The sequence below is a fragment of the Humulus lupulus genome, chromosome 1 (genome assembly GCF_963169125.1).
Source record: "Humulus lupulus chromosome 1, drHumLupu1.1, whole genome shotgun sequence".
Lineage (NCBI taxonomy): Eukaryota > Viridiplantae > Streptophyta > Magnoliopsida > Rosales > Cannabaceae > Humulus > Humulus lupulus.
Genome location: NC_084793.1, coordinates 263,314,857 through 263,385,864, shown reverse-complemented (window position 1 = coordinate 263,385,864; position 71,008 = coordinate 263,314,857). Strand labels below are relative to the sequence as shown.

Below are 71,008 nucleotides of genomic sequence, written 5' to 3'. Positions count from 1 at the left end.
TACAAAGTAAAGTAAACTATGATGAACTACGAGAGGGAGTCACGGGCGGGTTCCTCTAGGGGGTTGATCGACTCCCTCCTCGGCATCAACTGCCCCTCTCGCTCGGAAGGATAAAGCAGAGGAGGCGGGGGTGAGTGCAGGAGGATTGGTAGCTTCTTCAGCGGCCCTTGCTTCACATCTGGCAAGCTCCTCTGCCTGAGCCTCCTTGGAGAAACAATCAAGATTAAGAGGCTTGTTCAGCTTCCAGACCTTATAAAAGCAGTCGAAACTGGCCTCCTCAAAGCGAATCAAGTCAAGCTCTTTTTCTTGCTTCAGCTCTTCGTTCTCGCCGATTAACCTCTCATTGTCTCGAACTAACTCTTTAATCTCGAAGGATTGCTTCTCCAATTGATTTGTCAAGGAAGCGTTGTTTTGAGCCTGCTTCTGGTTCTCGTCAGAAAGCTTTTTGAGAGACTCGTCCCGTTCAGCCACAGTTCTCTCTGCTTGCTCCAGTTTGGATTTGGCCTCCACCAGTTGATCGTTCTGCACCTTGATCAACTCCTTGTAGTCTACGGCTCGGAGCTGAGCGTGACCAATGGTGACAAGTGACTGCATGGAAGACAAAAGGTTATTACAAGTAAAAATACTAATAACAAATTGTCTCAAGAAAAAATACTTACCTTCATCAATTGAGCGAGTCCTCTCTTCAAGACAACTTCGACACTAAGTCGAGGGTAGGAGTCTAGGCTTTGAAGCGTCGATGCATCATGGCCAATATCCTCAAGAAGTCCCTTGCCCAGGTCGCTAACAGCACGAAAAAGCTTGCTCGAACTACCCTAGTGAGTAGGAGTTAGGCTCGCAGAAGAAGGAAGGGAAGAGGGAGTCAATGGCGGGAGTGTAGTCGGTCCCTCGGTTTGCCTCCCTTAACTGGGCGGTGCTACCTTCTGAATCTTCTGTGGAGGCATAGAGCCACTTCCATCACCAGTTTTCCTCTTTGAAGCAACGCACTCTCTGAACATGTCTGAATCTGCAAAGGGTGAAAAAACAAGGTTGTTAGAGAAATAAACATAATGAAACGTGTACAAGTGTATGCTACAATTTTGTTACTCTCTAATTACCGAGTTATCAAAAATATTCCTATTTTCACTAGACATGTGTTACCTGCGTTGAGGATCTGATCAAGGAACACATCCTCGTCGTCCGAGGATGAGCTAAGTTCCCCATCAACCTGGATAGCTTTTCCTTTCCCAGGCTGAGCGGGAATAGTAGATCTGCGCTGAGGATCGGGTTCTCTAATGACTAGGTCGCCAGGTCTGCGAGAAAGCGGAGAAGGCCCAGGAGAGAGCCGATCAGTCATTTGCTCCGTGCCCTCATTAGACTGACCAGGCGTGTCGTTCTCCCCGGTGGTACTTTCCACCGCCAGATCCTGGTCACATGGCACCAGACCCACCATCTGAAGGAGGTCCAACGTGACCAGCCTTTTCACATCCTTCTCTTTAAGACTCATGTTAGCCAACTTTTTGGCCCGCTTAAACATCCCTTCAGTAGGCAATGGTCGCTCGAATGGACCCGAGTGTGTAAAGGCCAAGTTGTTGGCCTCAATATCCAATGTGAGGAAGTATTCTTTATGATACTTCCCGGCGTTCGATTTGTGAGAGATGTCGTTGAGATATGTAATCCCCCTATGCCTATGATAGAAGTGGAAGAAGCCTGAGTTGTTGTGGGAAGGATTGGTCCGAAGATCAAACAGGTAATGCACCTCATGAGGGGTAGGCTCGTCCCAACCATTCAGGAAGTAAAGGATGTACAGCGCAGAGAGTGCCTGGATCCCATTCGGTGTGATTTGAAATGGGGAGACGTTGAAGTAATCTGCTACAGACCAGAAATAGATGTGCAGCGGGAGTGTTGCTCCAGTATGCACATGATTCCTGGACCAGGCGCAGTATCTTCCACCGGGCCTATTGGCTCTTTGATGCGAGCCCGGACACGTCACGTTCGCCCCACTCAAGCCTAAAGCTTCAATGTGTTTTTGGAACAGCGCGGGATTAAGTTTTGAAGCTTCAGCAATGAACCAGGAGGGTTCTTCTTCTCCCTCATCACGTGGTTTCTGAACGGCTAAGCCCTGGATCGCGGTAGCAAATTTCTGAGAAGGTTTTCTTGAAGCTGTGGTAGTGCGGGTTTGATTGCGCTTTACCACCTTCTGTACTGCTCTGCGGGCAACCTGTGGATCATGTTCCTGAGGGAGCCTGTTAGATTGCTTCACCCTCATCGTCGACTGAGAAGCTTGTCGAAGGAACTGTTCCTCGTGGAGAAGATATAAGGCTGAGCGGGGGAGGATCTGCTTGAAGCGGCGAAGACGGTCCTCTGGAGTGTAACCAGTAGATGAGTCTGGTGAGGAATCGCTATTTAAGGGAGTCTCGATTGTTTGTGGGGCGGATGATTCGGAGTCCGTATGATTGTCACCTCCCCTATAGTCAGAGCGATTCATCTACAAAAATGAATAAAAAATGGGGAGATGAGTAACCATACAGAGAAAATTCATCAAAAATAAGAGTTATTTTTATACTTGGAAAATTTTGTCTAAGTTATAAAAATATAACGCATATGGAAAAAATAATTTTAATGCTCAAAAGTGCCCAAAAAGTACTTGGAGTGTTGAACTTATTAAAGTTTATAGAAGGGGGCAATTTTGGGGTTTTCCTATAAGGTTATGCGTGTAAGTAATATAAAGAGGTTGGTTATGCATTTGGAAGGAAAAAAGGCCAAGGCCTAAGGAATTATGTGTGGACCGATCGGACCACATTTTGGGCTCAAGGGGGAGGTTCTATGCACCCGATCGTACATAGCCTAGCTAGGAGGACATTCGACCCTACCTCCGTGCGAGCCTAACACCAAATCGCCTGTGATACGCCCGATCGGACGAGGCATGACCAGAAAGGCGTACAAGCCAAGGGAATTTGAAGACGGTCTGATCGGACCGTGTGCTTACTCTAGGGGGTAACTTAGCATATTGCATTCGATCGAATGCCAAGATGTGTTGGACACTCATGACCAAAGAGGCGTTCAGAGTTCATGGGTCAAGGAACCATGCATCCGCGCGAGACCAGAGCAAAATACAATTGGTCCGATCGGACACATTCTGGCCAGGAGACGTTCTGCCTCGCCACCGCGCGAGCCTCACGCGAAGTCCCCAAGACGTCCGATCGAACGTAGCACGCCCGAGGAGAAGACACGCACCCACGGTCCAAGTATCCGCCTGGTGTGCCTCGTGCCTCCAAAACTCCTAGCCAGCAGCAGCAACACTTCATGTTCGATCGGACATGGGTGTCTAGGGAGGTTCGAAATTGGCTGTCAAAGGGTTGGGCACTTAAAAGCAAAGGAAGGAGCGTGTGGTCCGATCGGACCACACACTTGTCTGAAACTTTTCAAGGCCCGATCGGAAGTGATGGTCTCACCTCGTTCAGAAGGTATGCATGCCTCAAGCTTAAGCCATAGTTCATCATCCCCGATCGAACGTGGGCTCATGAGGAGGACAAAGTGTGGTCCGATCGGACCACACGTATGCCCAGAATTTCTGGGCAAAAACCATGTAAAAAATGGTCCCTAATTGCATGCTTTGCCTACCCCAAAATCCAAATCAAATGGGCAAAGCCCTAAAAATCCCTAGTCTAAACACATTCTATCATTCACACATACAAAAAACAAGATCAAATCATAAAAATGAAAGGTTTTCCTTCATGCACTTAGAAACCCATTACACTATCAAAACCCTCAAAACCCATATTCACATTCATGTCAAAATAGCCAAATTGTCTTGAAATTCCTATGAAATTAGGGGTGAATTCGGGTTACCCATGCCACAAACCTCATCAAAACAACAAGCAAACACATTGTACAAAACATTTTCAAGAACTTCAAGAACATTCAAGGCACACATGCATATTCGGCCATGGCATTTTTTTTTTTTGAGAATTTCTAAAAAAAAAATATATAGCAATCTAAGAGGCATGGAGAAGAAGACTTACCCAAGGTTGGAGAACTTTGGGTTTGCTTGAAGGTTGCTTGAAGATGAAGAGCTCCCCCTTGAAGCTTGTGAAATCGGCAAGAAGAAGGAGTCCTTGGGGATTTCGGCCAAGAGAGAAGATGAAGGGTTTTTTGAGAGTAATTTTTGTATGTGTAAAGAAGAGAGTGTATGGTGGGGATATTTAAAGGAAAAAAAGTGGGTTTTTTATTTACTTTTGGACCTTTGGCATTCTGGGACTATTTTTCTCTCCACGATCATGGGTGGATTTTTGCAGTGATCGTGGGTCTGATGCATGAAGATGAACAGTTATTATTTTTTATAATGACGTCCGCTGGAGAAAAAGTTTATTACGTGAATGAATCATATAATAAACTTGGGGGGAAAATGTTATCCCAAAAATTTGAAAAGAATGACGTGGCAGTAAAATTGGCACATGGCATGAGTTAGTGGGGTGATCTGGCTTAGTAATGGCCCAATACATCAGTTAAGGAATTGGACAGATAGTCAAGCCAAATACACCCGATCGAAGGGAATATTTGGACTGGGGGTTGCTTGGCTCAGACCCCAGTTTGAAGACCCTAATAATTGAATTGGAGCCAAGTCCAAGAAGTTGAAGGGGAGGTTTGGGTTTTGGTTCAAAGGATAAAAGCAATAGGTCCGATCGGACCTAAGCTTAGGGGACCTCTTGTTAGGTTTGGATCGAATGAGTTCAAAGAGAATGACCAAGGCTCAAGTTTTACTCAAGGAGAAAGCCACATAATGGCCGATCGGGTATGATGTGGAAGAGGTATACTTGGGCTTGAATGAGGTGAGAAGGAGGAAAAGTATACCTCGGACCACCTTGGTCCGAGGAGAAGATGTTGAGGTCCGATCGGGCTTTGGTTGAAAAGGAGAGGCTCGGACCATTTTGGTCCGAGGAGAAGGGGACTATGTCCGATCGGACATACTCATAGAAGAGGTACCTTGGACCATTTTGGTCCAAGGAGATGATATGTAAAAGGTGGCTCGGACCACCTTGGTCCGAGGAGAAAGGTCCAAGGTCCGATCGGACCTTGGTTGAACAAAGAAGGCTCGGACCATTTTGGTCCGAGGAGAGGAGCATTGTGTCCGATCGGACATGATGCCTATGGGGGGTGCCTTGGCCCATCTTGGTCCGAGGAGGTGTCATGAAGAGATGGCTCGGACCACCTTGGTCCGAGGAGGAGAGTACAAGGTCCGATCGGACCTTGATTGAAGGTAAAGGGCTCGGGCTTGACCGAGTGAGATGTCAAAAAGGGTGGTTCAAACCACCTTAAGCCAAGGAGAGAACCATTGTGTCCGATCGGACACAATGAAGGGGTATACCTCGAATTTGCCCGAAGTAAGAATCAAAGTAAGTATCCTCGGACCACCTTGGTCCGAGGAGAGCCAAATGTACATGACCTTTGGTCCGAGGAGAGCCATGCACATACCACCTTTGACCTACGAAAGGCTTGAAGAGTAATCAACATGCATGAGAGACTACGTCAAACTGCCCGAAACTACTTCAGTGAGAATTGGTCTAAGCATCCGGGAATCTCTCACTCTTCACTCGAATTTAGGGATCAGTTGTATTTTAAACATTTATTTTGTAATATAAATATAAGGTAAATAATGAAATATCCCTATCTAAAGGGGATATCAGTTGAGAATCCCAGGTCTATAAATAGAGAGTTGGGAGGATCGTAAAAGGACTTTTGGCAAAATCCAGAGTTAACTTGTGTTCTAGAGAGAGAAAGTGTTTTCCCTGAGAGAACCCCTTTTTGTATTCTGGAATATTTTACACTGAAGAAACTCAGTTGACACTGTTCATCTGATCTTGAGTGTGAATACAGTAATAAAATCTCTAAGTGGATTAGGCTATTACCGATCATCGGGGCTGAACCACTATAAAATCTCGTGTTATTTACTTTCATTGATAAAAACTGTCTGTTGTCGTTTATAATTCTCTTGAAGGCTTGTCGTAGTTGACATTCTTACGTCATTGGCTAAATTCACAGCCAACACTTTCTTTCCTAGTTCCTGATCAAGATTCTTGGGATCTCCATCGATCCCAGATCTGGGTCCGGAGGGGACTTCTCCAAGCAGTTCTAGGAGAAACCCCCGTACCTTGACCAATCTTTTTGGGTTCTAGTACTAACTGGTTGGTTTTTGTTTTCTTTGTCATCTCTAGATTCCCAATCATGAGCCATGGCGTCACCCTACACCTAGAGGACTTCGTAAATTCGGGCCCCGTCGTCCTGGAAGGGCGCATGCCCCCCACGGTCAATACGTGGGAGATGGACGGGGAAAAGAATGAGTTCCGGAACTACCGGATGTTGGACACCTTGGAGAAGCATCTGGGAATAGAATTTATTCCTGGACTCTTCTATAACCGGCTGGCTAGGAAGGAGAAGAAGTCCTATACCATCGTGGGCGAGTTCGGGGCCTGGAGCGTAGGCCATATCAGTGCGGGAGCTACGCTCTCGCTTCATGACTACTTTGCATGATTCCTCATGGGAATCGTGTTGTTCCAACTCCTGCTCCAGGCCTACAAGTTGCTCCTGGGGTGGCGCATTTTCTGTGTGTCAAAGGAGATCCCAGCGCCTACTCCCACGGAGGTGTTGTACTTCAATAAGTTGGAGCTGCAGCTTAACGTTAAAGACAAGACCCGGGACGACTTCTACAGATTGAAGCCCCACGACAATTATCTATCTCCTTATAGTTCCTAAAAGCACCCCTCAGATGTCAGGCACTACTGGTTCATGACATCTGGGTTTCTCCTGGAGAAGAATCCCACGTTGGTACTGGACTTTCAGCGCGTGGGTAAGTTGTTTTCTCCCTAACTCCTTTTCATTTTCCTTTGGTTTTGTTTGTTCCTCATTCATGCTCCTTGAAAATAGGACCGTATGCCCAAACTCTCCTCACTAAGTCAATCTTGGATTGGAAGAAGTATTACGCCAACCTGAGTATGGAGGAGCTGAACGTGGGGGACTACGTGGACACGGAGAATTTACGACTGGTTGGAATGCTCGTGGCCAACCAAACGATCGTGACCCCTAGCTTCCGGGGGCTGTAATGCGAGAGAGATCCAACCCTGAGGGAGGAATTGGCCCTATTCATATCGAGGCCATTGAGGCCGTGGCCTGCGCAGATGCAGCTAAGAAGAAAAAAGGCCCGCCAAGCTGAGAGGGCCACATCTGAGGAGCTAAATGCCTTCTTCGAGGAGGCTCGGCCGAACACTGGGGCTCTCGGAGCCAGCATCTCGGGGCAAGGTAATTCTCCTTTGCTTTTAACTTATGATCCTCACCTCGAGGACTTAGTTAGGGATAGGCAAATATACCAAGACTACCCGGTTGGGGCCGTCCGAGAAGTGGGGCTTCCCTGCCCCATTGTTCTGGATACATCAGCCCTCATGTATTCATCTGAGTTCCTACAATATGGTAATTTTATGGACCTGGACGACATGGGGGATTGCATTCATTCCTTCGCCTTAGGGGAGTTGAGTCGTGCCCATGGTTTAGATGAGGTTTCGTCTTGGAGGACCTTAGACTAACTTGCTTTTATTTAGATTCTATACCCATTCACATACCTTGTTGACTATTTTCTGTTTGTCCATTTCAGACGATTCAGACATGTCTAACCCTGTGGCCAAGATGAATGAGATGATGGAGGTCCGGGCTACCGCGACCAAAGCATCGGCGAAGAAGGCCGCCAAGGGCCTGCCCAAGAATAAGGTGCTAGAGAGGTTATCGAGAAGACTTCAGCCACGACTGTTCACCCGACAATATGCATTGAAGTCGTTCCATCTCCGCCCACTCATCCCTCGGTTATCGATTTAGGGAAAGAGCCTTTGCAGAATTAGGGGTCAGAGAAAAGAGCCGCAGACTCGGTCGCTAGCAAGTCTGCGAATCGGGCCAAGAGGGCTAGGACCAAAGATCTTGCCCTGGCTGAGGAGCATTCTTCTAGGAGAGCTTTATCGTCACTCGAGAGATCTCGAAGGCCCCCATACTCCCTATCAATCCAGCCCTCCTCGAGGGGGGGACATGCTCCTCCAAGAGGAGAGGACAGGAATGGTGTCCCGAGCCTGGGAAGATGGCTGGGACAAATAGGAGGAGGTCTGCCGGGCCTTAACTGTCTGGTGAAAGGTGGAGTTCGCCAAGTGCCCGACCACCTTTACCGCTCCGCAACTGATTGTGGACCGGCTTGCTGCTGAGACTGGGTTTCATCCCAAGTTAGAACATGATACGGCTCCACTGGCTGCGGATCTGCTGGCCGAGGTTGGAACAACCATGTCCAACTTGCAATTGAAGCGGTACACCACTCTGGCCAATCAAGACGCCTTGTTCATCTCCCAGGCCATTCGTCACCAGGCCACTGCTGTAAGTCATATGTTCACATGATCTTTTACTTTACCATATTTTTTACCCGTACGTTTTCAAACTTTGGTTTATTACAGGACGTGCTACTAGCCCACAAGAATGCTGACTTGGTGACAGAGATGGCAATGAAGCTCGAGACGGCCCAAATGGAGTTGGAGGGGGTTATGAACCCGCGGGAAGCTGCTAGGAGGCCCTAGCAAAGGAAGCTGCACGGATTTAGGCTGATCGCGAGGAGGCCGCCCGGGTTTGGTTCCAACTTAAGGAAACTCTATCCATGAAGGAAGCTGACCACAAAAAGTTGGTGGATAGTCTGGAGGTGGAGATTCTTCATGTTCGAGGCTTGGAGGCATCGACCAAGGCCCTCCTGTAGGCAGCCGAGGCTCAATCTCGCCAGGATCGGGAGAAGGTTGCAACTCTTGACTCCTGGATCCAAGCCCTAGACGACTTGCTTCAGCAGTAGGTGAAGCGAAATGAGGAGGTTTGCAAAGAAAAGGAGCACGCAGATGCTTTGCTGGAGGACACCTTTGATGAGGCCATCTATATGGCTTGGCTCCAGGACAAAAACATGAACCTCCTTGTTTACCCCGATCCTGCCATGAAGAGAACTGAATTCGAGGCCAAGGGAAAAGCCGATGCAGAGCTCTTGGCCGGGGATGAACAAGATGAAACCGTTCCAGAGGCCCCGCAACATGTTGAAGTTTAGGCTTGGGCCTTCAAGTTGTGATCGTTGTTTCCTTTTTTTTTTTTTGTATTTGTGTTTATCATTTTTGTGGATGCGGGTGTGTCCGAGACAATTTTCCTTATTTGCTTTTTTATATATTGAATTTATTTCTTGCACAAAGTTTTCCCTTTTTCATTCGTTTGTTTTTTTTTTTCTCAAAACTTCAAAAAGTGTTTTACCACTTTGAATGAACATGAGTCGAATGTTTGGTCCCAGCTCCAACGGCCGAGACCACTAGAGAAAAGTTGTAGAAGGCATTTAGCCCGTCCGGGGACCCGTGTTCAGGTCTCAATGACCTAGACCATTTTGGACTTATCAATATAACTTAGCCTTTTTCACCCCGATTTTATGGTTCGGGCTCCAACGGCCTGGACCGTTAGAGATTCCTTTTAGGTTTGACTTAACTAATTAACTCGCTTTAATCCTGATGTCTAGGTTCCAACGGCCTGGACCATTAGGGAGCTAATAATTATCATCACATTTATTTGTCCTGATTCTGGTGTTCAGGTTCCAACGGCCTGGGCCATCAGAGATTAGTTGACTAGCTTACTTTGAACCTAGGGGTTAGGTTCCAATGGCCTGGGCCATTTATAAGACTAATTTTAAACAACTTAAACCTAAGACTCACGTTCCAATGGTTCCGGGCTATTACAAAGGAAACATGGACAGGTATTTGGTTATTTGAGACCACATTAGGTCAACCGATTTTTGGATTTTTCGTATTCTCGGACCATGCATGTTTGAGTTAGGATCGGGCCTGGGCCATATTTCCTACTGGGTATTATACCTCCGAACCATGTTCGTCCTGGTTAGGATTAGGCCTGGGCCTTACCTCCTGGTGGGTTTTATACCCCCCGGACCATGTACATCCGGGTTGGGACTAGGCCTTAGCCTTACGTCCTTTTGGGTTTATGTACCCCCGGACCATGTACGTCCGAGTTAAGACTACGCCTGAGCCTTGCGTCCTATTTGGTTGGGAGTTGGGTTTTGTACCCCGTCTATACGGTCGACAGTCCAGATTAGGACTAAACTTTGCGTTTTCCATCCTGTTTTGTTTTTATTCCTAGACTTGTTCGTATAGATGGTCATACCCCCCAAGTGAGCGAAGACTGTAGTCTTGGATCACTTGTTCGTAAAAACGGATGAAGACAGACGCGAACTTTATTTCTTTACAATATTTCTTTATGATGTTTTGTACACATCATTTTTATTAAGTAAAAAATTGCCCTGGGGCGTACATTGTTTACAAGAAAAACTAACAACAGAACCATGCCGACGAAGGTGTTCTGCGTTCTAGGCCCTTGGGACCTCTGTTCCGTCTAGTCGTCTTAAGCGATACGTTCTCGAACATACTTCATTTTGGATTTCATAGGGTCCTTCCCAGTTCGGTCCTAGAACCCCCGCTCCTGAATCTTGGGTTGCAGTGAAGACTCCTCTTAGGACTAGATCACTGGTTTCAAACTTTTGAATTTTAACTTTAGAGTTAAAGTGCCTGGCGATCTTTCCCTAGTACATCTTTAGCTGAACCTGAGATTCTTCCCGGATCTCTTTAATGAGGTCCAAAGATTCTTGGAGTAAGGCATGGTTCTAGACGGGGTCATATGTGTGTCTTCTGTGAGACGGGACAGTCGTTTCCACTGGGATGATCGCTTCACATCTGTACACCATTGAGAATGGAGTATGTCTGGTAGACGTTCTTTCTGTGGTTTGGTATGCCCATAGGATGCAAGGCAGTTCTTCTGACCACTTGCTCTTGCAGGCTTGAAGCTTTTTCTTTAATGTCCCCTTCAAAATCTTGTTCACGGCCTCTGTTTGCCCGTTTACTTGGGGCTTGGCGACCGCGGAGAAGCTCACAAAAGTCAGTGAAGTGGACGCTGTCAAATTGCTTCCCGTTGCCGGACACGATTTTGTGAGGGAGGCCACATCGACACACAATGTTGTTGATGACGAAGTCCAGGGCCTTTTTGGAGGTGATGGTGCTCATTGGCTCTGCTTCAACCCACTTGGTGTAATAGTCGACGGCCACGAGGGCATACCTTACACCACCTTTCCCGGTCAGGAGAGATCCTACCAAGTTGATCCCCCATACTGTAAAAGGCCAGGGACTGGTCATCAAGGTTATTTCCGTCAGAGAGGCTCATGGGATCTTCGCGTACCTTTGGCATTGTTTGAACTTGTGGACGTTATCAACACAATCCTTCTTCATTGTTGGCCAAAAATATCCTTGCCTTAGGATTTTCTTGGATAGACTGAGTCTAGCTGCGTGATCTCTACGGAAACCTTCATGCACTTCGTGCATGATTGCACTCATTTTTGTCCCGGACACACACCGGAGGTATGGCATGGACAACCCTCTGCGATAGAGTTTTCCATCCATCATGACGTATCTGGGAGCCTCGTACTAAAGCTTCCTGGCGGCCACCCTGTCCGCGGGCAACCCCCTTGTGGTTAGGTAGTGGATGAGAGGACCCATCCAGGACGTGGAATAGTCTATGGTGTTGACTGCGGGGGCTTGAATACTCGGTGCGGGAAGGTGGTTGATCGGGACAAGCCTAGACAGCTCCGCTTCAACATCCGTGGCCAACTTTGCTAATGTGTCTGCAAACACATTCTGTTCCTTCGGGATTTGGTGGATGGAATATTTCTTGAAGGACTGGAGTTGCTCCCGGGCTTGCGTCACATAAGCGACCATCCTTTCTCCCTTTCATTTGGTATTCCCCCGAGATTTGTTTGACCACCAATTGGGAGTCGTTGTAGACTTCTAGACTTGCTACTCCTACCTCCTGGGCCAAACGTAATCCGGCCAACATGGCCTCATGCTCGGCCTCATTATTCGATGCTTCGAACTGGAAGCGTAGGGCGCTCTGCATCTAATGTCCTTGAGGGGATATTAAGATGATCCCGGGCCCGACCCCATTTTAATTTGAGGCTCCGTCCACAAAGACCTTCCATAGAGGCGCGACAGGGTTGACGGGATCCTCATCTTCAGTGATCCCGGTACACTCCATGATGAAGTTGGCCAGGGCCTGCCCCTTGATTGAGATCCTGGGATATACGTAATGTCGAATTGGCTAAGTTCCATGGCCCACTTCAGGAGTCTTCCCGATGACTCAGTTTCTATAAAATTTGCTGTAGGGGATGGTTCGTCAATACTTTTATGGTGTGGGCTTGAAAGTAAGGCCTCAGCTTCCGAGACGCAATCAGTAGGAAAAATGTTAATTTCTCAATTAGCGGGTATTTGGACTCCGCGCCCAATAACCTTTTGCTCACATAATAAACTGGGAGTTGGACTTTTCCTTCTTCCTGCACCAGTGCGGCGCTGATGGTGTGTTTGGACACGACCAAGTAAAGGAATAATGGTTCCCCGTCTATTGGCTTTACCAAAATTGGTGCTTGGGCCAAATGTTCCTTCAGCTTCTGGAACGCCTCTTCACATTCGGCCGACCATTCGAACCTTTGGCTTCTGCGAAGGATGTTGAAGAATGAGATGCACTTGTCCGTGGACATTGAGAAAAAGCGGCTTAGGGCTGTTATTCTTCCTGTTAGGCTTTGCATGTCTTTGTGCTTCCATGGTGAGGGCATTTCGATCAATGCTCTGATCTTGTTTGGGTTGGCTTATATCCCTCATGAGCTTACTATGAAGCCCAGGAACTTCCCGGATGCCACGCCAAAGGTGCACTTTTTGGGGTTCAGCTTCATCCCATACTTTTGAATGTTGGCAAACGCCTCTACCAGATCATCAACATGTCCCTCAAAGGTCTTATACTTGACCATCATGTCGTTTATGTAGACCTCCATGTTCCTTCCCAGTTGGGCCCGAACCACATTTTGTTGACTAGCCTTTGATAAGTGGCTCCAGCGTTCTTGAGCCCGAAGGGCATGAAAATGTAGCAATACACACCCTTGTCTGTCTGGAAGCTGGTGTGTTCTTGGTTCGCTATGTGCATTGAGATTTGGTTATAGCCGGAGTAGGCATCCATGAAACTCAACATCTCATACCCGGATGTTGCATCTACCATCTGATCGACCCGGGTTAAAGGGAAACAACCTTTGGGGCAGGCCTTGTTAAGGTCAGTGAAGTCAATGAAAGTTCTCCATGCCTCGTTTGGCTTTGGCACCAACACCAGATTGGCCCACCAAACGGGATACAAGGCCTCCCAGATGAAGTTGATCAAAGATAGCTTTCAACTTCTAATTTGAGGGCTTCGACCCTCTTTGCCCCTAGAGGTCTCCACATTTTCCGGACTAGGTAACACTCTCGTCAATGTTCAAGGTGTGACATATGACATTGCAGTCAATCCCGGTCATATCCGAATGAGACCAGGCCAGGACATCCTGGTTTTCTTTCACTCGGGTGAAGATGGCAGCCCTGACCTCTGGGTTAAGGTTCTTCCCGACCTGGATCATTTTGGTCGAGTTGCTGTCACTAATGCACAACTCCTTAATCTCTTCCATGGGTTCTAGTGCTCGGTTCGCTCCTATTCGTGGATCCAATTCATCTTCTTCCCGGACCATCCTCCGCGCCGAGGGAGGGGGTGGGATTGGATCAGCATTTTCCTCCTCAAGAGGCTCTTTGCGGACCATGTAAATTGGTTGGTTAGAGATGTGATAATACTTTTGGGCGCTCTTCTGTTCTCCCCGGATAGTTCCTACCCCTCCATTGTTGCAAGGGAATTTCATACAAATGTGGCGGATGGAGGTGATGGTACCGAAATCAACCAGTGCGGGCCGACAGAAAATAACGTTGTAAGCGGTGGGGCAGTCTGCCACTACGAACGTACAGAACTTGAACGAGCCTTGAATCTCGTTCCCCAATGTTACGAGCAACTCAAATTTCCCCATTGGGAGTATCGAATCCCGATTGAAGTCATAGATCTGCGGTAGGCATGAGGACAGATCTGCCTAAGTCAAGCCAATTGCAATGAAGGCCGACTTGAACAACACATTGATGGAACTTCCATCACCCACCAACACTCTAGACACCATTTTGTTGGCGATTTGGGCATCGACAACCAAAGGGTCATGATGCGGGAAGTGAACGTTCCAGGCATTTTCTTCCGTGAAAGTGATGGGTAAATTCATCAACTTTGGGCGTTGAGCCAGGGTCTGGACCAAGGCGCATACCTCATGGTCGTGTTTGAGTTCACTGAGGTACCATTTCTGATCATTCTGGGACGGTCCCCCTAGATGTGGCCCTCCTGATATGGTGGCCATGTGACCATCTATACATAGGGGTGCGATTCCAAAGGGAAATGGCATTTTGGGTCTGGGTGCCTGCACAATTGGGGGCCCCTGAGGGGCCTGTGCTCCCGAGCTTGCAGCATACCCTCCTTGGGAAGGTCGGTACGATCCAAGTGCACCCGGGATCGCAGGTTGTCCAGGAGCTACGGGCGATCCCGGATCTCCCATTGGCATCCTGACCCATTGGTGGAGATGCCCCAGCTTGATCAAATTTTTTGATTTCATCCTTCAGCTAACGACACTCCTCGGTCGTATGATCCACATCTTTGAAGTAGGCACACCTTTTTCTGGTGTCCCTTGAGTTCTTTCCCCCTTTGAACATGGGGGTGGCTTTCCGGTAATGGACCGTACTTCCCGTGGCTAGGTATATGTTCTCCCTGGTGTCCACTAGGTTGGTGTATTCTGTGTATTGGGGATCATAGCCCCGCTTGCCCTTTTTGGAGGGCTCGGATCGGTTTTATCCTTTCCCCGATCTCTTTCCCTAGGAGGGATTCATACTTGCCTCTGTCCCTCTATTAGATATGGCTAGGCTCCACCGGGAGCGGCACTGTATCCGACTGGTGCCATACCATATCCAGAGAATGGGGCAAAATGTGTTGGTGTGTATCTCGAGGAAGTGGAACCGTAGACCGTCGGGGTTGCGAAGGTCATTTCGTGAGTGCCAGTTTATCCTGGTGCCACCGAGGGTGTCGGATAATGGTTTGTAGGATATTGCATCCCATATCCTGGAAAGGTATGGGCATTTGGCTGGGGGGTCGTCTACCATCCAAATGCTTGGATCAGGGCCTCCTCCTAGTTGATACAGCCTTATTCCCTCCTTATGAATTCTTCAAGGGTGGCTGTCTTGTTGCGCTGCATATCGTCCCAGAGAGGGGACCCAGCTCGGATCCCAGACTGGAGAGCCACCAGGCGCTGTCCATCGTCCAACTTGGTTTTTGAGGCTTCCTCCATGAAGCGCTGAATGTAGGCTCTTAGGGCCTCCATAGGGAGCTGCTTGATATTGGCGAGGGCACTAATCTGCATATCCATCCTCATTGGTCACGAACTATTTGCAGAACGCTGATTATAATCTGGACTAGGATTGGGTTGATCATGGCTTGAGTCTCTTCCACGACTCCTCTGCGTGTCTGTCTAGAGTGATTGAGAAGCACATGCACTTGTCGTTGTCACAGACGTGGGCTACGGTCATCAGCCGATTGTAGCAGGACAAGTGGTCCCTGGGGTCTGTGTTCCTAGTGTAGGCAGGTAGGTTCGGCATTTTGAACCCCTTTGGTATCACCACATCCAATATGTGTTTGGTGAATGGTTCTTTTTCCCCTTCCTCAGAATCAAAACCTCCTCCCTCTTGTTTCTGAACCAGACGGTCCATGACTTTCTTTAATGCGACCAACTATTACATGAACTGTCTGGCCATTCCGTCATCCAGGGGGATCCTTTCGTTCCTCCTGTCGTTGAGGTTATTCATCAAATCTCTCCCTCGGGGGAAGATCTTTTCCTTGTGGCCCGTTCTTTTCGGGCATTCAAACCATCACGCAAGTCTATTCGGGACATGTCATCCCCGAACTGATGGCCTCCGGCTCTTCCACATGTTGGCGCTCTTTGTGATCTTTGTTTTCAGAGGCACTGGGATGGAGATGTTGCTCCCCTCCGGTCTTTCTAGGAACAGTCCGAGGCCTGACACCCTACGGGTGCTTCCCTTGCGGATCGATTGGATGATCCCGTCCTGGGACGGGATGCATCCGCTCTTTCCTAGGGAGCTACCCTGGATTGGCCCCGGTTTTCAGGATGGGATGAGTTTTCCTCTGGGGTTTTGCTTTTCCCACAGAGTCAGCCATCTTGGCTTTCCCTTTTTCTTGAGCCGGGTTTGATGGGCCATCTTCGGGATGTGGTCCCGGAGGTCGGATCGGTCTTGTGTTCTCAGGTGCGCCGGTCCTAACTGGTGAGGTCAATGATTGTGTTTCTGAAAGTGGAATGGTTGGAGGATTTGTTGCTAATCCTTGGGCAGCAATGAAGGCCTGAAGGGCCAGGAGGAATTCTTGCATCTGATGGGTGGCCTCCTTCTATTTAACTATCCTGGCTTCTTGATCCAGGACTTATTGTTTCAGTCTGACCACCTCTGGATCCTCCTGTTCAGGATTCATCTCTTCTTTAGGGATTGCAGGATCCTCAGTCTCGTGATCTTGGAGACCCCCTTCATTTTCTTCGTCTTCCTCATAGTAACCCTCATCGTAGTCTGCCCCGTCCTCAAAATTCTGGGAATCGTCAGGCTGAGGCATTTGATAGGGTGTGTCCTCGGGTTGGTCCTGAGGGAATGGTTGATTGGGCAATGGCTCCCCATTGCCTTGCTGTTGTTGGTGAGCAGAATCGAACACAGTGTGCCTGGTGTTCACCATTGTTGCAGATACTCAAGATTTCTTTCAAACTTTCTTCAACTCTCAATGAAAGCACCAAAATGTTTACTGAGTTTGTGGGAAACTATAATTATGAAAGATAGAGAGCTAAAAGAAAGGATTTAAAGATAATCACACAAGGGTTTTTACGTGGTTGGGGCACTAAAGAGCCTTAGTCCACGAGTCTATTGTATTAGAGCTTAGGGAGCTTTAGCAATGGAGTTTTCTGCAAGTTTGAGCAGAGTAATTGCTTACAAAAGAAAATTTGGCGATCCCCTCAACATTGCACAACTGGTCCTATTTATAGGCAGTTGGATGTAACAGGCTTAGGCCGGACTAATCCGGGCCCAATAGGGGTATAATCATGGTTCACTCGCTAATGAAGGCTTAATACAAAGAACATTGCAAAATAATATACTTTAATCAGGGCCCATTGGGTCGACTTGAGCATAATCACTATGTACAACTGACAACAGTACGCAGCTTCAGTCTGGTTCGCGTGGGCTTCTAAGGAGATCCTGGGGACAAGATCCATCAGTAGTGGCAGTACTATTCTGAATAACACCGTACATTCCGTATGTAACCTCTTCTGCAGGTTAGTTGAGGAGACCAAACTCCATGTTTCTTGGGGTGATGTCAGTGTCGGAGAAAGCCTATCTTGCCCAACCCGGACGTCTGGTCCGGGTTCATTTACCAACATCTTGGTCAATTTACCAGGACCCTGGTTCGTTTACCAGAGCTCGGGTTCATCCGCTATCGTCCCGGTCCATTCTTATACTTGAGTCCATCACCCTTAATCACATCCCGGATGATGCATTAGGTTAGGTTCAGGAAGACAAATCAAGCCCACATCATGGTCTTGGTTCCCTCGTATGGGGGCGCCCAGTGGACAATATTGGGCTTACTGGTAATTGGGGAACTCGAACTTATTCCTTCCCTGTCCATTGGGCTCAGTCTGAGCCTTGGATCTCTTTAAAATAGCCCATGGACCCAATGTGCCGTGACACATGTCCGATGGGAAAACATGGATAACAGTTCAGTTTCTTGGTGATACCCTGCGACTGAAAGGATACAAGGGTTAGAGAAACTAAAGGAAGGACTCAATCATTCTGCTGCACAATAATGTAAGTGTTCTTATCATTATCTCTGTATGAATTCAATTTTAGAAACATGTTCTAGGTTTTCTTATAATATAAGATCTACATGAAAATAAATAAGATAATGTATAAGTTTTTCCAACAACTGGCCTCAGAGTCTCTGGTAATCTTTATTTTCATGCATGAACATGGTAAAATTGAATTATTTGATGTGTTGAGTAATTGGATTGATTTTATGTTTTTTATGATGCATATTGAATTTTATGTGATTATTAGCATATTTGGGTTATTTTGTTGTGTTTTCTTTGCAAATAATTTTTATATAAATGCTTTATTTGATATAAAACATGGTAAAATTTATTTAGAAAATGTTTTTGGATTGAGAAATTATACAAAATTTTATTAAATTTGTTTTTTTTCAGGTTCTGGTTGCGGCCACTTTTTCACAGGCCGCGACTTGCGATAATTTTTTTCTGAAATTTTGGGCTTGGGTCGCGGCCACTTTTTCACTGGCTGCGACTTGCGAATAATTTTTTCTTAAATTTTCAAGCTCTAGCCGCGATCATTTTTTTTACTAGTAGCGACCTGCGATTAATTTTTTTCCTAAAATTCGAATTTTGAATGTATTTTTTAATGGGTTAATAAAAAATTATCAGTTCTTTTCTATTATTTAAAAATATCATTTTTTAAATGGAAGACTTCTCAATGGTTATTACCCATGGATGGTTACCATAAATCACTAAATAAGATTTTGATGAGGATTGATTATAATGATGATGAAAATAAATAAATAAAATATATAAAATCAACAATTTCGAATTTTTTAGACTAATTAGGCAATAAACATTAGTTGGAAGATAATTGTCACATTAATTATTCTCATTAATTCCAAAATAATTGTGTTCTCATGGAATGGATAAAAGGAATGATTCAAGAATGAAGAATGAATGGAGAATGAATATTAAATAAAATTTTGTTTATTCTTTAATTAATAAATATGTGACCGCCATGTCATCAGGTAGCCCTTCAAAAATTTTGAAAAAGTTAAAATTTATTTGTAGAAATATTAATTAACAATTATAAATATTGACAATTGATCTTAATCCAATAGTTAATATTAAAGTAACTATTAAAAATGCCCCTTTTTGAAATATGATATTTTTGTTGTTTGATCTTTTAAAAAAATAGATATTTTCTATATAGATTCAAATTCAAAAATTAAGAATAGGTTAACTTATTAATTTTTAAATATTTAATATATTAAAATATTATAATTAAGTTATTAGATATTACAGATATTTTTTTTGAACAATTAAATAATTTGAAATTTGAAATTTTTTTGACTAGATATATTTATAGATATTTGAATTTGTTTAACTGTGTACGCCCTGAAAATCAGCACGTACCTTGTTGAGGCAGCTCGGGTACAGCAGGCTAGCAAAAAACTATAATCGATGTGCCACGTGTTCACCTTTCATCCGAGAAAATTCGCTACGATTCCCTAGACAAATAGCTCGAACTGGTGAGTTCAAAGTAGCATACCGCCTGGAACCACCTGTGGAATATAGCATCGGAAGGCACGAGCTAGCACTACGCTAGCTCGTAGTAAGCCAGAGATCTGACATGCCTCAAGATCTTTATAAAGTTGACTACGCAATATAAACGTGCATAAAACAGACATCACGTGTCTGTTTATTCCCGAATTCTTGGATACGCAATATAAACGTGCATGATCAGACATCACACGCCTGATTTAGGCCATGCGGCCCATTATCCATTTTACCTATTGATTAGACCACACTTCAATATAAAATTTAGATATTAATCATTAATGTCACAAAGATGATGTGAGGGATCAAGAGATCACGGGATGACCCCAACACCTACCCAAAGATCATTCTCCTATAAATAACAAGACCCTGGGTAGTGCAAGGGGTTGAATTCTTTCTGTAATGCAAATACTCTGTAAAAATAGACAGAGATATACAACAATAATATTGACTCGTGGACTAGAGGGATTTTAACCTCCGAACCACGTAAAAAGGAACGGGTATTCTTACTATATAATTCTAAGTACCTTAAAGAGTGATTATTCTCACTACGGTTTATCCTTAAGCACTAGTTCATTCCAGCTATTTTTTCGTAATACACTATTGGCGAAAAACCGTGTCAATAGTTTGGTGCTTTCATTGAGAGCTGCGAATTAGTGCCATTGAAAAAGATTCAAGAAAAAGTTCATCATGGTGGTCACTTGTTCAAGGAACGGTAACGAAACGGATCAACATGGTGGGCAGGAGGCTCACCATACCACTGTTTCTGACGAACAAGGCCCGGAGATCCAGCAGCGATTGGGAAAACAACGGATGGGCCACGGTGACACCGAAAGTTCAGCACCTCTACCGCTGAATCTGAACCTGGATTACTTGACTGCGGTAGAGATGGAGAACATGCAGTTGAGGAGCCATCTAGCAAAGGCCAACAAGCAAATCGAGGAAGTATTTGCTCGGCTACCCCCTCTTGCAACCGACGTTAACGTCGGAAAGAGGCAAGGCGGGACTCGTAAGTCTCGCCGAGATAGTTGACCCAGGCCAAGTCGATCAGTTAGAACCTCAACTCTAAGTTCTACTACCGTGTCGCCCAATCATCAAGAAACCACGTTTGGTGGCTTTCCCAGGGATCACCAACGAGTCAGCCGATCGGTCAGAACCTCGACTCCGAGTTTAACGCCACCGTCGAATGTTCATGGCAACCCATGCAGACGGTCAAGGACAAACTTGCAAAGACGGCGTGTCCCGACCGACTTCCCTGTACCGCGATCAGATCGCCATCCACAGGAAACCAGAAATGGTGGAGCAGATCAACCTTGGGCTAGTTTGATCCGACATGATGGGACAAGAATTGCTTCACCAATCAGACACCCTCCGTCGCTGATCAGGCATCCATCCTCACCTCGTTCTGCTCGAGACGTCCATGCCTACAGAAACAGCAGGAGGAATCCTCCTCCCGCTACCCCTGCTCATGCCCCACGAGCACGCGGGAACGCTCCAGATCCTCATCCTTGACTGCAAGCTCTGAGCTTCCCTAATGGAATTTATTGGACAGAGGATCGATGAAGTGGTAGAACCAGCACAGATTTAAGGAATCAGCTGAGCTTAGTTCAAAACCCTCGGGTTGATCCACATATCGATCTGCGAGATCGCCTAAACTCACAAAGGACCAATCTGACTTGCGATGGAGTCAGCGGCACTCTCCACGAGGGAAGTCCTTCCGAGGTACGTGACAATGGGAATGCCCCACCAAACCAAGCTCGAGCTTGGAGGGACAATAACTCGTCAAATGCGTACAGTCAAATGGGAGCTATTGAATAGCCCCAGGGAACCAAGGACCCAACCCTCGAGAGGCTGGCCCAGATGGAGGAACTGATGAAAAGACTCCTATTAGAAAAGGAAAAAGATGAGTACGACTCAGGGGACGAGCTCGAGCTTTTCGCCCCCAACATCGCAGCAACACCATACCCACTAGGTTTCAGGATGCCCCATTTATCAAAGTTCGATGGAGATGGAGATTCGTCCGACCACTTGGGGATGTTCAATACCCTAATGATGGCCCATAACATCAGACCCGAATTAAGATGCTTAGTATTCCCTTCGACTCTGGTCGGACCAGCCAGGCAGTGGTTCAAGCAATACAAGAAGCACTCTATCAGCTCGTGGAAGAGTTTCTCTGCTGACTTCAAGAGGGCATTCCGAGCTTCTCAAGCAGCTCGAATAAAGGCAGACTCCCAGGCAAATGTAAAGCAGCAGCCCGGAGAGCCTCTGAAAGCTTACTTGAGTAGGTTTGCCAACATCACTGCACGAGCTAGAGATGTGGATGAAAGCTCCAGGCTTATGGCGATGAGAACATGATTCCTTGTCGGAGGCGACCTGTGGAAAGAGATCCAGAGAAAAGGCATCAACATAGTGGACGAGTTCCTGAACAAGGCTCAGAGATGGATCAACCTGGAAGAGGCGCGGGCTTCGGTCGCAGGAACCAGCCAAGTCCCTGCCCAGCCTGCTGGAGAGGTAACAGACATGGCAGCTATGACTCAAACCATTACCCAGAATAACCACGGGGGAGGAAGCAAGAGGAAGGGAAATGGAGAAGGCGGCCAGAATGGTTCAAAGAAAAATAAGCCTGTGGAGAAATTCAAGCCGATCTATGCGACTTACGCCGATCTCACGGATACCAGGGAGCGTATCTTCTTAGCGAACTCTGCCTGCCTCCCGTGGAAGAAGCCCGAGCCTCTAAAAAATCAAAGGGCGAAGAGAGACCTGTCAAAATTTTATCGATTCCACAATGACATCGGTCATAACACCGATGATTGCACGCATTTGAAAGATGAGATCGAGACGCTCATCAGGGCCGGTCCCCTAGCTCAGTATGCCCAGAATTGAGTCATCCCTAATCAGCTCGCTGGGCAAAACGTTCAGTCAGCTCCGGAAGCCCCCGCAAAACAGACTGGAGCCTAGATGAGTCAGGACACCCCTCCTTCGATAATAGGAGGAAAAATAACCACCATCTCTGGAGGCCTTCATCTAGCAGGCACGAGCAAAAATGTCCAGAAGAGGTATGTCAATGAGCTGAGGTCTCACAATGGAGTAGAGTTTATCCCGGAGCAGCGTTTGTCTAAACAACAATGATTGGAGAAACAATTGATCAGTTTTACTGAAGAAGACGCTAGTCATGTCCATCCCGCATAACGACCCTCTAGTCATAACTGTCCATCTCTCCAATCAGAGAGTTAGGCGGACCTTGGTCGACAACGGGAGCTCTGTGAACCTGTTATTTAGGTCCACATTGGAGAAAATGGGATTGTCTGTGGCCAAACTAAAGGCAACCTCCATGATGTTGTACGGGTTTTCCGGAGAAGGTTTGACAGCTATCGGAACGGTAGAGTTAGTGATAACCTTGGGCGAAGGACCACGAACTGTTTCTAAGCTGCTCGAGTTTGGGTCGTGGACTGTCCGACCACGTACAACGCAAACTTGGGTAGGCCCACACTGATGGCATTCGAAGCTATAACTTTTGTCCGCCACCTCGTGATCAAATTCCCTTCATCAACAGGAATATGTACTGTCTGGGGCAATCAGCTCGCTGGTAGGGAATGCTATAACATTTCCATGAAGGGAAAATCACAACCCGAGCAGCAGGCTATGGCCGTGTAGGATCAGGGAGAGGAATCCCAGGAAGTCAGAGATAATCCTGGGATGGAAGAACCTCAGCAGGTTAGTTGCAGGGGAATCAGCCCGAGTGAGGATATTGATCCCTGGATGGGTGAAGATAGGTCTGAGCTCCAGGCTATCGAAGACCTTGAAGAAGTAAAAATTGATCCCAAAGATGCTTCGAGGGTCGTTAAGCTCGGGAAAAATCTTGACGCCAACAGGAAGGTGGAACTGATTACTTTTTTACAAGAAAATCTAGATGTTTTCGCTTGGTCCCATGAAGACATGATAGGAATCAGCCCGAGTGTCATCACGCATATGCTAAATTTGGACAAAAACATGCCTGCGAAATCCCAGAAACAGAGGCGCCAGGGAAGTGCGGCTTCATCCGTGAGGCTAAGTATCCGATCTGGGTCGCCAATCCTGTCCTGGTCTCAAAACCAAATGGAAAATGGCGAATCTGCATTGATTTCTATAATCTAAATAAAGCCTGTCCCAAGGATTGCTTCCCCTTGCCAAGGATTGACCAATTGGTGGACGCCACCGTAGGGCACGAGCTCATGTCCTTCATGGATGCGTACTCTGACCAGATCACCATGAACCCTGCGGACCAGGAACACACTAGCTTCATGACTCCAACCAATGTGTATTGCTATAAAGTCATGCCCTTCGGGCTGAAAAATACTGCGGCGACCTACCAGAGGTTGGTAAACAGAATGTTCGCATATCAGATCGGAAAAAATGTGGAAGTGTATGTTGATGATATGCTAGTCAAGTCAAAGACTGCCTAACCATGTCTCCGATCTAAGATAATGTTTTGGAATTCTAAGGAAGTATAATATGAGGCTAAACCCCCAGAAATGTATTTTCGGAGTGGCGTCAGGGAAATTCCCAGGATTCATAGTCAACACCAGGGGGATAGAGGTGAACCCAGAAAAAATCAGATCGCTACTAGAGATGCCTTCGCCCAGGTCGCATAAAGATGTCCAGAGTCTAACAGGAAGAGTGGCGACCTTCAATCGATTTATTTCTAGATCCACCGATAAGTGTTTGCCATTCTACAACCTGCTTCGAGGGAACAAAAAGTTTGAGTGGACTGAGGAGTGCAAGCAGGCTTTCATCAACCTAAAGACACATTTGGCTGAGCCATCGGTGTTATCTAAACCAAAGGCAGGAGAGCGCCTTCTCCTCTATTTAGCCGTGACCGAAAATGCAGCCAAGGCCGTCCACTGCTACAGCGATTCCCAGCTCGTGGTAAACCAAGTATCTGGGGAATATCAAGCTCGAGGGACCCAAATGGCAGCTTACCTAGCCAAGGTCAAGACGGAGCTATCCGAGTTTGAGTATAGCTTACTCGAGCAGAACGCCAATGCCGACGCCCTGGCTAGACTCGCTACCTCCAGAGAAGCCGAGACTTTGAGCATAGTACCAGTGGAATTCTTAGAAAGTCCGAGCGTGGCAGAAAGCTTGGTGGAGGTCGAGATGATCGATATCAGACCGACCTAGATGACTCCCATAATAGAGTATCTTATGACAAGAAAATTGCCTGACGAGCGGAAAGACACGAGGAGAGTACTCTATCAAGCTCCAAGGTACACAATCATAGATGGGACGTTGTACTGACATGGCCACTCCTTGCCTCTACTACGGTGTGGCAAAACTATTTTGCAGGAGGTGCATGAAGGCTTCTGTGGGGATCACACTGGGGGGCAAAGCCTGGCCTTGAAAATATTACGGCACGGGTATTTTTGGCCCACACTATCGAAGGACTCCATCTCCTATGTCAAAAAGTGTGATAAGTGCCAGCGGTTTGCCACCATTGACCGAGCTCCTCTGGTCAAGCTAAAAATGATATCATCCCCCTGGCCATTCGCAGTATGGGGAATCAATTTAATTGGAGCCCTGCCCACGGGGAAGGGAGGAGTTTGCTATGCAGTAGTGGCTATCGATTATTTTACAAAGTGGGTGGAGGCAGAGCCCCTGGCTACAATCACCGCAAAGAGAGTCCTCGACTTCATGGTCAAGAATATTGTTAACCAATTCAGACTGCCAAGAAAGATTGTGTCAGACAATGGGACCTAGTTTGATAGCGATCTCTTCACTGAGTTTTGAGAAAGGCATGACGTAATCAAAAGCTTCTCCTCGGTGGCCTACCCGCAGGCCAACGGACAGGTCGAGGCTATAAACAAAACCCTCAAAGCAAGCCTTAAAAAGAGGTTGGACGAGGCCAAGGTAGTATGGCCCGAGCAGCTCCCCCAGGTGTTGTGGGCTTACCGGACCTCCAATCGAACTTCCAAGGGCATACCCCTTTCTCATTAACTTTCGGAAGTGAGGCCGTCCTCCCTGTCGAAGCAAAGGTAGCCACACATAGGCTCTAGAACTTTAGCCTAGAGTGGAACGACAAACTACTCAGCGCATCCCTCGACCTAATTGATGAGAAACGGGAAGATTCAGAGCTACGGCTCGCGCATTATCAGCAAAAAATCACGCGTTATTTTAATTCAAAGGTCAAAAAGCGTGTCTTTGGTTTAGGAGACCTGGTACTCCTAAGGGTATTTTTAGCAGGCAAGGACCCCAAAGATGGTACCTTACGCCCGAGCTGGGAAAGGGCCCTATCAGATAGTCGAAATCGTATAGGAAGGTACTTTTAAATTGGCCCGACTTAGTGGAGCAACGATACCACGAACCTGGAATGCTATACATTTGAAAAAGTATTATCAATGATCAAACCACCTATCTATGTAAGGCTTGAATATAAAAGCCATTTAATTTTAGATATATATAAAAAAAGGGGGGTTTATGGTATATTTGTATCTTCGTACGGTTTCATATGCATGTTAGTTCAAAGTAACCCAGAAAGTCCACTTCCTGATTACTTGGGGGGCAGACAACCCGAGGACCAGGTTTTGAAACTTAGAAGTTGGTTAAATTGATTAACCAGTGTTTTTCTAAAAAATGCGAGGTGTCAATAAAACCAGCGCGAACTAAGTTTTTAATTAAATATCCTGGACACGACCAGGTTCCAAAACATAGAAGTTGGTTAAATTGATTAACCAATGTTTTTCTAGAAAATGGGAGGTGTCAATAAAACTAATGCGAACTAAGTTTTTAATTAAAAATCCTGGAAACGACCAGGTTCCAAAACTTAGAAGTTGGTTAAATTGATTAACCCATGTTTTTCTAAAAAACGCGAGGTATCAATAAAACTAGCGCGAACTAAGTTTTTAATTAAAAATCCTGGACACGACCAGGTTCCGAAACTTAGAAGTTGGTTAAATTGATTAACAATGTTTTTCTAAAAAACACGAGGTGTCAATAAAATTAACGCGAACTAAGTTTTTAATTAAATATCCTGGACACGACCAGGTTCCGAAACTTAGAAGTTGGTTAAATTGATTAATAGTGTTTTTCTAAAAAAACGCGAGGTGTCAATCATACTAACGCGAACTAAGTTGTTAATTAAATATCCTGGACATGACCAGGTTCCGAAACTTAGAAGTTGGCTAAATTGATTAACCCGTTTATTTTTTCTAAAAAACGCGAGGTGTCAATAAAACTAACGCGAACTAAGTTTCTACCGAGCACATCATAAAGCATGAAAAAGAGATTGAAGAATAATTAAAACTTAGATAACTAAAATTAATATATAAAAAAAGATTTGTCTCAAACTAAATAACCTCGTGCTTAGCATTTACAAAGGAAAAATACATAAGTAAAAACAAAAAAATCTAAGACCCCCTAGGCCGCTCTGAGGACGTAACCTCCTCGGTCTCCTGCTTGCCAGCGACAAAGGCCTCCCCAGTCTCAGGCTGCAGCTCCTGTTGTAGCCGAGCCTTGAACTTCTCGAGGTAGTGCACCCACACGTCGCAAGCCATGAAGGAGAAGTTGTCGTCCTGATTGAAGGCCCAGCAATGGTACAACATGTTCTCCATGGAGGATGTCGATGCATTCTTCTCCTCTTGAATGGCCACCTCAACCTCCAGCTATTTGGCCTTGGCCCCCTTGAGCTCGACCTGAAGGGCTACCGTGGCATCCTTTGCTGCCTGCTCGCCTTCTTGAGCTGTGGTTAAGGCAGTCTTCGCCGCCTGTTCGCCCGCTTGGGTCGCCGCCAAAGTAGCCTTGGCACTTTGCTTGTTTTGTTGAGAGGCGACAAAAGTAGCCTGAGCAGTCTAGAGCTCAGATTTGAGTTCCTCATTCCTGGCTCTGGCCCGAGATATGTTGCGGTGTTGAGCCAAGACCGCCTACAAAAAGCAAAGAAACAGTTAGGCACATACCAGGGAAAAATAATAAAAGTCAGGTCAGGGAAAATGCTTACTGTGAGGTTCATCCCCAAGGCAGACTCCATGACATTCTCCGGGCTCCTTTCCCAGATCGCCCTCAGGTCGTTGGGCTTGGCCTTGTAGAAATGCTCCACCGAGTAGTTCACCGTCTCATAGACGGCCCCCCGAAAAGTGTTTGGAATCAGCTCCAGATCCTGGGGGTTGACGGGGATGCGAATGGTGGCGGCAGGGACCACTGGAGCTGGGGGACCAACCGGTGCTACCGGATCCCGAGCAGGAGGTGGGGGAAAGCGAGGAGGGGGTGCAGCCAGACCTCTCTTCTCCGAGGCTGTGGTGGGCTGAGCTCCCGAGCCCGAGCCTTTCCCCTTAGCCGGGGATTTGGAAGGAGTCACGGACAAAGGGGGTGTTTTCTTCGACGTGGGCCGAAGTTTCTTGACTAGGGGACCCTCGCTGGATCTCCCCTCCTGGAACATTGAGCGGATGTCAGGTTCCCCTCGCTATGCCATCTCCTCACCTGAAAAAGAATGGGAAATGTGCTAAGCATGCATATATGTTCATCAGTTTACCAAGAACATGCGTATAAAGTAACAAAAATCCTACCCTTCGAGCTAGAGGAGTCTATTTCCATGACCTCTGACCTCGGAACTGCTATAGGGGAATGAGAGTCTAAGTCAACCACTTCTTGGACTAGAGGAGGTTCCAGATCAGGCTCTACCTCAGGATTGGACTCCTCTACATATTGCCTAAGTTCAGAAGCTACAACACCCTGGAGAAGGGATGGCCACGACCTAAGATTGGTTCCATACCCCTCAAAGAAGGCCGACCTAAAAGAAAAGGTGTTATCTACTACTACGGTGCCCCTAGGGCGGCCCATGTTGTGACATAGTACTAATTGATCGACGCACTGGAGTAAGGTTATATTACGGTCAGGGTTGTTTTGGTGACGATGCACGAGCTGGTTTGGGTTAAACCTAACTAGTCTAAGGTCTGCGGCTGCCCTATCTAGGTCCCAAAAAGGGTATGGGTTACCTTGACCAGAGGGGTCGGCTACTGCCCCCAATTGAGCTCAGTCCACATCAGGTTCCCAAGCTATCTCAAGAGCTCGCCTCTTTCGCACAAGTGGCACCTCGGGCTCCTCTTCCTGCTCGTCACCGTCGACGACCGCGGCGCCTCCCTTGGGGATGGGTGCCAGCTCGCGAGCTACTGTGTAAGTAGCCCGTGTACTCCTCAGTGCCAAAGTTTGGCCTTCGAAAATTAATTTACACGCCAACATCGTATCATCAGACACGAGTTGGAAGTAGTCATTCTCACTAGGCGGAAGCCCCGCCACGGTATCATATTGACCACCAAGGGTCACTGATTTGGCCGTCCTCGCAAAAATGGATGCACGATGATGCTCCAATCAGTATACACGCGAAAAATCTAAGAATAAAAATTAAAAATAATTTCACGAGCTGACAATAGGAAGGAAACTTACGAGGACGGTTGAAGTAATGGTATTCGCAATTGCGAAACCCATTCGACATGAAAAATTGGTCTTTGAAGTCGTTGGGATGACTGGGCAGCTCGTTGACCGAAGGCAAGTTCAGGAACCGGGTCTGGGCTGGCTTTGAGGTAGAAGAAGTAAATGATATCTGCTAGAGTGGGGACCTCCCACATATACTTCAGGAAGAGATATCTCAGCCCGACCAGTAGACGATAGGATTTCAGTGGAAGTTGAAACGGCGCCAACCTCACATAGTTGAGGAAGTCCGCGAAGTATTGGTCAAGGGGGAGGAAGGCCCCAGCCTTCAAGTGTTCATCACTCCAGGCCATGAAATTGTCCTGGAGTGGTGCGCAGCTCTGCTCCCCCTCGTAGGGAGGTCGGGCGATGATAGTCCATGTCCCAGCCTCATTGTTATGGGACAGCAGGATCTTGTTGAACCTTCCTTGGGTCGTTATCTTCGAGACAATCCTTTCGGCCTCAAAAAAGGCATCAGGAGTGACCGCGACCTCCTTCTCCACCACGGGGCTGAACTCAAACAGGGGGGAATCAGGGATGACCTCCTTTCCCTTGTGAGATTGCTGGGATGACGAGCCAGCTATGTTCTTCTTGGATACGCCTTTCTTGGGTGCCATCAACTCACCTATCGAAAAAAAATGACGGAGTTTTTAGTGGGCGACGTAGAATTTTTGAACATGAGAAATAACAAGGGCCAGGGGTCCTAACACGCAAGCTGATGCAATTTCAGCCCGCGTGATGCCGCGCGTTGCCTATGCTACGCGCCTAGGTTTCCCAACAGATCCCTGATATTCAGAGATCTGTGTGTCAGCAGAGTCATGCCATTACTTGCCCTGGGGAAAGGGTTTTAAAGAAAAACCGCCTAAGAAACGTGACCCCTAAGCTACCAGGTTTTATACCCTAAAAACCTCTCGTCTTCCATATCCCGAATGGGTATTTCCTAAACTTACCCAGAAATTACCTAGTTATGAGCATCACAATCCTAGGCATGTTTTAGGATCTACTCAATATGCCTAAAATCAAAACTTATGCACCAAAGTTATTTAGGAGCAGCCTACTGTTGGTAACTATAAAGTGCAGATTCACATGACAAAAAAAAAAAAAAGGAAGAAAATTGAAACACGCGGAAAACAGTAACATACAAGTCTTGAAAAAACAGGAAACTTACAATATGTTCTTCAAAAAAAAGTTGCAAGCAAAATAGAAGAAGGGCTCCTGGGGAAATCCTTGTTGACTAGGTTTCCGAGGGTTTTTTGTGACGAGATTATGGGGATTTCTGGGATTTTAATCAAAAGAAGAAGAAGAGTTTTTGAAACTCGGAAGAGAGAAAATGAAGAAATTTTTTGAATGAAAGGTGATGAGTATTGAAAATTGCTAGCCCTATTTATACGTAAAAGGCATAAGGAAATGAGGACCGTCTGATCAAGTTAATGCGGGATACGAGGGTCATGATTTGAAAGATGAAATACGGCAAAAAGGTGGCCAGGCCATTTAATACAATCCTCGAAACCCAAAAAAACGCCAATCATGGCGTTCCATGTGTCCAGTACTCAAATGGTGGGCAGGGTTTGGATAATCGCAAAGGAAGTTTAAAAGTCCCTGCTGTGAAAGTCAGATGTGACGTCCTAGAACATGAGCAGGGACTTGGGGGGCAAATGTATGCCCTGAAAATCAGCACGAACCTTGTTGAGGCTGCTCGGGTACAGCGGGCTAGCAAAAAGCTATAATCGATGTGCCACGTGTTCACCTTTCATCCGAGGAAATTCGGTACGATTCCCTAGACAAATAGCTCGAACTGGTGAGTTCAAAGCAGCATACCGCGTGGAACTACTTGTGGAATATATATAGTATCGGAAGGCACAAGCTGGCACTACGCTAGCTCGTGGTAAGCCAGAGATCTGACATGCCTCAAGATTTTTATAAAGTTGACTACGCAATATAAACGTGCATAAAATTGACATCACGTGTCTGTTTATTCTCAAATTCCTAGATACGCAATATAAACGTGCATGATTAGACATCACACGCCTCATTTAAGCCATGCGGCCCATTATCCATTTTACATATTGATTAGACCACACTTCAATATAAAATTTAGATATTAATCATTAATGTCACAGAGATGATGTGAGGGATCAAGAGATCACGGGATGACCCTAACACCTACCCAGAGACCATTCTCCTATAAATACCAAGACCCTGGGTAGTGCAAGGAGTTGAATTCTTTCTGTAATGCAAATACTCTGTAAAAATAGAAAGAGATATACAGCAATAATATTGACTCGTGAACTATGGGGATTTTAACCTCCGAACCATGTAAAAAGGAACAAGTATTCTTACTATATCATTCTAAGTACCTTAAAGAGTGATTATTCTCACTACGGTTTATCCTTAAGCACTAGTTCATTCCAGCTAATTTTTCATAATAAGCTGTTGGCGAAAAACCGTGTCAACAAACTGATTAAGATATTTTTTCAAAAATAGCAAGTGATATTTGTTTAAAAATTTATAAATGATTAAATTTTTAAGAATATTACGTTTTCCAAACCAATTAATAAAATATTTTTTAATAAATGAGTATTAAATTAACTTTGGTTAATTGTTGATAAATCCTATTTAAATTAAATTAATATTTTTCAAAATGACCTAAACTAAGTTGATTGTTGATCAATGAAATTTAAATTAACTTTGGTTAATTGTTGATAAATTTCATTTAAATTGACTTATTTATTTTTTGCAAAATTTAATTAATTTGAATTTTGGATATATTCTAGAAAATTAATTGTAGTATTTTTGCAAATGAAATAAATTGTGGTATTTTTGCATAAATTCATAGATTTGCTCATACAGTAACATGATTAAGTCCATCCAATTATAACATGTCTATTTGCACTATATGTGGTATTTTTGAAATTGAGCTTAGATGCATATAGTGGCCCATATGTTTGCTTAATATATGGATTTTGTCAAATAAAATATTCATAAAATGATAGGTTTTATTTGGGCCCATTAGAAAATGTAAAGTTTACATTCCTCTCTTGTGGGTGCTTCCACTTGTGAATGTCCATTTGCTTTGCATGACTATAATGTGTCTAATTAATTAATAACAATTAATAAAAGGAAGGTTTAAATTCCTGTCTTTTGGACCTTGTATGGAAGTATGGGGGCCTTAAAATTGGGAATGACATACTGGACCCAGCCCTCCTCTTTGCAAGCATAATTGTTAAGGCCAATTTACTTGAGTTGGACATAATTGTATAAGTTCATTATATTAGTTAAACCTAAATATTGATTAACAACAAATCAATTCTAAATTAATTGAATTTGTTTCAATGTGACACTTTAGAATTAATAGGAAATTACAGGACTTTGGTTTTAATAATCTTACAATTTTTTGGATCTACTCTGAAGTCCTCTGTCAAGACCAAGGCTTGCAAACATACATTTCTTGTGTCCACAGCCTCACCTTTGGTGCTTCCATCTTTGTCTCCTGCTCCAATGCCTCTGCCCGCACCACTATCTGAAGAGGTGGTGTTGAGGTTTTAAGCCCTAATTAAAACTCAATTTCTTTGTAATCTCATTTATTATCAATAAAAGAATAGAAATCATTTTTTGACATGGTCAATCACTTTGCTCACATGTTTTATTTTCATGATTATTTGTTTAATATAACCTTCTATTAAATCCTGAACATATAGCTAATCATATTTATAGTGGCGTAATCACAGTGGAATATAAATATGATTATATGTTGAAATTAAGTTAGTCCGAAGATTATTCAGTGCACTGGATTTACACTGACTTGCCAATCTACGATATGATCTACTTACACATTGTAGTGTTATGTTCTTTCTAGAGCATTAGCAAAGTAGATAAGATCGGATGTATTTGTTACATCGGACTGGACTGATATTGACAGTAGATAGGATAAGTAAACATACTGTTATTATCTATTCTAGTCATATCATATAGTTGACCATAGGTCAATTCAATCTCAATTCTCAGTGGTTAGTATTCTAACTGATTATATTATTTGAGTTCTTTGACTTGTTCGTAACCAGCTTACCCTACGGACTAGCCCATACTTACATCTTGGGGACTCACTAGTATAATTGAGTGACAGTGTTAATAATAGATATGAACATCTATAGGTTCTGATGAAGAAGTGAAACGATGGTTTCCTTTTAGTTTGGTTCAAGGTGTTAAATGATAGAGATCTTATTTCGGTAATTAATATTATTTTACTAAAATATCATTTACAAGGAACTAACTATTTTAAGGATAAAATACAATGAGGGGTAAAACGGTATTTTAGTCCCATCTCATTGTAGACCGTCTATAGAGGATTGAGTGACAATTATGGTTGTAACAATGGATAATTAATAATGTATCTATATTGCTTATAGAGCATTCTATGAATTCAAGAGTGCAATTTCGAGTCTTTAGTGGAATCACGAGAAATTAATAAGTTAGTAAATTTATTTGTTAGATTTATGATAACTTATTGGAGCTTGATTTCATAGGCTTATGGTCCACATTGTACCTTTGATAAAATCATCTAGATAGTCTCTATTAATTTATTTAATTATCAATTAGAATTATCAAAGTTGATCAGGTCAATTTTGGATAGTTTCACAGAGTTATGTAGTTTAGAGAAGAAAAGAGAAATTAGGATAGATTTATTAATTAAGATAAATTGGTATATAAATAAATAAATAAATTTAAATCAAGGTTCAAATTATAAATAATTAATTTGATAAATTATTTAATTAATTAAATCAAAATAAAATAATACAGGCCTTGATTTTAAGTCCAACATGCTTATAATCAAATAGGAAATTTCACAAGCCTAAAGCCCATGATAATTTCAACCTAGGGCTGATTATTGACTATTATTTTATTGATTTTTTAATTAAATTAGTGACCTAATTGAGCCTATAAAAGCAATGCTTAGTGAGAGTTGAAATCATAAGTTGAATCACAAGTTTCTGAGAAGATTAGAAGATCTATTAGGTTTTAGATTCTCTCTACTGCATAAGTCATTTTCTAAGTCTCATTGTTTTTTTCTCTTCTTCTCTCTGTATCTATCTCATGTGTTGAGAATTGTCCACCCTAGTCAAGGTGATTCTAAGGATACTTTGGAAGACTATAAAGAAAAATGAAGAACGATTCAATTTCTTGGTAATACTTTGCGACAGAAAGGATACAATGGTTAGAGAAATTGAATGAACTGCTGTGTACAATGTAAGTATTCTTATCATTATTTCCCTTTGAATTCAATGTTAGAAACATGTTCTAGGTTGTCTCATATTAACTTGTTTAATATTAGATCTACATGAAAATAAATAAAGATCATGTATAAGTTTCCCAACAACTGGTATGAAATTGATTATTTATAATCAAAACAAAAAATATCAGATTTATTTTATCATTTAAAATTGTTTTTTTAAAATAAGATATTTTTGTTGTTAGAGATTTAAATACTTGGATATTTTCTACAAAAATTCAAATTCAAATTTAAAAATAGCCTAACAACTTAATTTTAAATCTTTTAATATATTAAAATATTAGAATTAAGACATCAAATAATTAAGATATTTTGTTTTAAATACTTGTTATTTTTATTAAATCTTTATTTGAAAATATAAATATTTGTTTATTCTATAGGTTTTAATATTTAAATTATTTAAAATTTAAAATTTGTTAGTTAGATATTTTCATGAATATTTGAGTTTGTTTAACTGTTTTGAGATATTTTAGGGTTATTATAACTATTAATATTTGTTTTAAAAAAATGCTTAAAATATTAGCTAATATTGTAACAACACAAGATATTTTTTGAAAAACAGTTAAGATATTGATTTTAAAATTTAAAATTGGTTAAATTTTGAAAAATATCATTTTTTTCAACCAATTATCGAAATATTGTTTTTAATAGGATTTAAATTAAATTTGGTTAATTGTTGATAAATCCTATTTAAATTAAAATAATATTTTTTAATTTAACATAAACCAAGTTGATTGTTGATAAATGAAATTTAAATTAACTATGGTTAATTGTTGATAAATTTCATTTAAATTGACTTATTTTTATAAAAATTTAATTAAGTCGAATTTTTTTGATAAATTCTAGATAATTAATTGTGGTATTTTTGCAAATGATATAAATTGTTGTATTTTTTGCATAAATTCATAGACTTGCTCATATAGTAACATGATTAGGCCCATCCAATTATAACATGTCTGTTTACACTATATGTGGTATTTTCGCAATTGAGCTTAGATGCATATAATGGCCTACATGTTTGGTAGGTATATGGATTTTGCCAAATAAAATATTCATAAAATGATTGATTTTATTTGGGCTCATTAGAAAATGTAAAGTTTAAATTCTTCTCTTGTGGGTGCTTCCACTTGTGAATGCCCATTTGCTTTGCATGACTATAGTAGGCCTAATCAATTAATAACAATTAATAAAATGAAGGTTTAAATTCCTGTCTTTTGGACCTTGTATGGAGGGCCTCTGTAGTGGGAACGACATACTTGACCCAGCTCTCCTTCATACAAGCCCAATTGTTAAGGCCCATTTACCTGAGTTGGACTTAATTGTATAGGTTCATTATATTAGTTAAACCTAAATATTGGTTAACAACAAATTAATTCTAAATTAATTGAATTTGTTTCAATGTGACACTTTAGAATTAATAGGAAATTATAGGACTTTGGTTTTAAAAATTTAATCTTTTCAATTTTTTTTTAGAAAACCATAGTCATTAATTTTCTAAAAATAAATAATAAAAATACTATTTTTTTTATAATGAGCTTATTTTAAGAATTATATTCGATCTCCATCGTTGGTTTAACAAGGTCAATAGCTTAATGGGGCCTCAAGACACTTTGATTCGTCCCCCTACAGAAGGTGTTCATTAGTAATTTTGACAAGGTTATATTTCGAAAGATAGATAATTATAGGTTAAATTCTACTAGACTCACCCATACGGTGACTACTAGGACTAAATCTATGGATCATCAAAACTGTGAGTCTAGCTCATAAGATAAGAGATTTTGTTTTCTTATTTTGATTGAATAGTAGGTTGTTAATGATGATGTCCATTATTAAATGAGTTTACAACTCTATTTCACTAATGATATTTTTTGACTCTCGCCAACTGGGACAACGATATTATTAAACAGTTAAAAACCTAAAGAAATAGAGATATGATAATTTTGGTATTTTTTCCATATCTTACATTTTTTTGGTATATGTTGTGTTATTTCTTGAAATTAGAGTGAATAGAAGTTTTATTGAGTAAAAGTGATTCATTTCTATTTTATTAATAAAACGTAGTTTTAAGTATGGTTGTGTCTACTTCCATCCTTCCTCAACTTTCTATGGAGAAACTCACTAGAGAAAAATTACTTAAGTGGAAGCAGAACATCAACATAATGTTGATTGGTGACAACTCCAAGTTCATCATGACTGAGGAATCCCCAGAATGAGCACCGTCTCCGCACGTTCGTGATGGCACTGTCAATGCCCGGATGACACTGACTCAGCACGTTCGTGATCACCTGATCAAGATGTCCAACTGCTTTCAGGATGTTGAATTGCATGGAGCAATTATAGATGAGGAGACTCAAGTCGGCTTAATCCTCAACAGTCTCTCTCTATCTTTCCTGCCGTTCACCACCAACAATGTGTTGAATAAACTCAACTATGGTCTGACGGAGCTCATGAACAAACTTCAGAATTTTGAGTCTATCATGGGTGGACCAAGTAAGGGTGGAGAAAAGAAGACAACTACTACTACTGCTGCTGATCCAGCTAAGGCTGAAGCTAACCAAGCTTCATCTTCGAAAGTTGAAAATAAGAGGAAAGCTGGACAAAGAAACAACCCCAAGCATGCAAAGACGAGTGCACAACCAAATGCACAGACGCTTAAGGGGAAGAAAAAGAAAAACAAGAAAGGTAAAGGAACGCGTTTTCACTGTAAAGAGAAGGGGCATTGGAAACAGGATTGCCTTAAGTTTCTAGCAGCGAAAAACAAAGGTAATGATTATAATTCATTTATCTTGGAAACATGCATTTTAGAGAATGATAAATCCATTTGGATTATTGATTTTGGATCTACTATCCATGTTTGTAACTCTTTACAGCTTCTTGAATCGTGGGAGGAAGTGGATGAAGGCAGATTAAAGCTTAGAGTTAAGAACAGAGCGTTCGTTACGGTCCAAGCTAGAGGAAGAGCTCGCCTGAAGTTTGGAAATAAATATTTAATTTTGAAAGATGTAATTTTTATTCCAGATTTTAGTAGAAATTTAATTTCAGCTTCCATGTTGCAATTAGAACAATTTGTTATGACATTCACAAGTTCTAATATATCTATTTCTTTCAATGGATCACAATTGTGTATTGCATGTTTGAAAAACGGGCTTTATATTCTGCGACCTAACGAACCCCTCGCTCTCAACAATGATTTATTCAAAGTAGCTAAACCTAGGACCAATAAACATCAAAAGATCGATAACGATAACATGACGTATTTATGGCATTTGTAACTAGGTCACATTGACTATGATATGATTCAAAGACTTACAAATGATGGGCCTTTGAAGGAACTTACCTTAGGTGAATTACCTCTCTGTGAATCTTGTCTAGAAGACAAACTGATGGGCAGTCAGAAAGAACTATCCATCTTGTCTCCAAGCAAATTTTGGAGTGTATGCACAAGTGCACAACTGTTTTTCACAAGTTTCCTTTTTTGGATAGCTGTGATTACCTACTCCTTGTTCACCTTTGGAGTGTATGCACAAGTGCACAACTATTTTTCGAGGATTTATTGTTTATACTCATAGGCGAACTGATTTCATACTTATAGGTGATCAGGTTGCACCTTCTGTTCTCATGTGTTGTATACAAGTGAACGAACATGAGATCTTTTCTAGGTTTTCAAGCTTCGTTGCGATATCCATCGATTCCATAAATGCATAAATGCACATAGGGTTCCAAGTAATGGTTTTATCACTGTTAACAACTTGAACAAGCCGCCGCCATAGGTGGATCTTTCCTTGAATCGCTGTGATTGCACCACCTTGTAACTCGAAATCTCTGGATTTTTTTATTCCACCCTTATGCCCTAATTTGGACGCAATTAAGTAAAATTATTTTTCACATAGATCTGTGATTTTTCTCGATGAATATGATGTTTTCTTACAACTTGCAATTGCTCTGCAGATGGCCTGGATAAAAATGAATAGGTGACTGATCTGGCCCTTGACGACATTGGGAGTCTTCTGGAGATGATTTCATCAAAGTCTTTATTCATAGACTTTGTTAGATTGAACCTATTTATCTTGAATCTGCTCTCTCAATGAAAGCACCAAATCGTTGATGCGGTTTTTTGTCAACTTGAGAACATAAGAGCATGGATTCAAGAACAGAGATATAATAAAATAAACAACACCATATTTTATAGTGGTTCGGCCCCAAAAAGATGACCTACGTCCACTTAGTCACTTTTATTCATATTTAATCTTCAAGAGCTATAGTTTTCGGCGAACTTGCGTCGCCGGTTGTTCTATAGTCCTCCTCCGCTTTTACATTACATAAGGACTATTTGTACAGGAATGGAGTTTAAGCATTATCAATTTCCCCCTCATTTCTATCTCATCTCCTCTTATTTATAGTAAGGAGTTTAGGGTTACAATTAGATGATATCATGGGCCTAAGTTATTGGGCTTGGCTCGCAAATAATACATTACAACAGAAATATAGTTATATTTTGATAAATGAAAACTCTGTACTCATTTGCCAACTCTGTTAACGTGGATGTTGTGTGTTGAACGAACAGGGTCCTCCTATTAGCATGTAAATATTTGCCTTATGCGAGCGGAGGTTGAGGAATGTGGCTACACGACCAAATCCCTTCTGTTAGTGCTTGGTAGTCCGTTTTGTACTCCATGAAAATAGGAACTACTTTGTACCTTGTGAGAACAAGAAGGCAAAGTGTTTTGTTCATCGTCCCTTCATAATTGCAGCATTTTTTAACTGTCATAAATTCCCAAAATGGGTATAACATGGGCTAATCGGCAATCGTGCAGAACGTTGGCCGTGAAGGCGGGGTCAAGTTGAGGATGTGGTACCTACTCTCCTGGCATGGACCGTAAGTGTGGTGTCAGGAGGTGCACCTCACTCGGTTGGGTCGTTTGGCAAAGCTGCTTGGTTAGGCTGTATAAATAGTTTATGTGTTTTAAATGAGCATATTTGTGAATTGTGAAACGTGTTTATTATTTGTATGATTAGAATGAATGCATTTATTATCTGTGAAACATGTTGTTTATTGCTTATGATTAATCAAATATTTATTATGTCATTTGGGTTTTTCTAGCTAGTCCTTGGCTCACAAGTGCTCTTGGTGCAGGTAAGGGCAATTGAAATGTTGACCAGCCATGAGTTGGAGAACTTTAGAGTGGCGCATACACGTTTGGCCTGCTCGACCGCCACAGTCAAGATATTTTGTGGGACTTAGAGTATAAAAGTCCAATTTTGTCGCTTAGGATGACTATTTTGTACAGGCTGAATGTAATTATGTTTTGATAAACCTTTTTGGGATCCCTTGTATATATTTTAAGTTTTAATGAAAAATTTATACCTTTTGACGAAAAATTTAGTACCTAAATCGTTATTTAATTTTAGTTACACCTTTGAGTCGAAATAACTCAATTAACGAGTTAAGAACAATTTTTATTACACAGTGTAACAACCTTGGATTAGTAGGGTGTTACAAAATATATAGTTTATTGTTGAGCTTTGATTTCCGTCTAGAAAAAGAAGATGTTGTTGACCAGTTGAGCTCCCTTTAAGCCAATTTGGCCAAGAATTCTTTATCCATAAATACTCCCACCCAAAATCACCCTGTTGTCACCCACACTCACTTTCCCTTTCCTTCTCCCCCTTTCCCCAATATCCCAAACACTCAGCTCCTAATCCTAATGTTCTTGGTAAACCTCCCAACACTTCTGCCATATCTTTTATATCCCCATTTTATACCAATTGGAAATTTCCCCACAAAAGAACAACCATTCTCAGCCTCCCACTACTACAAAATTGACATGGGACGATGGTTTTAAACCGTCGTATGGACTCTCATACGTCGGTTCTAATACCGTCGTCCCATGCAATGTCATGCCATGTAAAACATAAAACGACGGTTGAAATAAAAGTGTCCTCTCCTGTCGTACATGAGATGATGGGTCATATACAAACGTTGTCTCTTGTGGTACATGAGACGACAATTTCTATGCAAGCGTCATCTACTGTAATAAATGAGACGACAGTTCCTACTAAAGCGTCATCTTCCTGCAGTACATGATATGACAATTTATGTGCAAGCATCGTCCCCTGCTATACATAAGACAACAAGTTCATGGAGACCGACGTCCCATGTAGAATATGAGAATTTTTTCATTTCTTTATTTTCAACTACTATATTCATTCATAATTTCCTGTGTAATTACAACATAGTTCAGACATAATCAATAGGCAGACAAAATCAATAAAACTCAGCATGTTCCAAATCTACAATTACAATATCAAAATATACACTTGGAATAACTATGTAAGTACTAACTAAATACTACAATTAGTATATTTTTTAATTCTAATTTCAAAAGTTACTCTAACTATGACTCATCCGCTCAAGAAGCTTGGCTGCCCATTCATTTCGAGTTTCATTAATTTCACCAGGTGTATCTGTATTCTTTCCACCACACTACAAAACACAAAATAAAAACTAAGTCAGAAATTAAATCCAATAGAATTGTAGTTCAATACTAATAAATACACTTACATTACTAGTTAGCCATCGCATTGGTGTCTCATTCAAGCAATAGTCCTTCATCATCCTTATGATATAAAAACCGCATTCTACTGACGATGTTTGACGAGGGCAATTGACTATTTTCCACTTGTAATTTTTTTCATTCCTTCCTGTCTTTCGCTTAATGTGTGAAGAGACACTATACATACATCAATATGAAGAGCATATTAATTTTTTATTTCCATATCAAATAACCATATTATATTCTAAAATGAGTTTCAAATGTATTACTTGTTCATAAGGTTCTTCAAATCATTTGGAGGAGATTTTCTAAGTGGATCAAGATAGTAACATGTATGGCCATCTGGATCAATGATCACTAACATCCAGTGACGTCTGCATTTAAACAAAGTTATTAAAATAAACATCATAAGGTATAAGTAAAATTAATATTAAATGAAAAATTTACTTACAAGAAATGATATGGCATTAACCAAGTTTGACCCATTACTGTGTTATTGATACGCTCTGAGATAATTTCAGCCCGATTATCCATATTTGTCCCAATTCTCGATGACCACGATGGCTCAATGAAACCAAAAAAGTGTGATATCTCTCTATCGCACAACTCGGAATATATTATACTACATACATGAAAGTTAATGATATTATAGTTATACTTAAAAAGAAACTAAAATATATAATGTTTATTAATTTAAAATTTACCTGATATAGAATGAAATGCAAGACACGCCGATTTCTTCCATAAGTCCAAAGTGTACTATATCCTCATGTGAGATAAGGTATATTGTTCGCCCATAATATTGGTCTCCATAAGAATGTCAATCATGAATCCTGGTTCTACGTACTTAACTGAACCTAGAAGTATCTTCAAAAACATGGGAAGTCCAGTGGGAACCTTGAAGATAATCGGCGACTTACTAGCCATACTTGATCCTGCCTCTTCTTGAGTAGTGGGAAGATGTTGTGGAGGATGTTTTAGGCCTTGTGTTGGCGGACAAGCTGCTGAAATCCTCTTTCTCTTTAGTCTCTTGGGTTCCTTCACAATTAACATAGAAAAGTTAGATAAAAAAATCACAAAATACATTTAATTTATTATCAATGCAAATACCCGTCCAAAATTGATCTCTTCCTTTCATATATATATAATATTCTTCATGGAGGGCTATAATTCTTTTAGTTGTAATAGGTGAGAACAAATGTATTAAAAAATGTAAGAATTTAGGAGTGTGAACATATATGGTTGTACATGGGAGGCATAATGAGAAAGACATTTTGAAAATATCGCAAAAGAGAAGTTTCTAACACACTATTTTATTATTTGTCTGCAGCAACACTTGCAATTTATAGGTTGTATTTCAACCAAAACCAATAATGTAAATATATAATTTAAGAGACTAATTAAGTATGCTATGTCAATTCCTTTGGCACATGGCTCCTTACCAGTACCACACCATATATTTCTTTGTCAAAATCCCCATCTATTACACAATTTACTCCCTCTCTCTCCATGAAATTAAACATTAATGGATCTTTCAAGATGAAAATTTTTACAGCACACTAAAAGTTACCTGTTCATGATCATAAGTAATTATCAGATGCGATGGCCAAGCAACATAACTGTTGACCGCATGAACCACAAGAGTCATCTCATCCCCAACTGAGATAGGTAGTTTTGCACTCCCATCTAGACATCTATCAACAACCACGCGATAGTTACCAGGTGCTAAACTTTTCCCATGTACCTTGCCTTTGGTAGCCACCACCCGTCCAAGAGCCACAACATCACCGCCTTGCTCAATGTATAATTTGCACTTAACATCTTTCTGCAATGATGTTATAGTTAGTATAAGTTAAATAATCATTTCTTAAAAAATATAAGAGAATTTACCTTTAGTGGCTCAGGATGAATAGAAGGTGAAGGTGTAGGTGTCTCATACAAAGTACTAGTGTCAACAGGTGCCTCAACTCCTGGAGTAGTGTCCATCAGTACCTCAACTTCTGGAGTAGTGTCAATTGGTGCCTCAACATCTGGAGTAGTGTCCATCGGTGCCTCAACTTCTGGAGCAGTGTCAATTGGGGCCTCAACTTCTATTGTATTGACTCTAGAATGGCTACCAAAGCTAGAATGACTATCAAAGTTAGCTTGCACATGTGCCATCTTGGTTGATAATTCTTCAAGCTTGGACATGAACGATTCTTTCAACTTTTCAATCTCTTCCCTATGTCGTATGTTGGATTATCGTTCGAACTCAATTTGTTTTTTCTGCAAGCCTCTTAGACCCCCCCCCCCCCCCAATAGGCTTATGAAAGTAGTCTCTTTGTGTGACACCTCGACTCTGGCCTCGAACTCGACCGGGGTGCTCAGCAGTACCTAACACTTGTGTTAGGATGTCATTTGTTCCGATTTCAATCAGTTTGCCCTCTTTTCTTTGCTCAAGCATGTCTTCCTGTACAAAATTTAATCAATTATATGTTTGTTACTAAAATATAAAACAATTACCAAAAGTCATTTAACATTTTACAACTTACAATGGCCTCTCCCTTGACCTTGTCACGCTCGGTGACATAGTTGCCAGAAGAATCTTTTCTGGCCTCCTTCCAGAGTATAGATCGATCTATTTGCTCTGTTGTGCCCCACTTAGCTTGTTGCATGTAATAGAATTAGGTCAATTTTAACATCAAATGAAGAAAACATAAAATCAGGCATAATACGTTCTATATATGTACTTACTAAATCAGCTTCCAATTCAGTATAGCTATGGCGTGAAGTCCTATGAGGGTATTGTAAATTATTACGCCTTTCTTGTTGTAATTTTCTAAAATCTTGAAACTCTTTGGATGTCCTTCTCTTGACAAATTCTTTCCAATGTGTTTCTTCTATATGATAGCTTGGTGGAGGTTTATCGAGACCATGAGGGTTTGCTTCCAAAAGAGATGGGTCATTAAGGTAAGGGACTATAAACTTCTTGTTCAAATTACATTTGAATTGTCTCCACTTATTACCCACTGAGCCAATAATATTTTTTCGCATATTCTCATCTAGGTGGAAAGCTAGCTGCAAATAGTTTAAGAAACCTTGTAAGCAAAAGAAAATATAAAACTCATCAATTTATTTCAAAACATAGTAAAATGTCTTACATTGACATCCTTCCATAAGCTGTCCAATATAGATTTAGGAACTTCGCGCCAATTGTCAATGTTAATTGGCACCATACTTTTGGCTTGCATTCCTGAATAACATTGAAGCTCTCTGTTTGGGGTCCCGATCGATTGCCCCCTGCTATTGAACCTCAAATGGCGTTTGATTCCTTTAATTTTATCTGCTATGATCTTCGTCAATCGCACTATGCCTCGTGTCCGCTTATATGTTTTCTTTTTATCTTCCGCGTTCTCTTTATTATTATCCTCCTCCTCGTGGTCAACATCCATGGAACCACCATCAGTCTGCTCATCGATAGAATCAACATTAGCTTGCTCATCATCACCCTCTAGGTACTCCTCAAGGTGCTCATCAAATGGATCCATGATCCTGTCAACACATGAAACATAAATTATTAGAAAATGTAAAAATCAATGAAGTAAATTTTTAAGTAAAAGAAATATTAAGATCAACGAAGAAAATTTATAGTAAAAGATAATATTATATGTCATTCATAAAAATGAAATCTTACTATCCAAATTCCATCACCATCTTTTCGTACATATGGCCCAACAATTGCTTCAACTCCCTCAAACTCAGGGATAAAACCACACTCTTTTTCTGAAGTTTGTAATTCACCAAAGTCATGTTGTTGATCGTCATCATGCACTTTGTCTCTTGGTTGTGAAGCAAGCACTATTGACCATCTTGATGAAGTAGGATCCTCAACATAAAACAATTGTTTAGCTTGACTTGCCATTATAAATGAGTCTTTTTTATGTCCTATTTTATTCAAATCAACTTTAATGAAACCTAACTTTTCTTTCTCTACACCACTTTTGCTGTCTACCCAATCACACTTGAACATCGGCATCCTAAATTCACGATAATCAAGCTCCCATATTTCTTGAATGACACCATAAAATTTCATCTCACCATATATAGGGTTCTTGTCACGTGCACTAGAGACTTGCAAGGTTTGAGCTACAATACTTACACCACTATTTTGGGTGACCCTAACATCATCACGAGCTTTAGTGTTGAACCTACAACCATTAATTATAAACACATCGTGCTTAATTGCCAATCGAGTCGGACCTAATGAAAGCCATCTCAAAGTTTCGGTAACTTCATGCAACTCATCGGTCAACTCTTTCTGAATCTACATTAATGAATAATACCTTAATTACATTTTGCAAACAATCGTTAAAAATGGTTTATATTGGAGTTTTCATTTTAAAGTAAAACATCACCTTATTAAGAAACCAATGTCAAAAGGTACGATGATGCTCATCTTGAATCTGCTTTCTAGATTTTGTTCGATTTTCCTTATTTAGATGTTGCAAATGTTCTCTGTATCGAATATTATTGTTACTACAACATAATAATCACTAAAAATATTTGTTTAAGTTAAGAAAATTAATTTAAATAATGTACTTACTCTATATAAGGTTGAACCTCATCTGTATTCTCCAAGACATTTTGATGAGCAACCTCCCAATCTTCTTTTTCCATTAAAGTAGGTTTTCCATTGTTGATACCCTTATTTTCTACAACTCCCTCTCTTGCCCTTACTGGAATTCCAATTGAGTCAACATTGACCATATACTCAGAACAGAATTCAACTACTTCTTCAGCTATATAAGATTCAACTATACAACCCTCTTGACGACTTCGATTTCGCACATAACCCTTGTAAACTTTCATCAACCTCTCGAAAGGGTACATCCATCGAAAACAAACTGGCCCACACAAGGTGACTTCTCTAACTAGATGAACTGCCAAATGAACCATTATATCAAAGAAAGATGGAGGAAAATATTGTTCGAACAAGCACAAAGTCTTCACAATTTCCAATTGAATAACCTCCAACTTTGATACGTCAATAACTTTAGAGCAAAGGGCATTAAAGAAGAAACACATTCTGATTATAGCATTTCTCACGGGGTTTTCTAATAAGCCTCGAATAGCTATTGGAAGCATTTGTTGCATTAACACATGACAGTCATGAGACTTTAGACCCTGTAGTCTACAATCTTTCAAGGAAACCAAATTTCGAATATTCGATGAAAAACCATCTGGCACCTTAATCTTTGCCAATGTTTCACAAAATTGGTGTTTCTCATCTTTTTTTAATGTGTAACATGCTGGAGGTAAATATGTTCGATTCTCTTATACTTTAGGAGCCAGCTCTTTTTTTGATTCAAACATTAGAATGAGATCACGACGAGCAGATATACTATATTTAGTTTTTCTAGGAATATTGAGTAAAGTTCCTATCAAACTATCACATATGTTTTTCTCAATATGCATGACATCGAGATTCTGTCTGACTAACAAATGTCTCCAATACTCCAATTAAAAAAAAATTGATTTCTTTTTCCAACATGTAGTATTCAAAGAATCATCATTGCTCACTTGATGTTTCTTGCTACGTTTTCGTTTCTTACTCATCTTACTTTTACCCTTTGATTTGACCCTACTTTCAATGTCTTCACATTCTTCGGTATTTGTGACTGGTTTTCCGAATCTATTATTTATCAAACGAATCTCTTCATAAATCTCTTCACCAGTCATTATTGGTGGAGGTCCTCGTAGTTCTTGCTTACCATTAAAGGCTTTCATTTGATTACGAAGATAATGCTCTGCAGGTAGAAACCTTCTATGCCCCATGTAACAAGTCTTTTTACAAAACTTCAATCTTGTTGCACTTGTTTGCTCCCCACATATTGGACATCCTTTATAACCCTTAACATAACACCCCGACAAGTTTCCATAAGCTGGAAAATCATTAATTGTCCATAAAAGTAACCCTCTCAGTATAAAACTTTCTTTACTAAAAGAATCATAGCAATCCACTCCATCCCACAACAACTTTAAATCATCTATCAACGGTGCCAAATAGACGTCTATATCATTTCCAGGTTGTTTACTTCCTGAAATTAACAAAGTCAGCATTGTGAATCTTCTTTTCATGCAAAGGTGAGGGGGGAGGTTGTAAATACATAATATCACTGGTCAGCAACTGTAAGACGAGCTCATATTGCTAAATGGATTGATGCCATCAGCTGAAAGACCAAGTCGAAGATTCCTAGGATCCTTTTTTATTACAGGCCATTTCTCATCGATAATTTTCCAAGCTAATGAATCTGCTGGATGTCTTAGTTTATCATCTTTGATCCTTCCATCCTCATTCCATCTTAAACTTTTAGCATGTTCTGGATTCCGAAACAAACGTATAAATCTTGGTATCGGTGGCAAATACCATAATACTTTAGCTGGAATCCCTTTCTTACCTTCTTTTCCTTCTTTACCTCTCTTCCATCTCGATGTCTTGCACGTAGGGCACTCGGTTGCATTTTCTAAATTGTTGCGGTATAAAACACAATCATTAGGGCAAGCATGTATCTTTTTATAATCCATTCCTAAAGTGCACAGAGTTTTTTTTGCCTCATAAAGGGAAGAAGGCATCTCATTGTCTTTTGGTAAAATCTCCTTCATCAAATCAAGCAACTTTGTGAAACTTATGTCACTCCAACCACTACCAGCTTTTAAATTGTATAATTTTACCAAAACAACCAACTTTGACATAGGTGACCCTGGAAAAATTGGTTTCTCTGCATCTCCTAAGAATTTTACAAATTCTTCTGGCCTATCCACAAATCGATCATCTGCATCTCTCACCATCTCTATAGGGTCATCAAACACTTGAGCAAATTCTTTATTTTCATTGTGTACTTTGGGGGTAGACTCAACTTGTTCTCCATGCCATATCCACTTAACATAAGTTTTGTCTATTCCATTGAAATACAAATGATTTTTTATTTCCTTTATATCCAATTTTTTCAAATTAGAACACTTTTGACATGGACAATGAACTCTCTTAGGATCCACTGTATTTTTCATGGCTATTTCAATAAAACTCTCAACTCCATCTTCATATTCCTTTGATAACCTATCTTTCGCCATCCAACTCCTACTCATTTTTTGAAAATTTGGGCGAAACCTCTTCTATAAGTTTGACTAAAACCTTCTTACATGCATAAAATTCCCTGGACACATGTTCAATTACAACATATCACCATAATGATCATCAACTAATTTAATAATTAGGCATCATCTCCCCTATACATATTTTATAAAAACTTCCTGCACACAGAAAATTCCCAGAACAATACATAATATAATCAAGTATTAAAAGTAAAATTCCCAAAACCATACATAATATGCACCTTAAATAAAATCAAAGTAAATTCATAGTTTAGTAAACTTACCAAAAGAATGCTAGTTTTATTCTTCTATGCCCAAACAAATCTTCAATACAAGGTTTTGTCTCAACCTAACTATATTAAACATGAACCATAAATTAGATGTTACAAATAATTCAACTATATAAGTCATTGTATGTATAACTAAAATAAATATTTTATAAACACTTCAACCCATTGTAGAAAAAAAATCACAATTAATAAAAGAAAATATGTTACAACAGTCATACAATTTATCCATCATTAAAACCATGTCTTATCACATAAGACTGCTGTTTTGAATTTGCTAAAATAAAGAAATTACTGCAACAATATACTTGTAGTATTACATTAATAAATAGACAAGTGCTTCAATATGTTTTTCATAATAAATTATATAACCCTTTTTTTGTACTAATAAAACAGTATTATTGTACACTTTATAATAACACATTTTCTACATTCTATAAAAATAGTTTGCATAACACAATTGTATGCTTATAAGAGTTTGAATTATTATAATATATTAGTTTTGATAACACTTATAATTTTTCTTTATTGTAGTATCATTAAAACAGTAAGCATCTACATAACATAATGCTATAACAAGCACAAACAGAGAAAAAAATACCAGTTTGATATCATCAAATAACTAACTTAGATTTTCCATTAAAATAACAATAAACTTAGGTTCACAAGAACATGTTAACTCGTCTTCCAAAATAATAATACCAAATGAAAATAAGAAATACAATTTTTAGATATAAAATCTCTCCTCCATACATATAATCCAAACTCTCAGATAAAATGGTTGAAACATGGATTAATGCATTAAGAATCTTTTGAACATGGAATTGACCTCATTTCTTGAATGTCTGAGAAACAAAAAGAGAAATCACATCAAGTGAGCTAGTGAATAATTAACAGTTTTTCTTAGAACAATAACTAAAGGTCACAGAAATGTAACATAGAACCTGCCAGATTAATAATGTAGCAATGAGAAAAAAGAAAATGTAAATACATATGGTAATGGCAATCATATTAATCTACTCACAACCATTAAAAATTCTAGGAAAAATTAAGTAAAACAACTTTTAGAGACAAGGAAGGTCAGAACACTAAACCAATTCTCATTCTCTTACTTTTTTATATGGTACTCACTTCTAATCTAATTTTAGTCTCTTAAAGATGCCATTGCAAAAGGATATTCATGCATATACAAACATGAGGTAGTAGCAGAGGAGACGAAACCCATTCACTGAATTAACTATAGTAGCTGTCATGACAAAAAAACAAAGTACATTACAACCAAACCAAATAAAGTAACACATAACAAAAGGCATCAAAGATAGCAAACTGAAAAAATAGAAAAAGAAAAAAGGAAAATATCCATAAAAAATCAACTAAAGTTCATTTATTTTTCAAAGGAATACCATGTGAAAGTATATTTTTTTCTAACTCAATATGATGTGGTTTCAATTAGTTTTGCATCAAGAAATAACAGTAGGAAAAAGTAGGAAAAAAGAAAGATGATTTATATGTAAAAATTAGCCTATAAAACAAATTTAGTTCACTCATACAAAGCCTTACAATTTTATTCAATCAAGTTATTCACAATCACATGGCTTGAAAAAGATAAAAGAAAAAAGATATATATATATATGTATATATAAACTGAAGAAATATACCCCAAACCAAATATGAAAAATCTTGTTTCTTTTATAGTATATAAATATATGGATGTTTTTTTAACAAATATACGCATAAAGCTTAATAACACGACTAATCATGTCTTCGTATAATTCAATTCAATTGAAATTGGTGATGTCTAAAGAAAGATGGCTTTTATCTATTACATATAAAAAAAAAATGCTAAAACCATCTCATGTAAAAATAAAATACGTATTTAACACCCGCATAATCATGTATATATTCAAAAAATTTGTTATAAATATTGATATTAATAAGTCTTGTACATATATATACTTAAATGTGATGGAGAAATACATAAATGAATAAACAATCTACAAAATCCTAAGATAGAAAAAAATAAATTAGAATGGAATACCCATAAATGCAATCAATTAAATAAAGCTCAAGACTGTAGAAAATATTATCTAAAAAAAAGACTATAAAAGATAAGAATGAAAGGTTAGTTAGGTTGGGAACCACCAAACGTTGGACAGATGAAAAGTAATATAGATGTCTTTTGGAGTAACAACACATATACATAAAGTAATTGTGTTTCAAGCATGTAATTCATGTGAACAAATATCCTAAGTTAGAACACAAATTCAAGTGAGCTAGTGAATGATTAACAGTTTTTCTTAGAACAATAACTAAAGGTCACTTGAAACAACTGAGAAATGTAACATGGAACCTGCCAAATTAATAATGTAGAAATGAGAAGAAAGAAAATGTAAATACATATGTTAATGGTAATCATATTAATCTACTCACAACCATTAAAAATTATAGCAAAATTTAAGTAAAACAACTTTTAGAGACAAGGAAAGTCAAAACACTAAACCAACTCTCATTCTCTTACTTTTTTTTATATGGTACTCACTTCTAATCTAATTTTAGTCTCTTAAAGATGTCATTGCAAAAGGATATTCATGCATATACAAACCTGGGGTAGCAGCAAAGGAGACGAAACTCAGTCAATGAATTAACTATAGTAGCTGTCATGACAAAAAAAGAACACTAAACCAACTCTCATTCTCTTACTTTTTTATATGGTACTCACTTCTAATCTAATTTTAGTCTCTTAAAGATGTCATTGCAAAAGGATATTCATGCATATACAAACCTGGGGTAGCAGCAAAGGAGACGAAACCCAGTCAATGAATTAACTATAGTAGCTGTCATGACAAAAAACAAAGCACGTTACAACCAAACCAAATAAAGTAACACAAAACAAAAGGCATCAAAAATAGCAAACAAAAAAAAAATAGAAAAAGAAAAAAGAAAAATGTCTATCATAAAAAATCAGCTAAACTTCATTTGTTTTCCAAAGGAATACTTTTTTCCAAAAGAATACCACGTAAAGGTATACAACATGATCATCCAAAAACAAAAACAAAAAAATTGTAAACCCCACCAAGAAGAGATGGATTAGAATTTGGTCAAAATTCAACATTCACTGTTACAAACCCATTATATCTAAGTCATAGTTCTATAAAAACACAAACACTATTATAGCCAAAAATAGATATGTTGGTTCCTATGCATGACAACAATAATTAAGATTATTAATTTGCTGCTCATAGGCATTGCCGGGAACTAGCTTAGCTACATAATTTTATTCCCCAGTCGACATGGGACAAAAAAAAAGACAATAAGGACTAAAACCCAATCAAATACTTCAAAATAATAAACAAGTAAAGTTTTTATTAGATAGGTGAAAATTACAGTACTATATATTCTACTACTGTATAATAATGAAAACAAAATATATATGTCTTTACATATAATTATAGCACAAGATCAGCTTAATCCAAATAAAGGTTAATTAGTTTTCCCGGTCTTTGTTTGAAGAAAGGAAATATAAAAGAATTTTTTTATCACAACATAATAATAAGAATTATGTCAAGTTTGATTAGCCAAAACTTTTGTATCAACAAAACTTAGGCCTACAATTATTTGACAACTACATACGGTCCGACATCCCCAATAAATTGGGTTTGCTTTATTTGTATTTGTAATTTTGAATTTGTGATATATATAAATATATATATTTCATTACTGCCTTTTTGCCCAAAAGAATGGAACCAAATGAATTGTATTTGTCATTGTAAGGTGGTGGTGGTGGTGGAGAAGGGTGTAAAGTTAAGCAGAGAAACAGTAACTTTGAAGGAAAAGGAAGTAATTAGTGCATAGTGGGCTTTCCAATGAAGTTTCATCACATATATATATATATAGAGAGAGAGAGAGTTCAAATAATCAAAACATACATCTAAGTAGCTAGCTGGTTTCCTTGGCTTTTAATTTAAGACTTATATAAGGTATTGTATGCTGAAGATTATACCAATAATTAATCCAAATAATCATCATCAATAACAATGAACAAAGCTTCTCTTCAAAAAAGTATACCTATATATAGTCATATACTTGCAGACAGGTTATACTTTATAGGGGTATATAAGCCTAATCTATATTTCTGTATTTATAATTACTATATAGTCAGAATTCTTCAAACTAACATTATAATCAAATAATGTTAATTATCTAAAATTTTACTTTTATCCGTAATTTTCTATTAGTCAATTGTAGACTTTTAAATTAAGAATGAACTGGTTCCGTCCATATATAAATGGATTAGATCTTTTTTTGGAATTTAGCATTCTCTGTTCCCTTGGCTGCATTTAGGTTTGTTACCAGATTGGCCAATGGATTTTTTTCACGAGGACAAAAAAGTTCAGATCCAATTGATTTGGATTCCAAAGGTGAAGTTGAAATTGAAGTTCAGCAGGAAGATGTGTTGGATACTCCTGAGGGAATAGTTTGTAGTTATGATGCCAGTTCTCAGAAATCTATTGTGGTTGATGGCTGTGAAACTGAGACTCATCATAGAAAAGGAGAGGAACAAGCTGCCACAGGTACCTTAGAAGTGTTGGAGGCTGCAGAAATTTTGTGTAATTTGAGAACTGAAGAGCCAGATGCTTCAGAGTGTAAAGAGTTTGAATGTTGGATTCAAGCAAATATCACATAAAACAACTTTTGTTTTGAAATTTTTGAAAGACAAAGGCAGGAAGAATCCTTTTATCTCAATGGAGGGAACAAAAGAAAGGAAATGGTCATATTATGCATTACCCCACAGAGCTGAGGGCATGGTTCTGACTTTTACTATTCTATGCCATTATGCATAAACTATTATTATGTGCTCATAAATCACATTTATGCATTCTTCATACAAAGCGTGCAACTTTCATTTATTGCCATATTGATTAGCTTATGTTGTTCAATTACAAATGAATATCCTTCTTGCTAATGTATGCTTCACATAATCACATATTCACACTTGAAAAAAGAAAATGGCAAGGGCTTGAATAACCATGAAGTAAGAAAGTACATAATTTGAACTGCTATGAAAAATGAAAGGTGGTAATGATCATTGGGAAAATGTTGCAAAAGGAATAAAGGTTGTCTCTATGGTTTATAATCATGAGCTAAAAGCAAATGCCTTAAAATCCAAAAAGAACAAGATTGTCTCTCATATTATATCAGCTTTGATCCCTTTGCTCTGATTTTTTGAAAAAAACATTTGTTCCAAAACAGTGAAGAAAAAAATCAATCTTGGTGTTGTCAAGACAACTCTCAGCTGTAATGACACCTTAAACACCCAAAAATAATTCCTACACAATATCAAGATCCTGTAATGACACCTTAGCACCAATAATAAACATTTATGCACTCAAACTCAGTACAAACAATGAAACAAACAACTGGTATGCACAGGAAAGAATTAAGAACAACAACTCTTCAAACAAGTACTTTAAAACTCAACAAAAACCAGCACTTCAATCTTTTATGTACACATAAAACTCTCGGTTGCAGAGTGATTCTCTTAATTAAAAATAATTCCAACACAAAAAAATATAGTGACTATATTTAAAGTATTTTCTCCATATTAAATTGAATCTAAAAAAAAATTACCTCATAAACAATTGAGGTCTGCCTAGTTTACCCAGGGTGGCCCGGTTCTTGCGTCGGCGGGGGGGTGGCCTGGTTCTTGCGTCGACGGGGGGTTGCCTGGTTCTTGCCGGGGTCGCCTGGTTCTTGCCGAGGCTGAGTGTGCGGGTGAGCGGGTGAGCTGGTGAGCGTGAGAGAAGAGTTTCAGAGAAGCCAACTGGTACAATTAAAAGATTAAGGGTTTTTCTTGCCGGGGTCGCCTGGTTCTTGCCGAGGCTGAGTGTGCGGGTGAGCTGGTGAGCGTGAGAGAAGAGTTTCAGAGAAGCCACTGGTACAATTAAAAGATTAAGGGTTTTTCTTGTTTTGTTAAATTTGATTTGGGCCTATTTTTGACTGAGGGATATTTTGAGTGAGCCTCTAATTGTTTTGTTTTATTTATTACTTTCAAAAAAAAAAATTATATCACATATTAAACATGCAAACATTTTTTTTCTTTTTTAAGGAATAATCTTTTTTTTACAAGTGGATTAAATTTTTTTTATATAAATTATTTTTAGTTTAAAAAAAAAAAAGAAACATATGCATGAGTAATATATTTTAATATTAGACATATGTAAGTATTATTAATATAATATAATTAATTAAAAGTATAATATTATATATAAAAATTTAACAACTAATTAAAGTATTAATAGATATGTCTAGACAATAATTTTTATAAATATTAAAATATATATGTGATCCAATAATATTAAATATATTAATACCCTTTTAAAAAAAGGCTTATTAGGATTTTTTTCCGAACTATTACGACTACCAAATCGTGCCTCCTGAATTTTTTGGCCTGTTAAAAATTCCCCTTGAACAATTCATGTTATTGAAATGAGGGACTTCCGTCCAATTTTGCTAACAGAATAGTGATATGGCGTGCTGATGTAGATTGCTACTTGTATAATTTAAAAAATAGATAGGCTTTTACCCCCCAAACTATTACAGTTCCCAAATTATGCCCATCGAATTCTAAAATTTAAAATTAAAAGGATATTTTGAATATTTGATTTAAGTTTGAAGTATTATTAATATAATATAATTAATTAAAAGTATAATATTATATATAAAAATTTAACAACTAATTAAAGTATTAATAGATATGACTAGACAATAATTTTTATAAATATTAAAATATATATGTGATCCAATAATATTAAATATATTAATACCCTTTTAAAAAAAGGCTTATTAGGATTTTTTTTCCGGACTATTACGACTACCAAATCGTGCCTCCTGAATTTTTTGGCCTGTTAAAAATTCCCCATAAACTATTCATGTTATTGAAATGAGGGACTTTCGTCCAATTTTGTTAACAAAATAGTGATATGGCGACACTGGAGTGCTGATGTAGATTGCTACTTGTATAATTTAAAAAATAGATAGGCTTTTACCCCCCAAACTATTACAGTTACCAAATTATGCCCATCGAATTCTAAAATTTAAAATTAAAACAATATTTTGAATATTTAAAAGAAAATATTAAAAACATTAAACTAAAAAATCATTTTTTTAAAAATTAAATCATACAAAATAAAAACTTAAAGCGATATAGGTGACACCAAAGTTGAATGTTGCAAGGGACCCGCATGAGCCCAGTCTGTCGACGATGTCACTACCCTCATTCTGACGCATGCCCAACACCCAAGCCAATTTTTTGTCACCATCAATTTTTTTTTAATTTTAATGATTTTTTTAAATTTTTTTTAATATTCAAAAGATTGTTTAATTGTAATGGTAATAGTTCGGGGGCAAGAATACTATTTATTATTTATATTATAAATGAAGCATTGACATGGCAATACCACATCGCCCACCAAACTACCACATCACCATTCCATTAGCGAAATTGGAAGGAAGTCCCACATTTCAGTAACGTGAATAATTAAAGGGGAATTTTTAATCAGTTCAAAAATTCGGGAGGCACGATTTGAATCAGTAATAGTTCGGGGGAAAAAATCTCAATAAGCCTTAAAAAAAATAATAATAATAAGACGACACACATAAGACAACAGTCTAAGTAGAACTGTCTAATTGTGTTAAAAATAAACACGTGACGACATTCTTCTAAGAATTGTTGTCTAATGTAAGTTTTGTTGTGCATGGCATGACGTTTCTAGAGAGTTAGTCGTCATATGTTTATTTTTAACATAAGAAGACAGGTCTACTAAAACCGTCATCTCATGTGTGTCATCTAAGTACAGTTTTGTAGTAGTGTCCTAAACCAAGATGCCAAATAAGTAATAAACCCAGTCACACTGCTAATATTTTCTACCACCACACAAATCTTGATTATCAACCTGCCCCACTCCTCCCTGAACCTTTATTGCCCTCTTTCCCTTGACCATCCTCCCTCGGGTTCCCATACCAATCCCTCTACCTTTACAGCTTATGCAACCACACTTGGTGATCAGTCTTGGTCCGTTGATTTAGGGGCAACACATCATTTCACTCATGACTTAACTATGTTAGATTCGGCTTCGTTGTTCCATGGTGGTGAGTACGTGACTGTTCATGATTGTAAGCATATCTCCATTTCTCATATTGGAAATTCATTATTACCTAGTGCCTCTTCTTCTTATCGCTTATTTCATGTTTATCATACTCCTGCAATTTCAAAAAATCTTCTTAGTGTCTCTCAGTTGTGTCATGACAATAATGCTTATGTTGTGTTTTATCCCAATTTTTTCTTGGTTAAATCACGGGCCAATCATCAAATACTCCTCAAGGGCTTCTATAACATCCCAAAGTTCCTAATAAGTCTTAGTGCCTTATTAGGAGCCCAGGAGGGCAATATTGGAATATTTATGTGATTATGTATATTGCATGTGTTATATTATTATATGATTGATTATATATGTTTAAATGTATTAAATATGCGAAACATGCCCGCTTTTATTTAAATGGGCATATTTGTAACTTTGGCCCATTGAGGGTCTAATTGTGATTATATATATATTTGGTAAATCAGATCTGTGTATTGCTTATACTTTCAATTTGCAAACTAACAACACCAATTTGATAGGCCTGTCAACAGTCTATTACAACTTTTCAAACCATTATTCATCTATCATTTGTATCTTGTTAGTCATAAGGCTTCTAATTCTATTCTTTACATTAATTTGAATTTTTTGAATAAGAACTGTTACTGTATAAACTCTATGATTCCACAAAGCTTCATTTCTGGCCCACCAAATCTGATATATCAATGCAGCCAATGCCACTATGAGCACTTGCTTCCTTAATCTACAAATTCGTGACTTTTCTATCCACTGTAGCAGCTTGTGTAAGTTGGAAGCTGCTGAATTCCAATCTAGCCAGACCTTAATATGCCTTAGACATGTAGAGCTCAAGTGACAAGCAAAAAAAACATGTTCTCGTGATTCCTTGCTACTAGCACACAGCATGCATTGATTATCACTAGCTATATTGAATCTAAATAATCTATCCTTCAGTTGTAACCTGTCTAACAAAGCCAGCCATAAAATGAATCTATGCCTTGGTATGATGGCTCTATTCCAGACTTGCCTATACCAAGAAACCTTTTGATAGCTTTGTATCCCTCTGCAATCTTGTAAACCCCAGTAGAACAAATTTGTGCCATACTCAGATCCTTGTATTTCTCCATGACTTTTACTATCTACTTCCAACACCAGCTGCTGTCACTTGGTGCTTTATAGTCCAGCCATTCGATCTCTCTAATATACACAACATGTACTAATCTCACCCATAAAGAATCTTTTTTCAAGGCCACTGCCCAGACATATTTACCAATAGCTGCTACATTCCACTCTTTGATCCTCCTAAAACCCAAGCCTCCATCAGCCTTAGTTTTACAGATATCCTCCCAAGAAACCTACCCTGAAGTATTAGATTCAGCCATACTTTTCCATAAAAAGTTCCTGCAAATTGCATTAACTTGTCGCAAAACCTTTTTAGGAAGAATCATGATCTGTGCCCAATCTGTGTGTTATCCCCAAAATTTCAGTTCAATGACGTGGCAATCGAAGTGACAAGTGGAAATGCATGGTCAGTAAATGGTACATTAATAGTCAATAAATGTGTTGGCTCTTCGGAGTTGTGATAAAGTGATCTGACCGATCTAATAGAATTTATGTCCGACCGGTGAAGATTTTTGACTGACCAGAGATGTGTCATGCTAGACCAGAGATGTGCCATGTTAGACCAGAGATGTGCCATGTTAGATCGGTGGAGGGCATGGCCAACCGGTGAGGTGTTTGGCCGACCGGTGGAGTGCATGGTCGACCAGTGAAGTATTTGGTTGGCTGGCGAGGTGCTTGACCGACCGGAGGAGTGCTTGCCCGACCGGAGGAGTGCATAGCTGACTGGTCATATGTTTTGGCCGACCAGTTTTTCTCCAAGGAGTGACGTCGACTTACTGAACAGATTATTGTTATGCAAGCGAAGTTCCAGCAACAGCTTAGACTAGAATCAGTCGTGCCTACACGGGAATCTCTCAGTTTATCCCAAAGAAGTCGCATATTGTTGTGTTTTAAATGTTATTATTAATTAAATATTGTGAGAGTAACAGAAATGACTCGGTCAAAAGAAATATCTGATGTACGATCCATGAGCCTATAAATAAATGGCTCACGACATCATTTTGGGGGATCTGATCTTTTAGACTGAGAAAAACTCTTTATTTTGGAGACTTTGGGACTGTTACTTGGGGTATTCTTGGGGCATTTTCTAAGAGAGTTTAGAGAGAGAAACTATGTATTTTTCTACTTACACTTAAGAAACTCAGTTGGCTCAAGTTCATCTAATCTTAAGTGTAGGATATATATCACAACTCCAAGTGAATTATATGTGTCGTATTTTTCTCTTGAAGGTTCATTGTAGTTTTGACGTCTACTCGTCTTTGGCCAAAATCGTGGTCAATATTTTGGTGCTTTCATTGAGATCCAAAAGAGAAGAAACACACGAATATCGTATCAAGATGGCGCCCAAGAATACCAGTGTCGCATCCAAAAAGTCAGGCACATCAAAAGAGCCTGCTAGATCAGAAGGTCTTGGACTGCAGAACCCAGAGACTCAGCCTAGGGTCTTTCTCGAGGAGACCACTCAAGAAGTTGAACAACTCCAAGAAGCAATAGGTGCTTTCCAAGAGGAGATGGTGCAATTCAATGCTCGGCAGGAGTCTTTCGCTGAAGAGATGGCCAGGCAGAGAGCTGCGTTAGAGCAGCAAAGGCGCGATATGGAAGCCAGAAGCGAAGAACTCAGACAACGACAGGAAGAAGTTGACCGGAGACATCGTGAAGCAGCACTTGCTCTAGAAGCGGCTACCCAATTGGCCCAAGCTAATGCTCAAGACGTGGCACAAGCAGCCACCCAGGGAGCAATAAATAATAATGCTGGTCGAAGGACCACTGACAGAGCCAATTCTCGGGGACCGGACAGAAGCAGCAGTTACCCCCCTGGTCGAGAAGATGATGGAGACCGATCTAGAACTGCCTCGATGCAAAGGGAACACTCTAGAACCCCCTCCAGGAGCCACCGATCAGAAACTTCTAGATCAAGGAGTCACCGATCAGGCAGTAAAAAGACTCCACCCAGGTAGGATCAGACCAGAACTCCTCGAGATAAAAGGACTTCACAATTCAAATATGGGAATGGTCGTAATGAGGCTGATAGTCATCACACCGACCAGTCAAAGGAAAAGGAGGGCAACAACAAATAAGGAGGAAAAGACTTTCCGAGACGTACCGAAAAGCCTCCACTGTGTCCCGGCCAGCAGCGTAGTAGGAGAGAGCAAGTCCTGCGTAGTAAGCCCTCTGGAAAATCGAAGAGTACGGTGTTCAATCGGGCAGGAGAGCATGCTTCCCGGAAGGATTTAAGGGACGTTATCACCAACAAGAGGAGGACCATCCCGGTTAAAGGGAAAAATCTAAACCGCCCTGCCAGTCAAGTAGAAATACTTGACGGCAGTGCACCAGATGGTAATGCCCGACCAGGTGTTCAAGACCTTGGAACTTCGTCAGTTGCACCAGCCATGCAAGCCCAGCTTGATGTGCTAATGGCAGCAGTGCAAGGTTTGTCAAAACAACCTTCCGGGATGGATGCGATAGACCACTGAAGTGGCAGCCCATTTTGTGCCCGGATTAGAACAGCTCAGCCACTGGCAAAATATAAAGCACCGGTTCTGCCAGTATATACAGAAAAGGCAGATCCCATTAGACATGTTGGGAAATTTGAGGACCAGATGGAACTGCTCGGGGTAAGTGACGATTATCGGTGTAGAGTTTTCCCGACTACTTTGTCAGACACCGCTCAGGAATGGTATTGGAAGTTTAAGCTGAACTCCATTACCTCTTGGGAAGCATTTAGGAAGGAGTTTTGTAGACAATTCAACACTGCCCGGATTCCACCAGTTTATGCCAACCACTTGGCAGATATCAAACAAGGAAAAGATGACTCTTTAAATAATTATATATAGAGATTCATGAGAGAAGCCAATAGAGCAACTGCTGTAGGAGACGAGGGGAAGATGGTTGCCATATCCGCTGGGATAACTTATCGGAGCCCCTTGTGGGATAGTATACATAGAAATCCAATTTCAACACTTCAACAATTTCTTGACCGAGCAGACAAGTATATGAAATTGGATGATGCAATCGAGAAAGAGGAGAATGGCATAAACAATCCGGGCGGATCAACTGACCCTCCTAAGAATGATGGAAAGAAACGTGGAAATAACGGGTCTGATCACCATGAGAAAAAGAAAGCAAAGTTGAGTTCAAACGAAAAGCCAACCAAGTATGAGCCTTAGTTCACTAATTACACCACTCTCTCGGCCAGCTGAGCAGAGATATATCTTGCTAGTCATGAAGAGGTTCCCTACAAGAAGCCTCCCCCCATCAGGAAAGAGATGAGGAAGAGATATATGAATAAGTTTTGTTGTTTCCATGGATATTATGGTCACGACACGAATGAATGTAATCACCTCAAGGACGAGATAGAATTTCTTCTCCGGTCGGGCAAGTTGAGGAAGTACCAGGCAGAGACACCCCAAGGAGAAGGAGGCGGTAGCCATCCTGGGTTCAAACAACAAAGATCTTCACCCTTGCAGCCCAGGCCTGTGGAATTTACCTTAGAAACTATATATGGAGGTCCACACTTGGCTAAGGATAGCAACAAAGCAAGGGAGAGGTATGCTGAGACACTTCAACATGAGCGGGAGTGCTAGAATCAGGAACCACTGGAACGACGAGCGCCTGTGAATATATTATTTCTAAATATCGCTTTCAGAGTGGTAGTTTAATTTTAAGTTGTTTAACTTGTTATTTAAATTTGGTTTATGAGCTGGTTATTTGCTGACCAATCATCTATTTTTGAACAATTTTTGTTGTTTAAGACTCGTTATTAGACACGTTTTGTCCTTTTTAATTTACGAGTAATAAAAGAGACTACGTGCAGCGTGGTCGATTCTTGCTACAAATGTGCATGTGTGTTAATTATTCGAATAGTGTTCAACTGGTCGGTAAAATCGGACAGTGTTCAACTGGTCGATACGTTCAAGCAATGTTCAACTGCTCGAATATTTTCAATATATTCTATGTGTTTCACGAGCAATAAACTGCTCGAATATATTCGATCAAGTAGCAAGTGACCCAGGATCTTTCAACCCTCGATCGATTGAGGGGCACATGGGGTATGCTGGTATATAATTTAACACAGGAAATAAGAGCATGAGTAAACATATTTGCTTTTAGGCTGACTTGGAAAATTTTGAAGTCAAAAAAGGCCATTAAGCTAACTTGTTTGAAAAAGCTTAAGTAACTTGGAATTTTTCAAAATTTCAAGTTAGAAGAAAATATTCGTGTGACAATAAACATTATGCTCATAAAATGTTAGAGCAATAAGAGTGTGAGAAAGTATACTTAGTATGGACTTATGAAATGTCTAGAATTTCTAAGTTAGAAAACTAAGTACTCATATGAAAATATAAGGCATACATCAGAGTGACTTTACTATTCACAAAAAACTTATAACTTTTTAAGTCTAAAAGACCTAGAATGTTTCAAGTTAACAAAGAAAAGTAAAGTATAAATGCATGAACCATAAAAATTTTGTGCAAACCCGAGGACATAAGGGCATGCATCCAAGCGGTTAGGCAGTGGTGTCCGAGTAGCCAAGTGTGCAGCAAAGCGGCTATGCGTGTCTGAGTGTCTAGGGGTGTGTCCGAGTGGTGAGGGGGCATGTCCGAGTGGTTGTGTTGTGTGTTCCAGGATCTAGGCGTCAGAGGAGCTGTGGGCTAGGCATTCGAGGAGCTGTGTCCAAGGCTGCATGTGTCCGAGTGGCAAGAGCATGTATTTGAGCGGATGGTGTTGCATCCGAGCGGATGTTGGGGCGTGTCCGAGTAGACTGCGTGACATCTGAGCAGATGTGGAGTGGTGCCAATCGGATGGCGCACACGTGTTATGGCAGCTAGTGTATCATCCGAGCGGATGTGTGAAGTCACCTGAGCGGCCAGGCGCGCATCCAAGGAGCTGTTGCAGGTGCGTCTGAGGAGCTGCTACCGTGCATCCGAGGAGCTGGTAGGTGTGCATCCGAGCGGCTGTGCCGCGCATCTGAGAAGCCTGGTGCACCAAGGGAGGCGTGCATCCAAGGGGCTCTGCCCTAGTGCCGAGGAGTCAACATGCCAAGGGCTGCTATCCGAGGAGGTTATGTGCCCCAAACGGAGAGGGCATTCCCAACCCACAAGGCGGGCGTCCAAGTAGCAGGAAACAAAGCACCCAAGGGTCAGTAGTTAAGAAATTATTTGGGTCCCCGAGGACCAAATAGGCATTTCCAATCAGCTAAGCAAGCACAAGTTTACTAAAAAACGTGGAGCAAACATGTTTTCCTACTCATGGGGTACTACACAAGATCAAAAAATGGAATTTTAAGAATACAAAAGTGAAAGTTACTGACCGGATGGAAGCTTTTGGATGACCTCAAAAACATTTTGCTAGAGAAAAAGTTTATCATACGAGTAAATCATATAATAAACATGGGGGGCAAATGTTATCCCCAAAATTTCAGTTCGATGACGTGGAAATCAGAAGTGAGAAGTGGCAATGCATGGTCAGTAAATGGCACATTAATAGTCAATAAATGTGTTGGCTCTTTGGAGTTGTGATAAAGTGATCTGACCGGTATAATAGAATATCTTTCCGACCGGTGAAGATTTTTGACTGACCAGAGATGTGTCATGCTAGACCAGAGATGTGCCATGTTAGACCAGAGATGTGCCATGTTAGATCGGTGGAGGGCATGGCCAACCGGTGAGGTGTTTGGCCGACCGGTGGAGTGCATGGTCGACCAGTGAAGTATTTGGTTGGCTGGCGAGGTGCTTGACCGACCGGAGGAGTGCTTGCCCGACCGGAGGAGTGCATAGCTGACTGGTCATATGTTTTGGCCGACCAGTTTTTCTCCAAGGAGTGACGTCGACTTACTGAACAGATTATTGTTATGCAAGCGAAGTTCCAGCAACGGCTTAGACTAGAATCAGTCGTGCCTACACGGGAATCTCTCAGTTTATCCCAAAGAAGTAGCATATTGTTGTGTTTTAAATGTTATTATTAATTAAATATTGTGAGAGTAACAGAAATGACTCGGTCAAAAGAAATATCTGATGTACGATCCATGAGCCTATAAATAAATGGCTCACGACATCATTTTGGGGGATCTGATCTTTTAGACTGAGAAAAACTCTTTATTTTGGAGACTTTGGGACTGTTACTTGGGGTATTCTTGGGGCATTTTCTAAGAGAGTTTAGAGAGAGAAACTATGTATTTTTCTACTTACACTTAAGAAACTCAGTTGGCTCAAGTTCATCTGATCTTAAGTGTAGGATATATATCACAACTCCAAGTGGATTAGGCTATTACCAATAAATTGGGGCTGAACCACTATAAAATTATCTGTCGTATTTTTCTCTTGAAGGTTCATTGTAGTTTTGACGTCTACTCGTCGTTGGCCAAAATCGTGGTCAACAGTGTGAGTTGCCATCAGTACTGCATTAACTAAAATTTCTCTGCTCGCATAATAAAGGTTACTAGTGCTCCATACTTTAATCCTCTGAACCATTTTTTCCACTAAAACTATACATTCAATTGCTGGAAGTCTCTTTGCACAAATAGGTATCCCCAAGTATTGAAAAGGTAATTGTTGCCTTTGAAAACCAGAAGAAACCATTATCCTTTGAACCTCTGATTCATCCATGTTGCTGCAATACAAAGCTGATTTTGATGCATTCGACTGAAGTCTAGATGTTTGGGATAATAATTTCAATCCTTTGAGCATAAGATGGATCGATTTAAAATCCCCATGACAGAACAATAAGACATCATCTGCAAAACATAGATGATTTAGTTGAAGATATCCGCATCTTTCATGAAATTTAAAGCCTTCTATCTTTCCAATATTTAACATTATTCAGGATAAATATTCCATCCCAAGAACAAACAGAAGAGAAGATAATGGATCCCCCTGCCGTAGTCCTCTTTTTGCTGCAAAAAAACCATGTAAAGACCCATTAAACATGAGACTAAATCTGGGGGTCCTAACACAGATCATAACTAACTCAATAAACTCAATAGGAAAGTTGAAAGCAACCAACACTTCCTCTATAAACTCCCACTTAATGGTATCATATGCCTTATGCAAATCAAGTTTCATCATGCATTTCGGTTTGGAATTGCCCCTTCCATAATGCCTGATCAAATCTTGGCATAGCATTATGTTATATGCTATGTACCTCCCTTGAACAAAGCCACTTTGATTCTGAGCAATAAGATCTAGAAGTACCTTCCTTAATCGTGAGCAGACTAATTTAGTTGCAACTTTGTACACAACATTACAACAAGCAATAGGCCGAAAGTCCTTAACAGATTCTGGACATTTGCCTTTAGGAATTAGAGTTATAGTTGTAGAATTAATCTCTTTCAATAGTCTTCCTGTATGAAAAAATGATTGAATAGCTTCACATAATAAACTTCCAACCACCTCCCAATTATCTTGGAAGAAAAAACTACTGAAACCATCAGGCCCCGGGGACTTAGTTCCAGGAATCCCAAACATAGCTGCTTTCACTTCTGCATTAGAAAACTCTGTTGTTAAAATACCCTTGTGAGCTGCTGTGACTTTTGGGCCTTGATTAAAAATCTGAGGCAACACAGATTTCCTTCCTTCCATTTTGCTTCCAAGGAGGCTGTGATAGAACTTCAAGAAAGCATTAGTCACTTTATTCGGTTTATCTATCCAAACACCATCCATATCTTTGATTGAGTAAATCCTGTTCACATTCCTTCTAAGCCGAATACTGTTATGGAAAAATGAAGTGTTATCATCCCCATGCTTCATCCAATGAATCTTAGCTTTCTGTTGTAAGAAGGACAGATAATTGGCTTTGATGTCTTTATATATTGCTTGAGCTTCTGTTTCTTTAGAGATTAATTCCAGATCAAGTGGATTCTGAATTAAATGTGCTTGGCTATCTAGTAGTACTTGAGAACTCCGAGCATAAAGTGCTTGAATATCCCCAAACTCACTATTTTTAATCTCCCTTAAGAAAACTTTAACTCTTTTTAATTTCTGAACCAGGTGGAACATTGGGGCACCTCCAACCTTGATCAACCAAATCCTTTCCAACCTTTTCGTAAAATCTGGAACTTGTTGCCACATTCTAAAAAATCTAAATGGTTTCTTCTCTGCTGGAACATCAGGGTAAATAGAAAGAACAGTAGGGCAGTGATCAAATGCTCCTTCAGACATAAACACAACCTTTGCAGTCGGAAATTTACTTAACCATTGCTGATTTTCTAGTACTCTATCCAATTTAGAATAAACCCGAGTATCTAGACTTTGTTTGTTATTCCAAGTGAAAAAAGAACCTGTGTATTTGACATCTTCCACCTTACAATAATCCACACAAGTCTTAAATGCCCCAGAACATCGTTGCCTCTTATTTCCACCTATCCTCTCTTCAAAACTTAGGATATCATTAAAATCTCCTAGAAGAAGCCATGGACCAGTAACCTTATCTGCTATATCCTTTAAATCTGCCCAAAGAATTGCTCTTCCAAGTTCATCATTCATTACATATATGTATGTAACCAAGAACTATTCTTTGCCAGCCAATGAAATAACATCAAGATGCATTAGTTGACTCGTACAGAACATAATATTGACAGTAAACATTCTCGGATTCCAACTCACCATAATTCGACCTCCTTTGTGCCAAGCATTATTTGTTGAGAAACACCAACCCACAAACATATTAACATATACAGACCCCAAGTTATGGGTATTTACTTTAGTTTCAAGGAGACCAACTAAACCCACCTTCATAGCAAATAGAAGCTTTTTAACCTCTTCCTGTTTGTGGCGTTTATTGATCCCTCTGACATTCCAACTGATAATCCTATCCATTTCCACAGGGAGGATCTCCCCCTCCCTGATGTGTAATATCCACTTGACCAGCCAAGCTATCTCTTGTTTCCTGCAAAATCTAAAAACTATTAGTCAACTTGGTATCTCTGACCACCTTTGGTATCACTTTCCTACCCTTTGTAACGGGAAGAAATCCTTCTTTGTCTTTCTTTTGAAAATCATCCAAAGGTACTACCCCTTCTACTTTCTTTTTTACTACCCACTGTTGTCTAACTTCTTCTTCTTTTCTACAAATAATTGCTGAATGTCCCATGCCCGAACATTTCCTACAAGTGATAGGAAGCCATTCATAGTGCACTGTTAGGTGAATTTCCTATTGTTATTCATTAGTAAATGAAATCACTTCAGGAAATGCTTGATCTAACTGCACTTCCACCAGCACCCTAGGATAAATCAACCTTTCTTTGTTCTTAGTATATGAGTCCAACATCAATGGAATCCCCACCTGCCCCAGAATTTTAAACAGAGCTTTTCCCCCCAGTATTTTAGATCTAATCCATGAAGTTGCAGCCAAATAGGTACTGAGCTCACCTCTTTTTTCTTGTAATCAGTATAAGCATCCCAGGGCTTCATCACAACCGGTTTCCTATCAAAGAACATATAGCCTCCATTCAAAATATTATCTCTAGTGCTTTGAGCCTCAAAATGAATAATGAACATTCTTTTTGCCGGAACTCCAATTTTATCAACTCCTTTGTCTTTCCAAACCCTCTTAGAAAATCCTTCAAAGACACTTAGAGGAGGATTTGCCCCTAACACATAACAAACCAAAGCCGAATTCCAGTAAGCAATTTCATCTTCAATATCATCCATTTCGATTTTGACCCCTTCCAAGACCTTCGAACCCCCAACCCCTAACTCCTCATATTTATTATTTAAATTTTGTTGTACCCGATCAGACCGAAGAATTGGGGGAGAAACAGGGTTACCTGATCTAATTTGCACTTCGCATCTCTTTATAGCTTCCAGATAGCTATTACTCTACTGTTGTAAGGATTTTGAGGAGCAGATCGTAGGTAGATCAGAATCATCTTCAATCGCCCCCTCCTCATTAGTCTTATCATCTGCATCAAACTCGATTGCTTCCACTCCTAGAATCTCTTCCATTGCTTTAGTCTTAAGTTCCTTATCAGATGAATTTGGCCCTCGTTTCCGGGTACCTCTAGTCACTGGTGTCGTAACATTCCTTGGCTTTGTCTTCCTCATTCCCATGGTTCCAGCATGTGCTGAGAGAGAGTCAGCCTAACTTGTTTTCCATGCCATCTTCTTTTATTGTGATTATATTATTGAGAGCACATTATTATGTGGATAGATTTGAGATCTTCGGCAGGAGTCAGTCCTTTCGAGCAAGATAGCAGTTTAGTCACAACGGGGACTTATACCGAACTCGGGGTAAGCCAAGGGATATTTCGTTAATTCGGTGAGTTACCAGGACTCATTAGAGTATGAGTTGTATTTTGGGAAAACTAGTGATATGCTGGGTTTGGCGGAATTAATTGGGATTATAAGTATAATGTGAGATGGGAGTGTAAATGATGATTTTGCCCCTGAGGGGCATTGAGAGGAAAGAGTTACCTTGGGGGTATTATGGTCATTTGGACCATGGGTTGCCTTAATTATCTGAAGCTTCTCATCTTTGATCTTTAGAAGCAAAGCACTTTCTCCTTCTCTCTCCCTCTCTCTTTCTCACCTGGCTCTCTCTCTCTAAGCTTTGAAACTTTGGTAGAAAAACTTGGATTCTAAGGATTAGAGGCAAGTTGGCTTTGGGAATCAGAACTGTTGATATTTCTAACAGTTGGGATTCAAATTATATCAAAAGTAACTCAATTACATGAGTTTTAGTTTTTTATTTTAGTTTTGAAGTTTTATTGAATTTGTAAGTTTGAAGGAGTTTCGATTGAGTTTAATGTGTGTTTTGATGTTTCTGAGCTGCTGGGACCATTATTATGGTCAAAACTGATTAGAATCATGTTTAGGGATTATTTTTGGGAAGTTTGCGTTTCATGAAATCGCTAGAAATTCGAGTTTGTAGGGTCACGCCACAACGCTATTCTTGGAGCGTTGCGACCCTCATGAACTCAGAGAACAGGGGTGTGCCTCAAACTACCTTGGCGCTGTGACACTAGGCAGGTTGTGTTGCAGCGTGTGTCCAATGATTTTTGGGCTCGGGCTCTCTGATTTGTTGAGCGTCACAAACTTTAGCGGGGCATGCCACGGCTCTAATTTTGGAAAAATTGGAAATTTGTTTTGGGTTATGGGAACCCAAACTTAAGAGCTCAAGAATGGTTCTACTACTTGGGTTAGTAGAATTTAGGGTCCCGGAGGCAAGGACTTGGTCCGAAAGCCTTTATTAGTTCGTTCTTGATAGTTATTCCTTGTTATAGTTATGACTAGGATGAACCGTTAGGCTTAGGAGAAAAGGATCACACTCGGGGTTGTCATACACTACTTACTTAGGACCCGAGGTAAGTAAACTGCACCCGATATATGTTTAGGGTTTGGCTCAATTATAAAACATGGTTATAACCATGCCTATAATTTTATATTAAACATGTTGATTTCATTGTGTACACCTGTGTTAAGTATGACAACTTGTCTGTTATGCCTGATTGAAAACCTCGACTTATAAGTCGAGGGTTATCTATTAAATCTGATTGAAAGGCTCAACTTATAAGTCAAATATTATCGATTATACTTGACTAAAAAGCTTGACTTTTAAGTCGAGGATTTATCCATTGTATTTTATTAAAAGCTCGTCTTATAAGTTGAAGGCCTGTCTATGGTATCCGATTAAAAGCTCAGCTTATTAATCAAGGATATATCTGGTTAAAAGACTCGGATTATAAGTCGAGGGTTTAAAGGCTCGACTTATGAGATAAGGGCGGCAATAGCGTGCTGAACGTCGGCCGATATGGTTAAGCTAACCTGGAAGCGTGATATACGCTTGAACGACCCTATGACTGGCTGAAATAATAAGCGCCAGGTATGCTTGGCCAGCTCTAAGGTTGGTTATACACACTATTGGGCAATGAGAATTGGTGTGGTTTATAGTCACTTATATGCATTGATTGCATGCACGAGTAGGGTTATCTGTGATATGAAGATTTACTGCCTATGAGCATGATTATGTTTTCTTGCTGAGCCTCAGCTCACAGGTGCTAAATGGTGCAGGTAAAGGACAAGAAAAGTTGGACCAGCCATGAGTTGGAGAGCTTCAGGGGCAGGGTGTACATATGCGACCTGCTCTACCACCACGACCGAGGGTATCAGTTGGAACTAGGGTTGGACCCTGATTTTGCCGCTTAGGTCGGCTTTTGTATTCATTTTGAGTTTTTAACAGTTTTAAACTCTATTGGGATCCCATGTATTGAATTCAATATGTTTTAATGAAACAGTTGAATTTTGACCAATATTTTTAGTACCTAAACTTGTGGTTAGTTTCAATTACACATTTTAACTCTAAATGCTCGTTTAGCGAGTTAAGCACTATTTAATTACACAGTGTAATAGTCCTGGATTAGGAGGACGTTACAACTTCATTGATCTTGGCTTATACAAGCTTCAGTCCTCTTCCTCTCAGTCTAAGTCTTCCCCTTCTTTATCAACACTCTCCCCTCAAGTGCAACTAGCTGTCTTGTCTGATCCTAACTCGTGGCACAAATGTCTTAGCCATCCATCTTTTGATGTTGTTCGTCATGTTTTATTTTCTTGTAATCTTGTTAAAAGCAAACATTCTGAGTTTTAGTTTTGTAATCATTGTCAATTTGCCAAGAGCCACAAACTACCTTTTAATTTGTCAACTTCAAGAGCTTTGAAACAATTTGATCTCATTCATATTGATTTCTGGGGTGCTTCTCCAATTAATTCGATTACTGGTCATAGATATTTCTTTCTCTTCATTGATGATTTTACACGCTTTACTTGGCTATCTTTACTCAAATCTAAAGATGAAGCTTATACCTCCTTTGTCAATTTTTAATGCCATGATTAAATCTGTTTGTTATGATTGGAGGGGGGGGGGGGGGGGGGGAATTTCGGTCTCTCACTAAATATTTTGACTCCCCCGTTATTCATCATCAAGTTTCATGCCCTCATACCCCCAAACAAAATGGTTAAGTTAAGCGAAAAAATCGCCATATACACAAAATCAGTCTATCTCTTTTGGCACACTCTAGCATGCCTCTGTCTTACTAGCCATATGCTTTTTCTATAATTGTTTTTTAATAAATCGTGTTCCAAGTCAAGTTTTAAATTTCAAGCTCCATACACACTTCTCTACATCAAACTCCCTGACTATAGTTTTTTTGCGTATTTTTGGTTGCACTTGTTTTCCCTTCCTTCGACCATACAATTCTCATAAGTTGGAATTTCGCTCTCGTGAGTGCATTTTTCTTTGGTACAACTCCAAACATAAAGGCTACTTATGCCTTGACAAATCCAAAGGACGTATATACATCTCTCATCATGTAGTTTTCAATGAGACATGTTTTCCATTTCAAAGTTCATCTCCTTCCTCTTCTATACCTTCCAATACTTCTCAGCCCCTTAATATTTTTTTTTCTCTTTCCTTCTTCTCAAACAACCCAATCTTCTCCACCTGCTTCTACTATGCCTACCTCCTCTACCCCAAGCTCACTCCTACTTCCAGCATCTGCTTTCACTATGTCTCACTCCTCTAACCCAACCTCACTCCCACATACATCATATGCTTCGACCTCATTGTCTCCATCCTCTTATCTATCCCCAACCTCATCACCTTCTTCTAATTCATCTAACTTTTTCCATTCGCCCACCTCACCTTATTCCATTCTCTTGGTGGTTGACTTG

General features: G+C 40.2%; 5 protein-coding genes and 1 long non-coding RNA gene across 8 annotated transcripts; all 6 read right to left on the bottom strand.

The window, feature by feature from the left end:
- Positions 1 to 40,286: 40,286 nt before the first annotated feature.
- Positions 40,287 to 43,318, bottom strand: LOC133806043 (uncharacterized). 3 transcript variants are annotated; one of them, XM_062244188.1, is made up of 8 exons: positions 43,186 to 43,301; positions 42,545 to 43,099; positions 42,225 to 42,479; positions 41,359 to 41,692; positions 41,144 to 41,276; positions 40,924 to 41,028; positions 40,663 to 40,831; positions 40,287 to 40,584 (listed from the first exon to the last, which is right to left on the bottom strand). In XM_062244188.1, the coding sequence occupies exons 2-4, from the start codon at positions 42,842 to 42,844 to the stop codon at positions 41,414 to 41,416; spliced, it is 834 nt and encodes a 277-aa protein (XP_062100172.1). In that variant the 5' UTR covers positions 42,845 to 43,099; positions 43,186 to 43,301; the 3' UTR covers positions 40,287 to 40,584; positions 40,663 to 40,831; positions 40,924 to 41,028; positions 41,144 to 41,276; positions 41,359 to 41,413. The 3 variants fall into 3 exon arrangements, with proteins under 3 accessions (XP_062100172.1, XP_062100167.1, XP_062100164.1); XM_062244183.1 differs by lacking the exons at positions 40,287 to 40,584; positions 40,663 to 40,831; positions 40,924 to 41,028 and having other exon boundaries at positions 41,110 to 41,276; positions 42,545 to 43,103; positions 43,186 to 43,318; XM_062244180.1 differs by lacking the exons at positions 40,287 to 40,584; positions 40,663 to 40,831; positions 40,924 to 41,028 and having other exon boundaries at positions 41,110 to 41,276.
- On the bottom strand, positions 40,366 to 41,399 carry LOC133833454 (uncharacterized). The gene is made up of 6 exons (XM_062263444.1): positions 41,359 to 41,399; positions 41,106 to 41,276; positions 40,924 to 41,028; positions 40,663 to 40,831; positions 40,497 to 40,584; positions 40,366 to 40,391 (listed from the first exon to the last, which is right to left on the bottom strand). Exons 1-6 carry the CDS (start codon positions 41,397 to 41,399, stop codon positions 40,366 to 40,368), a joined length of 600 nt encoding a protein of 199 aa, XP_062119428.1.
- Positions 42,906 to 45,987, bottom strand: LOC133833438 (uncharacterized). The gene is made up of 7 exons (XM_062263443.1): positions 45,237 to 45,987; positions 45,049 to 45,148; positions 44,328 to 44,957; positions 43,795 to 44,185; positions 43,388 to 43,711; positions 43,186 to 43,293; positions 42,906 to 43,103 (listed from the first exon to the last, which is right to left on the bottom strand). The coding sequence occupies exons 4-7, from the start codon at positions 44,179 to 44,181 to the stop codon at positions 42,906 to 42,908; spliced, it is 1,017 nt and encodes a 338-aa protein (XP_062119427.1). The 5' UTR covers positions 44,182 to 44,185; positions 44,328 to 44,957; positions 45,049 to 45,148; positions 45,237 to 45,987.
- LOC133833422 (uncharacterized) lies at positions 44,304 to 46,753 on the bottom strand. The gene is made up of 3 exons (XM_062263442.1): positions 46,214 to 46,753; positions 45,254 to 45,886; positions 44,304 to 44,957 (listed from the first exon to the last, which is right to left on the bottom strand). The coding sequence occupies exons 1-3, from the start codon at positions 46,751 to 46,753 to the stop codon at positions 44,304 to 44,306; spliced, it is 1,827 nt and encodes a 608-aa protein (XP_062119426.1).
- On the bottom strand, positions 46,059 to 48,460 carry LOC133806038 (uncharacterized). Its single transcript, XM_062244174.1, has 2 exons — positions 48,070 to 48,460; positions 46,059 to 47,944 (listed from the first exon to the last, which is right to left on the bottom strand). Exon 2 carries the CDS (start codon positions 47,777 to 47,779, stop codon positions 46,814 to 46,816), a length of 966 nt encoding a protein of 321 aa, XP_062100158.1. The 5' UTR covers positions 47,780 to 47,944; positions 48,070 to 48,460; the 3' UTR covers positions 46,059 to 46,813.
- Positions 48,461 to 48,683: 223 nt separating this feature from the next.
- LOC133832524 (uncharacterized) lies at positions 48,684 to 54,218 on the bottom strand. The gene is made up of 5 exons (XR_009892574.1): positions 54,006 to 54,218; positions 53,701 to 53,893; positions 50,855 to 50,906; positions 49,267 to 49,318; positions 48,684 to 48,917 (listed from the first exon to the last, which is right to left on the bottom strand). It is a non-coding gene; the product is annotated as an uncharacterized LOC133832524 (long non-coding RNA).
- Positions 54,219 to 71,008: the final 16,790 nt, after the last annotated feature.

Coding starts and splice junctions, on each gene's coding strand:
- LOC133806038 (XM_062244174.1), bottom strand. CDS start 47,779: ATGAGTAGGAGTTGGATGGCGAAAGATAGGTTATCAAAGGAATATGAA.
- LOC133833438 (XM_062263443.1), bottom strand. CDS start 44,181: ATGGATCCATTTGATGAGCACCTTGAGGAGTACCTAGAGGGTGATGAT. Junction 43,712..43,794: donor GCTTATGGAAGGATGTCAAT/GTAAGACATTTT, acceptor AACTATTTGCAG/CTAGCTTTCCACCTAGATGA. Junction 43,294..43,387: donor CTGAATTGGAAGCTGATTTA/GTAAGTACATAT, acceptor CAACAAGCTAAG/TGGGGCACAACAGAGCAAAT.
- LOC133833454 (XM_062263444.1), bottom strand. CDS start 41,399: ATGGAAGAAATCGGCGTGTCTTGCATTTCATTCTATATCAG. Junction 41,029..41,105: donor TTAATGCCATATCATTTCTT/GTAAGTAAATTT, acceptor GTTTAAATGCAG/ACGTCACTGGATGTTAGTGA. Junction 40,392..40,496: donor TCTTGAGCGGATGAGTCATA/GTTAGAGTAACT, acceptor TTGTAATTGTAG/ATTTGGAACATGCTGAGTTT.
- LOC133833422 (XM_062263442.1), bottom strand. CDS start 46,753: ATGCTGACTTTGTTAATTTCAGGAAGTAAACAACCTGGAAATGATATA. Junction 45,887..46,213: donor AACGTAGCAAGAAACATCAA/GTGAGCAATGAT, acceptor ACATTGGCAAAG/ATTAAGGTGCCAGATGGTTT. Junction 44,958..45,253: donor TCTTGGAGAATACAGATGAG/GTTCAACCTTAT, acceptor TCATTAATGTAG/ATTCAGAAAGAGTTGACCGA.
- LOC133806043 (XM_062244183.1), bottom strand. CDS start 42,844: ATGTCCAAGCTTGAAGAATTATCAACCAAGATGGCACATGTGCAAGCT. Junction 42,480..42,544: donor TTCATCCTGAGCCACTAAAG/GTAAATTCTCTT, acceptor ACATCATTGCAG/AAAGATGTTAAGTGCAAATT. Junction 41,693..42,224: donor TTACTTATGATCATGAACAG/GTAACTTTTAGT, acceptor TTAATTGTGAAG/GAACCCAAGAGACTAAAGAG.